At 38.0% G+C, this 72,089-nt stretch overlaps 3 protein-coding genes across 3 annotated transcripts; all 3 read right to left on the bottom strand.

Annotated features, from left to right (window-relative positions):
• Positions 1 to 20,697: 20,697 nt before the first annotated feature.
• LOC133882088 (uncharacterized) lies at positions 20,698 to 23,318 on the bottom strand. Its single transcript, XM_062321191.1, has 3 exons — positions 22,984 to 23,318; positions 21,525 to 22,626; positions 20,698 to 21,276 (listed from the first exon to the last, which is right to left on the bottom strand). The coding sequence occupies exons 1-3, from the start codon at positions 23,316 to 23,318 to the stop codon at positions 20,698 to 20,700; spliced, it is 2,016 nt and encodes a 671-aa protein (XP_062177175.1).
• An 11,169-nt stretch (positions 23,319 to 34,487) lies between these two features.
• Positions 34,488 to 35,277, bottom strand: LOC133882086 (uncharacterized). Its single transcript, XM_062321186.1, has 2 exons — positions 35,081 to 35,277; positions 34,488 to 35,016 (listed from the first exon to the last, which is right to left on the bottom strand). Exons 1-2 carry the CDS (start codon positions 35,275 to 35,277, stop codon positions 34,488 to 34,490), a joined length of 726 nt encoding a protein of 241 aa, XP_062177170.1.
• A 16,267-nt stretch (positions 35,278 to 51,544) lies between these two features.
• LOC133882761 (uncharacterized) lies at positions 51,545 to 54,186 on the bottom strand. Its single transcript, XM_062321976.1, has one exon. It carries the CDS (start codon positions 53,843 to 53,845, stop codon positions 51,902 to 51,904), a length of 1,944 nt encoding a protein of 647 aa, XP_062177960.1. The 5' UTR covers positions 53,846 to 54,186; the 3' UTR covers positions 51,545 to 51,901.
• Between the last annotated feature and the right edge of the window lie 17,903 nt (positions 54,187 to 72,089).

Genomic DNA, 72,089 nt, shown 5'->3' with positions numbered 1-72,089 from the left:
GCAACTATAGTTTGCTTGTTACTTCTCCAGGATATAGCCCCTCCAGCCAAGAGAAAGATATACCCTGAAATAGATTTTCTACTATCTACACATCCAGCAAAATCTGAATCTGAATACCCAACCACCTCCAAATGGTCAGTATGTCTGAATGTCAAACCGTAGTCCTTTGTTCCTTGCAAATACCGCATGACTTTCTTTGCAGCTTTCCAATGTTCTATTCCTGGGTTACTTTGATATCGACCCAACATTTCAACTGCCATCGCAATGTCAGGTCTAGTGCAAACTTGTGCATACAATAGACTGCCAATTGCAGATGCATATGGAATGTTCATCTGCTCCTGTTCCAATGCATTTCAGGGACATTGATCATTACTGAATTTGTCTCCTTTAATGATAGGTGCTACAGAAGCCGAACAGTTCTTCATTCTGAATCTTTCCAAAACTTTTTCAATATAGGTCTTTTGAGACAGTTTTAATATTTTCTGTTTTCTGTCTCTGTGAATCTCTATGCCAATGACATAAGAGGCTTCACCCAAATCCTTCATTTCAAAATTTTGAGAAAGAAATTGTTTGGTTTCATGCAGCAAACCTAAATCATTACTTGCAAGTAAAATATCATCTACATATAGGACTAAAAATATGACTTTACTCCCACTGACCTTAAGGTATATACATTGATCAGCAAAGTTCTCAATAAAACCAAATGAGGTAATAACTTTGTGAAATTTAATATACCATTGACGGGAGGCTTGTTTTAGTCCATAAATAGATTTATTTAGTTTGCAAGCTTTGTGAGTGTTATTATCAAAACCTTCAGGTTGTTTCATGTAAACCTCTTCTTCAAGATCCCCATTCAAAAAAGCTGTTTTCACATCCATTTGATGTAGCTCTAGATCAAAATGAGCTACTAATGCCATGATTACCCTAAATGAATCCTTCTTGGATACTGGAGAGAAGGTTTCATGATAATCAATACCTTCCTTTTGTGTGAAACCATTGGCCACAAGTCTAGCTTTATATCGTTCAACATTACCAGAAGCATCCCTTTTGGTTTTGTAAACCCATTTGCAGCCTATGGCTACAGCTTTCTCTGGTAAGTCAACAAGATCCCAGACTTGATTTTTAGCCATGGATTCCATTTCTTCCTTCATGGCATTTAACCATAATGTGGAGTGTTCCCCACTCATGGCTTGTGAAAATGAATTTGGATCATCCTTAGGCCCAACATCGAAATCGGACTCTTGGAGGTATACAATATAATCACTAGAGATTGCTGGTCTAATTATTCTAGAAGATCTTCTTAATCCTACTTCCTCCTCATGTTGAGGGGTTTGAGTAGGTTCAATATGAACTTGTTTCTCATGAGTTGACTGTTCTGAAATTGATTGTGGTTCAAGGCAATCTGTTTGGATTTCCTTAAACATAATCAAACGTCCTTTAGATAAAGGAGCATCAGTCAACTCTTGTGCTTCCTCTAATTCAATCCTTTGAGGATAAGCACTCCCACTATGTTCAAGATCTTCTAAGAATTTTGCATTCATAGACTCAACAATTCTAGTATTATTATAAGGACAATAGAACCTAAATCCTTTGGAGTTGACTGCATAGCCGATAAAATGACCGCTGGTTGTCCTTGGGTCTAACTTCTTTATATTTGGATTATAAATCCTCACTTCAGCAGGACAACCCCATATGTGTAAGTGATTTAAACTTGGTTTCCATCCATTCCATAATTCAAAAGGTGTCTTAGGGACAGCCTTGGATGGTACACGGTTTAATACATACACAGCAGTTTTTAAGGTTTCACTCCATAGAAATAAAGGTAACTCAGAATTACTGAGCATGCTCCTTACCATGTCCATAAGTGTGCGATTTCTTCTTTCTGCAACACCATTTTGTTGTGGTGTGCCAGGCATTGTGCATTGAGCAAAAATGCCTTCTTCTTCAAGAAATTGCGCAAATGGACCTATCATTTGTCCCTTTTCTGTGTACCTTCCATAGTACTCTCCGCCTCTATCAGATCTCACGATCTTGATTTTCTTGTCCTTTTGTTTCTCTACTTCTACCTTATAGGTCTTGAAAGCATTGAGTGCTTCAGCCTTATCATTTAGAAAGTAGAGATACATGTACCGTGTATGGTCATCAATAAAAGATATAAAATATCTTTGACCATTTAGGCAGGGAGTAGGAAAAGGTCCACAGATATCTGTATGTATGATTTCAAGAATCTCAGAACTCCTTCTGGCACCTTTAGTGGTCTTGTTGGTTTGCTTTCCCTTTATGCAATTCACACAAGTACCAAAATCAGTAAAATCAAGAGTTTTTAAGACTCCATCATTTACTAATCTTTTGATTCTCTCTATGGAGATATGTCCCAATCTCCTGTGCCATAACAAAGCGGAGTTTTCATTCACAAGGCTCCTCTTTATGCCAACACTAGAATGCAATGATAAATGATTGTTTTCAAAGTCGGGATCTAGATCAATTTTGAATAAACCATCAATTTTGGTTCCACCACCAATAAAATTTTCACCTTTAAAAATACTAAAGGTAGAGTTTATAAACCAAAAACTAAAACCAATAACATCCAGTTTAGAAACCGAAATTAAGTTTCTAGAGAAACATGGAATAAAAAAATACATTTTCCAAATCTAAAATATAACCAGTTTTCAAAATTAATCTAAATGTCCCGACCGCTTCCACATGAGAAAACAACTTATTTCTGGAATAGACCCGTTGCTCATTGCTTGCCGGTTTTCTTGTGTTGAGAAAACCCTGCATTGTATTAACAATATGGATTGTAGAACCAGAATCAATCCACCATGTATTACAAGGAGCCTCAACAAAAAAAGATTCATGACATACTAGAGATATGATATTACCTTTCTTTTCAAGCCATCTTTTGTACTTTTGGCAATCCTTCTTCATATGCCCCCCTTTCTTGCAGAAGAAACAAGTATCCTTATTGTCATTTTTCTTGATTGACAACTTGTTATCTTTCTTGAGATGCGGGGCACTTTTGCCTCTTTTACTCTTTCCCTTATCATGAGTAGCCACAAAGTGAACACTCTGTGGTTTCTCCTGCTTTAGCCTTTCCTCCTCCTGAACACACATAGTCAGAAGTTCATTTACTGATCATTTATCCTTATGTGTGTTATAGGATATCTTAAAAGGAGAGTACTCAGTCGGGAGTGAGTTCAAGATGAAATGAACTAAGAAGGAATCAGAAATATCAATCTCTAGGGACTTCAGTTGAGCTGCCATGTCCCTCATTTCCATAATGTGCTCTCGCACACTTCTGAATCTGTCAAAGGTTTTGCTTGAGAGTTTCTTCATTAGGGTGCTTGATAATGCCTTATCGGAACTTACAAATTGTTCCTCAACAGCCCGCATGAACTCTGTTGCCTTTTTGCATTCAGGGATAGAACCCCTAATGCCCTTAGTTACGTGAGACTTCATAAACATGAGACTTAGGCGATTAGATCGCTCCCACCTCTCATGCTTCGTAACTTCTAATGGCATACTAGTATCCGTGAGGGCAGGTGGTTCGTTCTCACGGAGCGCCAAATCAAGTTCTAAGCACCCCAAATAGAAAAGTAAATTTTCTTTTCACTCAGAAAAATTGTTCCCATTAAGCATTAGAACAGTACTTTCTAGAATAGCAGTAGTAGAAATAGCTGCAATAATCAAGGAAAAAATTTTAATGCTATGAAACTTTATTTTAAATTAACCAATGCTAATTTAATAGTAAATAGTAAATTTCAACCTGCCTGTGGGCAAAGGTTGCTTCACGCATGAAATTTACCCTTTATTAATAAGACTAATAAATTTAAGGGTTAAATATATTTTAACCCCCCAAACTACCACCATTTCTCCGGATGGCTTCCTAAACTACCAATGCTTAGATTATGACCCCCCAAACTACCACTTTCTGATTTTTTGGCCCCCATCCGTCTATTTATGCCGTCAATTCTAACAGAAATTGGCCAAAAACCCAAAAATACCCCTCCCTTAACAGTGGAAATTTCAAAGTGTATGAGGGGTATTTTCGGATTTCTGTTTATAATTGACGGCATAAATGAACGGATGGGGCCAAAAAATCAGAAAGTGATAGTTTGGGGGCCAGAATCTAAGCATTGGTAGTTTGGGGGGCCATCCGGAGAAAGGGTAGTAGTTTGGGGGGCTAAAATATATTTATCCCTAAATTTAAATATTAATAAATAAAATTCTCCGTACTTGTGGGCCTAAGAGAAATTTTATTTTTAACATTAAATTTATTATCTTATTCTAATTAAGTCATAAAAATAAAAACTTCCCTGTGAGGATTAGCAATTAAATTTATGAGTTAATTACATAATCGATGTTAATTTTTCTATATGAAGTTCATGTGTATAACCTTGATGTAATTATTATTCTAAAATTGGGATGCTGTGGCTCTCCCAAAAATATTATAATAATTACTAGTTCATTAACATCTATTAACTGTATAGATGTTCACAAAAGTCCTAAAAATATAACAAACCAATACCTAAATGGGGTAAACAGTAATTTTCCAAGGTGCAACCAGATGAGTTCCCAGGAAAGTGAGGGGGGTCACAACGGACACACTTAAATCCCAAGACTTTTCTTAGCCAGAACTTTTCTAGACATTACATTCTCGGATATTACTGTAAACACGCCAGCATGTATGGTATTGTTAATTATTCTTAGGTCTAGGCATCAAACAAATTATATTCCTAAGTTCAAGTATTAAAGAAACAATAATTTTAATATTGAACATATAAACATAACAAAATAAATTTATGACATGATAGCATAATAAATATCATGGCCTAATGGTTTAGTAAGTGGCCTTAGGCCCTTTACACTTGGAAACCCAAGTTCTAAACCCCACAATAACCCAATTTTTATTTTTATTTTTTTATTTTTTATTTTTTTAATTCTTGATGGGCTACTATAAATGGTTTGGGCTTTTAGGGCTGGGTCAGATAACCTCATCGGGCTGACCCATTCGGGTCGGCCCACTTTATAACCCAAAAACTGCATGGGTTTTAAACCCTACCCAAATACCTACATGTTAGTGTAGCAAGTTTCTTAATAAAAATATTCATATCTATGCTTTCATGCTTTACAGTGTTCATGTTTTACGATGTGCAATTATTAAGAGATTTTCACACATATGTAAAATTCCCAAAACAATATGTGAAATTATCAATAAACAGATACACAGAAATTTGCACAATTCAACTAATAAAGAATTACCAAAACTAAAAGCTGAACAAATTGGCATAGAGGCTGGCTCTGATACCACATGTAAGCATAATATATAAATAAAATGCTATAAAATAATAAGCAGCGGAATTATAAATACCTCCAGCCATATTTTGTTCAAGCTTGATGAAGAACGAAGAACGAAGAACGAAGAAGTTTTCTACAACACCAAAATCTGTAAAAATAAAATTCAGAGAGTTCTTCTGGCCTATGCCTATGAGTGTGCCAATAGATGGATACACAGGGCTCTATATATAGGTAGGCTAGGGACCCTCATCATCAATAGATAGCTGATTATTCTCCTCCCATCAAGGAGAATAAATCAAAAAATTTAATATAAAAAACCGTTTTAAACCGTTACGATTTCATATAACTTAATGTGGAATAAATCATATTCAATCCTTATATTAAATAATTACTGTTATGATAATTATTTAAATTCCAACCGTTACAATAAATTAAATAATTACCGTTATGATAATTATTTAAATTCCAACTGTTACAATGAATTAAATGTGTCTAAGGGACACATATGTAATTTCTTACAGTGATCTGGGGCTGTCTCATGTGCAACTTGAGGGGGATGCGTTGAATGTGGTGGACGCACTGAAGAAGGAAGGGCCATGTTGGAGTCCCTTCGGCCATTTGTTTGTAGATGCACGTACATGCCTTGCCCAAATGTTTTCTTATTCAGTCCATCATGTGTGTCGAGTAGCCAATTTGGTAGCCCATAGCTTAGCTAAGTTAGCTCTTTCACAACTCCTTGATGAGGTTTGGTTGGATGATTGCCTGTCTGTTATTTGGGATGTTATTCTTACTAAGCAAATTTTTACTAATTAATCAATGAAGTTAGATTTTCTATCAAAAAAAAAAAAAAGGAATAATCATTCCATTCCACTTTATTTTATTTTTGGGAATAACTATTCATTTTTCTAATGGAATACCCATTCCGCAAACCAAATGAAGCCTAAGGCTTAGCAATAATATAATTAAGTTTTTTTTTATAATAATAAATTTGGCTTAGGTTGCCCAAAAAAAAAAAAAAAATCTTTTGTAGATTTTTTAATGGTCCATATTTAATTTCAAATTTTTCATGAGAGAGAGAGAGAGAGAGATGAACTAAATTTTGATCGTTGAAAAAACTATTGGAGATTTCTTGTAATTTTTTTTTTATGGGATCTAAATCAAATCCAAAAATAAACCTTTTAATGCCTCAATTATGGTAAAGAGCCTAATTATGGTAAATAATAATTACAAAGAATTGAATTTCAAGATATTAATAAGACTTTAGAATAAAAGAAAAAATAATGAGAATTCAAATTAATGACATCCATAAAACAATAACTAAACTCGTAATAAAGGTGCGTTTGGGATTGTGATTTCGTAGACAAAAAGTGTGATTTAAAACCAAAGCGTAGAAAATAAACCGTTTGGGAATTGCATTTTTAAAAAATTGCGATTTAAAAACGTAGAAAACTATTTTTTTAAATCGCATGCAAGATGTGTTTTTTTGAAAACGCATAATTTTAAAAGGTAACCCGCAATTTTAAAGGCTAAACTGTGATTTTGCCAAACGCTTAACTGCGTTTTTAAAAATCATTTTTGTAAATCGCACATTTTAAAATTGTTATTTTGAAATTGCAAACTCAAACGAACCTTAAAACTTAAAACAAACATGTCGCCTATATGCAGGTCATCAAAACAATGTTTAGAATAATATAAATTTCGTTTAGCGCAAATTGAATTATATGTAGCTCCACAAAAATAAAACTAAGAGTTTATTTGGCAAAAGGCCCCCACCCCCACTTTTCCCTTAAAAAAGAAAATCAATTTGAAAGCATTCTAACTTTTTTTCACTTTTTTATATCACACCAATCAATTTTTATTATTATTTAAACAAAAATACCCACTACAAAATAATTTTTTTTTTCTTCACTTTTTCATACAAATTCTTATACTTTATATCACATCAATCACTTTCTTATTACTATTAAAAAACAGAGTTCACCTCAAAAACCTTCAGCAAACAGGAAATGTCCCACAGTATAGATGAATTCTACACGTTGTTTGGATAAAATTAAGAGCAAAATGTGAGAATAATGATTTTTAAATAAAAATAAATAAATATTAATATTAATATTATTTAAATATAAAAATAAAAATTCTACTTAAATTTATTGTCTTAGACTTTAAAATCTACCGAGATGGCCACTTGGTGGTGGTGAAAGGGGTTGGCAATTCCATTGTGACCATCCTCCATTGCAATGATCCACCTCCAAGGGTAAGAATAGGTTACGGGAAACCCCCTACGCATTGGCCCACCGCTGCAAGAATGGGGGACGGCAACAAGGAAACTTCTGCCGCCACCACCAACACCACCCCCTAGCCCAAGTTAGCCGATCCTTCTCCTGAGGAAGCAGCCCGCATTTATAGTGTTGTACCAAGCCCTTTACAAGCTTCGGATACTATGATTTGGCAGGGGACTCCGCATGGAATTTTCACTGTAAGAAGCGCTTACTACCTTGAACGAAAAAAGTGAACACAGGGTTTGGGAGTAAGCTCTACAGCCAGGACAGATGAGGTTTTTTGAAAGAACATTTGATAGTTAAAAGCACCAGCTGTGGTAAAAAAAATTGTATGGAAGGTGGGAAATGAATTGCTCCCAACAAAAAGGAATTTGTTTCAGAAGAATATTGTCCAAAACCCAGCTTATCCCATTTGTTTGCAGGATTCTGAGGATGTGTTCCATATTCTGTGGAGCTGTAACTCCTCTATGGCAGTTTGGCAAAAGTGTGGGAAGAAGATTCAGAAGCTAGCGCTAGGAGACGTGGGTGAGTAGGGACTGCTAAAGTTCTAGATGATGAAGCTTGAGGGGGAGGACCTACTTTTTGCGTTAATAGTAGCACGACTGATATGGTTAAGGCGCAATGCTATGGTGTTTAGGCGCGACTTTACTGCTCCAGACCGAATTGTTTATGAAGCCAAGGCGATGGTGCAGAAGTTCATGCAAGCCACAGAATGCATAGAAAGGGCCACTGGGTTGGTAGCTAGCTCGGTGGTCAGTTGGTGTCCTCCTCCGCAGGGCTTTTTGAAAATAAACTGGGACACGGCCTTAGATCCTGTTGTTGTGCAAATTTTAATATACTCGCAAGTGCACGAATCGTTTGCAATATAGCGCTATGCAAGTGCGAGGTTGATCCCACGAGGAATTGTGTTGTGAAAATTAATCCATATTCAAACTAATCCTATTTTAACCTAGTTCCAAATTTAGGGATTTTTAACAAAAGAAAACATAAACAAAAATAATGAAAATAAAGGGGTCTAAGGTTTTGGAATCCACACCCACCAAATCATAGCAACCTAATCTCATGCTCATCTACACCATTTGAAGTTCTCATCATACAAATCTTATGTTTGTTCTACTTTTGCTTCAAAAATTGTTTAAATCATTCAATGAATCCATTCTTCCACAAATCACAAAAGATATCTAGTTTCAACTAAATCATCAAATGTATCCATAGAATGAAACACAATGAATATCCAACATACATGAAAACCCAAGCCATCAATTTAATGAAACTATACCAAATCATCACTTGTATCCGGAAATCACAAGAGATATCAAAAAATAATCTCAAAAACCGAAATAGAACAATGAGAAATCAAGCCCATAAACTCAAATAGCATAAACAAGCATGAAACCCAGTTTCTATTCACTGGTGAGGTTTCATCCTCAACCCTAGATGAAAGTATTAGCTAGACATGAACAAAGAAAGCATAAATAAACTACAAGAATGCATTAAAAACGAATAAACTTACAAAAGATTGAAGTTCTAGGTCAAAATCGACCCAAAAACCCTAAGATACAGTGAAATCGGCTCCTAGGGCACTCCTAAGCAGCCTCCTCCCCGAACAAAAGAGAAAAGAATGGTGTTTATAGAGTTAGCTAGGGTTTCTGAAATTCTAGCTCCGCATAAATTCGATCGATCGATTTTATAATCAATCGATCGACTTCGGGCAATTTTCGATCGATCGACTTCCCAGCAATTCTAAATTTTCAGCTTTTTATGTATTTTCACTTGAAAATTACAATTTTTCTCTTAATGTCCTGCAAAAACGCAAAAACACCAAAACTAACCAAAACATCAGAAAAATAACAAAGCTAAAGGTTTAACTTATGTAAATTAAGGGGTCCAACTATACACTTTTTGGCACTCATCACCTGTGATGCAGCGAATGGGTATTGGAGTAATGATCCACGATGCAGAGGGGGAATTTTATGCGGCACAAGCTAAGGTATTCTCGTCCCTTCTCGACCCTTCCGTGGCCGAAGCATTGGGAGCGTGGCTTGCGGTGAAACTTGGCTATGATTTGTGCCTTTCTCATGTGTACCTCGAAGGCGATTCTTTGAATGTGGTGAATGCCTTGAAGAAGATTGGACCTTATTGCAGTAGATGTGGCCACTTGATTGAAGACACCCGATTATGGCTTAAGCAACTGCACCCTTTCTCTATTCACCATGTTAGACGTGATGCTAACACTGCTGCTCATAAGGTGGTCAAATTAGCTATTTCTCAGTTATTAGATGAGGTTTGGATTAAGAAGTGTCCCTCTATTTTGCGGAATGTAATTCTTGCTTAGCAAGAGATTATGATTTCATCAATGATATTACTGATTTCTCAAAAAAAAAAAAAAAAAGAAGAAGTTAGCCTATCCTTTCATTTTTTTTTTCTTCTTTTTTATTTTAAGGAAGATGTTGATATGGTAAGAATGTAAACGTGGCAAAATTTTACACGTCTGACGTCATTTTTTTATACACATGCTAGAAGTTTTGTTATTCTTTTAGACAGAAGATGAATGGAAAGTATGGTTTCGTTTGTTAATACTTTTTAGAATTTTTAAATTTTTTTTTTAATGAAAAAGAATTTTGATGATACGTAAAGGTAAAATTAGTTTTGAATATTTGTGAGTATTTGAATTGTTTGCTAATGGTTTTATTTTGAAAAGAGAAAACTATATGTTCTTATTTTAAGTAATGTTAAACATCACACCCATGTCCCCCTTATGTCCCCTCAAACTAATGCGATTTTTAAATTACCATTGTATCAAAATTTAATAGTGATTTATCACAAATTAATGCTAATTTTAAAGAGAATTGCTACATTTTCCAAAAATTCTCTCTCTAATTTGGTCCCCAAATGATGTGTCACAATCTTATGTAATTTATTAATTTGAAAAATGTGCCACCATCTCATAGAATTATGACACATCATTTAGGGAGCAAATTTGGGAGAGAAATTTTGAGAAGTGTAGCATTTTTCAATTTTAAAAGCCACATCAATTTTTGAGAATATGGATCTTACATTTAACATTACTTTTTTGTTTTGGATTGTTCATATACATCGAAAAAAAAGAGCACCAATTATTTTACTTTTGAAATTTGATAAGCTTTTTGATAAGTGGTAAAGCATATAAAACCAATAAGGTATTTAACCTTATTTTTAATTGAAGTACTTTATTTTTACCTTTTAGTCCAGTCATAAATTTTAGAAAAAATTGCATCATTTGTCCATATGGTTGGCCTAAATTACAAATCCCTCTCTATGGTATCAAAATTAATTCACAGATCCCTGTGGTTGGCCTAATTTATAAATCTTTTCCTGAAGTAAAATTTTGTTAAAAAATTTGACAGATTTTGTTAGACGCCACGCCAGCAGCAATAAGATGGCGACAAGTGTCGATCTTAATAAAAAATATATATAAATATTTAAACTTAAAAATTTATTTAAAAAATAAAATAAAATTGAAAAGAGAAAAAGGGTTGCTGCCCAACCGGGGGGTGGTGCGTGGCTACCCCCAAAACCATCTAGGGGTGGCGTGCGGCCACCCCCAACCCATAGATGGTTGGGCCAACCACAATGACCAATGTTATAATATTTCATAAATTTTATTGTAAGAATTTTTTATTTTTTATTTATTTTTTTATTTTTATTTTTTTCTATCTATGACTATGTAACCTCATAACATGTGGCTATGATTTTTCAAAACTTTATGATTTGTGATGTAAGCTTTATACTCGTGATCTTTGATCAATGAATAAATAAATTAATTAATGTTAGATCAACTAATTCTTTTTTTCTTTTCTTTTTTACCTAGGAAATAGTCCAAAAGGGCTACATGATATAATATTTTCAATACAAAATGCTTATATTTATAGAAAAATTGAGGTAGGTAAAATTAATATAAATATGGTAGCAAATCAGGTTTGAATACAATCAAATCTCATTACCTAAAAGTTAAGAGATTACAATAAAATATGATCATATATTTTAGGGAAAAGTATAATTTAGCCCCCAAAATTATCACATTTTCTCCGGATGGCCCCCCAAACTACCAAGACTTGCATTTTGGCCTCCCAAACTACCAAATTTTTTGAAAAATGCCTATTTTGATGAAATATCCCCATAATACCCCTGCCACGTGTCATTTTTAAATTAAAAAAAAAAAATTCAAACATTTCAAAAATTTCAAAAAAATTAAAAAAAATATTGCGAGCGACCGGAGGGCGTACTGCTTCTTTCTAACATCATTGTTGGGCAGATGCACGCCTGCAGCTCGACGAACTCGTCCCCGCCTTTTTCAAAATAAATAAATAAAAAAAAGAAATAAAATTTTAGTTTAGTTATTTATTTTTAATTTTTTTGAATTTTTTGAATTTTTTAATTGAAAATGACATGTGGCAGGGGTATTTTGGAAATATTTCACCAAAATTGATCTTTTTCAAAGGTTTTTGTACTTTAGGGGGCCAGAGTACAAGCCTTGGTAATTTGGGGGGGCCATCTGGAGAAAATGTGATAGTTTGAGAGGCTAAATTATATTTTTTTCCTATATTTTAACATCTCCCCTAAATTCAAGGTTAAAGCTTGTGGAATATATAGTTTGAATTTTATTTTATTTTTTATTTTTTGGAAAGGAGATAGAGGCGGCCGAAGATGGTGGCGTTAAAAAATGGTGATTGAAAATTGTTGGAGTTGGTAGCGATAGACGGGGATGACCATAGATGGTTGCTGCTGGCAGTGGTGGTCGGAGATGGTAACGACCAGAAACGGTGGCCGAAAATGGGCATTTAACAACCATATGCCGAAAATTGGATACAGTAAGCCAAAACATGGCAACTGTGGGCCAAATATGGGCCTGGGTCATCAAACAATAAGACTAAAAATGTGGTCAACTATGGGTTTTAAATGGGCCTCGATCATCAAACAATACGAATAAAGGCCAAATAATTGGGCTAACAAATGGCCAAAAGATAGGTCACATAAGCCAAATATAGGCCACTTGCCTTTGTTTTTTTTTTTTTTTTTTTCCAGGTTTTTTTTTTTTTTTTTTTTTATATAAAAAAAAAAAAAAAAAAAAAAAAAAAAAAAAATCTTTCAAAACTGCTACCCAAAAAAGGTCTCGCTCATTCAAAGAATCACACCCAATAAAAAAAATAAAGAAATATAGAACAAATACATTATGAAACGCTGACCCACTTTCCATGTGATTTGCCTAGAACTAAACAATGTTATTGTAACGCCCTGATAAATTAATTAACTTATAATTTACTCCACGGTTCGCCTCCCAATCCCATTCCACAAGAAATATGACTTAGAGATCTATACTCCTCAAAAAGAGAATACTAAGCACCGAAAACACAATATATTATTATCAACATTAATCATTACAATTAGAGCATCTAGTAAGAATTGTCAAATTAACTGGAATTATACACCATACACATCAACGATATAAAAAGATTCAAACTAAATCTTAATACACAAGCGTGCCTTAAAACTCTTAGTCTACATCATCACCGAAAAGTATTAATTTTTATGAGCGGCCTTTAAAATCATGCAATCAGTCCTTAAGCATTAACCATATCAATATCACTACGTCAAACAGTCGTATCAACCTCAAGGTCTATCTCAAATCTAACATCTAAAAGTAGTTCAACTATAAAACAAACACATGTCTTACAAAGTGAAAAATATAAAAGTGTAAGTCTACGACTAAGTGAGTAATAATAAACATAGTTTAAATGTTATCATGTAGTTAACTGATTAGATATTTAATAAAAGTTTAAAAATCACAATCAGTAGTATAAATGAAGTCTTCTATCGAATAAAATAATTTCAAGGTTGTTAGGGATAAAATTAACCCTAGAGACACGTGGACTCAGAAGCATCTCGGATCTATGTCTCGGACATTTATTTCGGCCAGCGAAGAAAAGATTGCCTAGGTATAAATAGATCTCGGAGGCAAAACGACATCTCGGTCTTAACACTCCAGGTTACGGTATATGGAACGTCCCGAGATATCCAGGTCTGAATAGGGCGAGCATATCTCGGATATTTGTGTCTCGGAGTAATAACGTCTCGATATATCCCAAGATCTCTAGGTCGGAGCGAACACGTCTCGGATATCATCGCCTCGGAGGTTAACTGAAATATGCTACAGACTTCTAAAAGGTGCCATGCGCCACGTCCGTCTTAGAGTGAGATAAAGATAGAATCCCAGAAGATCAGGGATAAACTACAGATCCATAATTTATGGGATAAAATGGTTATTGACATGGAATCAAGTTCAAAGAAGTACAAACGCGACCAACTACGGACTTCACACTCCTACTCGAATTCCCTGAAGATGTAGTTAAAGTTCAACCAGGCTAGGACTCAAACTCCTAATCCAACTAGGTGTGAAGAAGGTCCGGCCTATAAATAAAGACCGTCACACCAGGTATAAAAAAAAACCCTCGAAGCTCTTAAGATTAATATTCAGAATACTCTGCAGAAAACTTTTTAGACTGACTTAGGCATCGGAGTGGGCGTGGTCGGCACCCCCGACGAGTTGTTTGTTCCTTTTTGCAGGGTTGAGGTATTCGGTAGAAATCAACGGCGAATCTTTAGGCGACACGTCACCACACCGGAAACTGTACCAACAGTTTGGCGCCGTCTGTGGGAACGATCAGTTGTTCTTACGAAAAACAAATCCGCAATGGTGACGACGAGACGTTCCAAATCGATCGTAAACGAAGCACCGCCTACCAGCCGAGACGATGCTCGTGGAGAAGCAGAATCTGCAGATCCAGAGGCCCGGATAACCCAACTGAGTCAACAGTTGGCCCAGGCGCAGAAGAATGTAGAGGATTTGCTGGCCCAGAATGCTGTGCTCTTAGCCGCACGAACTCCGCCGCCGTTCAATCATGATGGGCGGAACGAGAATCACGATGGGCGGAACGAGAATCACGATGGGCGGAACGAGAATCACGAAGAGAGAGCCGGGCGGAACGAGAATCATGGAGAGAGAGCTGTACGGAACGAAATTCATGGAGAGCCCATCAATCCGGTCCCACCCACGGAGGCAGAAAGGAGGTTGCAGAGGATGGTCCAGGATCTGGGCGCAAAATATGACGTGCTGTCAAGGACGATTGACCAGAAGCGTGATGGGAAGGAGTCCCTTGTGGACAACCTCTTCCAGCACAAGGAGTCCATATTCACCGAAGAAGTGTCCAACTGCGACTTACCTGGAAGATTCAAGGTACCTGACATTCCTGTCTTCTCAGGCAGCGAAGATCCAGTGGAGCATTTGGACAATTTCCGGTCCCATGTCTCCCTGCACAAGACACCAGACGCTGTGGCGTGCCGAGCTTTTCCTCTCACCTTGTCAGGAAAGGCCCGAGACTGGCTCAGGAATCTCTCACCAAGGTCGATTGATTGCTTTGACACCCTTGGAAGAAAATTCCTGGCCCAGTTTGTATCCGGGAGAGCTAGAAGAAAACCCCGAGGGTACTTACTCTCTGTACAGCAGGGACCGAATGAGTCTCTAAAAGACTATCTGTGGAGGTTCAACCAGGAGAAGCTGGACACAGAGAGTGCACCAGACGACTTCATTTACGGTGCAATTTTTCAAGGCTTAAAAAAAGATGGACCTCTGATGGCAGAATTGGCGTTGAAACCGCCGAGAGATCTTCAAACCTTTATGGTGAAGATGGACAGGTACATCAACCAGGAAGAGACGCTCCGAGCCCTTCTCAGTAATTCCCAGCAACAACAACAGCCGTCCACCGAGAAGCCTAAGAAAAAGAAGAACCCTGAGCCCATACAGGATGCTGGTCCTGCAGAGTATAAGAAGGTGAAGAAAAATTTTGGAGATTATAAGTGGACACCGTTGAACACTTCCATCACCGAGGTGCTCATGGAACTCAAGAAAGATCCGAATTACCAGAGACCGAGACCCATTCAAGGAAATCCCCCTCCGCACCTGGCTCACAAGTACTGTGCCTTCCACGACTCACGCGGTCATCTGACCGAGCAGTGTGTTTCGTTGAGGCAGTTGATCGAGAAATTCATTGAGAATGGGAAGCTGGTCCGATTCCTCGTGAATGAGAGGAATCATCAGGAGCGAGATCACTATCCGAGGCATAGGAGAGAAGAAGATCGGGATAATAGAAGAAACTATCAACCGAGACAAGATGAAAGAAGAGAAAGAAGCCGAGAGCCAGCACCTCGGCCTCGGAGGGATGAAAGAAGGGAAAGAAGTAGAAGCAGGCCTCGGGGGGCACAGCAAGGCAATATCCCTATCATTCATACCATCTCGGGAGGATTCGGAGGAGGAGGTGAGTCCAACTCGGCTCGGAAAGCGTATGCCAGACAGCTCGATGATTTCGAAGTTTACTCGGTCCAGAAGCCCGCAAAGTCTCGGAAATATAACCCTCTGGTTATAGGGTTTTCTGATGATGATTATGCTGGAGTCTCGCTTCCGCACACAGACGCCCTTGTGGTCACCTTGACCATAGCAAACTATCAGACCCGGCGGATTCTCATTGACACTGGGAGCTCGGCTGATATTCTTTTTAAATCAGCTTTCGATCACATGAGTGTTCCATCAGAAAAGTTGGTTCCAGTCTCGTGCCAGCTACAGGGTTTTGCTGGAGAGAAGGTGTTGCCCCTCGGTTCTATCGATTTACCTGTGACAGCCGGGACTTATCCAAGGCAAAAAGTCATTATGGTGAAATTCCTTATAGTTGATAAGGTCTCGGCCTACAATGCAATTATAGGACGTACGGCTCTCAACGACTTCAAAGCGGTGACTTCAACACCACATCTCAGCATGAAGTTTCCAACAGAAGAATGAGTTGGAGAGGTAAAAGGAGACCAGAAGGAAGCTAGGAGATGTTACAATATGTCCTTGAAAGATACCCCGAGGCAGCACGGTCGGGGGGAGAAAACTAAGGAGGATGGAAAATAGCAATCACCGTTGGGGGAATCTGTGGAAGCCTTGGAGAAGTTCGAGATAGGCAACTCGGGAAAGAAAGTTCGAATAGGCTCACAACTCCCTCAACCCATGAAGGAAGATCTGGTGGCGTTCTTGAGGCGCAACAAAGATGTATTTGCCTGGAGCCATGAAGATATGCCGGGGATTGATCCCTCGATTATTGTCCATAAGCTGAATGTGGACCCAAATTATCGCCCTGTGAAGCAGAGAAGAAGAGCTTTTGCTGCTGAACGAAACATGGCTGTTGCTGAAGAAGTAGAGAAATTGCTGAAAGCTGGATTCATCCGAGAAGTGGATTATCCCGAGTGGCTTGCCAATGTAGTGCTGGTGAAGAAGTCTAATGGGAAGTGGAGGATGTGCGTAGATTTCACCGACCTGAATAAAGCATGTCCGAAGGATAGCTTTCCCCTGCCTCGGATTGATTTATTGGTGGATTCGACGGCCGGGCATGAGCTTTTAAGCTTCATGGATGCCTTCTCGGGGTACAATCAGATCTGCATGGAAGAAACAGACCAGGAGAAAACTGCTTTCATCACAGATCGAGGACTTTACTGCTATAAGATGATGCCCTTCGGATTGAAGAATGCTGGAGCTACATATCAACGACTGGTGAACCGGATGTTTCAAAGTCAAATTGGCCGAAACGTTGAGGCATACGTAGATGACCTGCTGGTTAAGAGTGTTCGGGCAAACAGACACATAGAAGACCTCCGAGAAACTTTTCGGACTCTAAGAAAATACAACATGAAGCTCAACCCCGTGAAGTGTGCCTTCGGAGTTTCTTCAGGCAAGTTTCTGGGGTTTATGGTGTCACAAAGAGGCATTGAAGCTAATCCAGAGAAGGTCAGAGCTGTCCTCGAGATGGAAGCCCCGAGAACGACAAAGCAACTCCAACGGCTGACAGGAAGGATTGCGGCCTTGAACCGTTTCATATCACGGTCGTCAGATAAGTGTCTTCCCTTTTTTAAAATTTTACGAAAAGCATTTATATGGTGTGAGGAGTGTGAGGAAGCTTTTCAGAAGTTGAAGGAATATCTGGCCAGCCCACCACTATTGAGCCGCCCAACCGAAGGGGAGATTCTTTATCTCTATTTGGCAGTCTCTCCCTCAGCAGTAAGCTCGACGCTGGTCCGAGAAGATTCAGGGGTTCAGAGACCGGTTTACTTTACAAGTAAAGCACTACATGGTGCGGAGGGGAGGTATCCTCGGATCGAGAAGTTGGCGTTCGCCTTGATCATTTCAGCCAGAAGATTGAGGCCATACTTTCAGGCTCACGCTATCAGAGTTTTAACCGAGTATCCGATGAAGAAGGTGTTGCAAAAACCAGACCTCTCGGGAAGATTAGTCAATTGGGCGGTGGAACTCGGACAATTTGATATCGAGTTTCATCCTCGGACGGCTATCAAAGGACAGGTTCTAGCAGATTTCTTGGCAGAATTCTGCAACATTCCTGAAGCAGAAGAACTTCCCAAGGAGTCAACCTGGGTTGTGTTCGTAGATGGCTCTTCTACACAGAGCAGAAGCGGAGTTGGGGTTCTCCTCAGGAATCCCGAAGGGCAAGAGTTCGGTTTTGCTGTGAAACTGGACTTCGTTACGACGAACAATGAGGATGACTACGAAGCGGTGATAGCAGGTTTGGCATTATCCCGAGAGATGGGGGCAACCAATGTCGAAATCCGGAGTGACTCCCAGGTGGTCGTAGGCCAAGTCCAAGGGCAATTCGAAGCACAAGAAGATAGAATGGCGAAGTATTTGGAAGAAGTACGGCGATTCCAGTCCTATTTCGAAAGATTCGTCATCACAAAAATACCTCGGGAGGAAAACGTTCGAGCCGATGAATTCTCAAAGGTCGCATCGGGAACAGAGGAAGAGATGGAAGCATCAGGGAGGCAAATTATTGTTCTGACCGAGCCTTCGATAGCCCCGAGGACCAAGGTTATGGAAGTAGACTCAGCACCGGAGGAGCCAGAGTGGGCGAAGGACATTATCCGGTTCCTTAGACAGGGGTTGTTGCCCGAAGATAAGGTTACATCTCGGAGGGTAAAGATACAAGCAGCACGGTTTTGCCTTCTCGGGGAGACACTGTACAAAAGAGGATATTTCGAACCCCTTCTCAAATGCCTTTCCAAAGCCGAGTCGAATTATGTCCTCAGGGAAATTCATGAAGGTGTGTGCGGAGACCACTCAGGAGGAAGGATGCTGGCACAAAAAACCATCCGAGCGGGTTACTATTGGCCCACAATCAAGAAAGACTCAGCTATTCTTGTCAAAACCTGCGACAAATGTCAGAGATTCGCAAGAATCATGAAAGCAAGTCCCGAGAAGTTCACCCCCCTCACTTCTCCGTGGCCATTTGCGAAATGGGGGGTGGATATAGTTGGTCCAATGCCGGTAGGAAAAGGTGGACGAAAGTTCTTGATTGTAGCTGTAGACTACTTTACTAAATGGGCGGAAGCAGAAGCGTTAGCAGCTATAACTACAGCGAATGCCATAACCTTCCTCTGGAAGTCGGTGGTGTGCCGGTTCGGGATTCCTCATGCTTTCATCACAGATAATGGGAAGCAGTTTGACTGTGAACCATTTCGGAAGTGGTGTTCGGAGCTCCATATCCGAAACCATTATGCTTCGGTACAATATCCAAAGGCGAACGGTCAGGTAGAGGCGACAAATAAGACCTTGGTAAAGATTCTGAAGAAAAAGCTTGATAAGAAGAAAGGAGCATGGGTTGAATACGTTCCAGAGGTGCTGTGGTCGTACCGAACCACCAGAAGAACTCCAACCGGTGAGACACCATTCTCACTTACATATGGAACCGAGGCGGTGATACCTGTGGAAGTAGGATCTCCAAGCTTCCGTGTGGCTCACTACAACCCAGGACTCAACGACGAAAATGTTAAGGTACACCTGGATCTCTTGCAGGAAAGAAGAGACGACGCTCATGTCACATGGGCGGCGTACCAGAACCGAACGGCTCGGTATTTTAACAAACAGGTGGTGCCTAGAAAGTTCCAGGTCGGAGATTGGGTACTCAGGAAGGTGAGCTTAATGACGAAGGATCCTATGGAAGGCAAAATGGGACCCGTATGGGAAGGTCCCTACAAGGTAATAGGATGCCATCAGAAGGGAGCTTATCGCTTGATGATAGAAACAGGGAAGATGCTTCCGAGATCATGGAATGCCGAGCACCTGAAAAAATATTTTATGTAATTTATTGTTTTCTTTTCAAGTTTTTTACAAACAATTTCATATTCAATAAAGAATGTCTACTTCCAGTATATATTGACAATGGCAGAAATCCAAGAATCAATCCGATTCACACTTAGGAAAAGTCTCTCGGTTTGTTAACACCGAGAGCAGGAAAAGTCTCTCGGTCATTCAACACCGAGAGCAGGAAAAGTCTCTCGGTTTGTTAACACCGAGAGCAGGAAAAGTCTCTCGGTTTGTTAACACCGAGAGCAGGAAAAGTCTCTCGGTCATTCAACACCGAGAGCAGGAAAAGTCTCTCGGTTTGTTAACACCGAGAGCAGGAAAAGTCTCTCGGTCATTCAACACCGAGAGCAGGAAAAGTCTCTCGGTCATTCAACACCGAGAGCAGGAAAAGTCTCTCGGTTTGTTAACACCGAGAGCAGGAAAAGTCTCTCGGTCATTCAACACCGAGAGCAGGAAAAGTCTCTCGGTCATTCAACACCGAGAGCAGGAAAAGTCTCTCGGTCATTCAACACCGAGAGCAGGAAAAGTCCTCAGAGGATACGAAAAGACTTCATAAAAGAAAAATACCTAAGTAAAAAGGCTTCTTCGAATCAGAAAAGAAAGAATTAAAAGGAAGAAATTTCATTCAAAAGATATTCTATTCGAAGTCTTGTACAGGTAAAAATGTACAGGTAAAGAAAAAAGAAGATAAAAATTCAAGACAAGGAACAGCTTCTAGCTGGCAGGATCGTCCAGAGGGTCTTCTCGGGGATCTGGCGCGTCAAGACCCCAATTCGGAACATCGGGCATGAAGTCCTTCCCGAACTCCTCCATTTCCTGGATGGCTTCTTCGGGAAAACCCACCAGCATCGGATCAACCGTTTTGGGATCAAATTTATATTGTGGATTTGTCACCAAAGTTCAAAAATTTTCGAAACCCCAATGACAACCTCGAGACCAGCTATGATCCCGGAGATGTGGTGCATAGCTCAACTGCTTCAGATAACGCTTGAGCTTTGCCCGATCTGCGTCATATCTGGTCCTGAGCCGAATCAAGAGACTCTCCGAATGATCCTGCGCCTTGACAGCTTTATCTCTCTCGGCTGCAAGTCTTTCAACTTCATCTTTAAGCTTGTCCTTTTCGGCTTCGGCATTCAAAGCATTTTTGCATGCCTCAGAGCATTCGTTCTGCACGGCCGACAAGCGAATGGACAATTGGTCTGCGCGATCCAGCTCGGAAGAAAGACTCGCAACAGAGCGAGTGTACCGATCGTTGGCCTCCAGTACTTCGTTCCTCAAACGAGCGTTAGCAGAACGCATCTCGGATATGATCGAGTCCCGGGAGGCGAGTTCCTCGTCCTTGGACTGAAGAAGAGACTTCAGCGTCGCAACTTCATTCTCTAAACCAGAGATACGGGCCTGCACTTCGGGAGAAGGAGTAGGCGGAGGCGCAGGACGATTCTCGTACTTCTGCCAGAGGGCAGTCATCTTCACTAGAAGCTGTCAAGGAAAAAGTAAGCAAAGACAGAATCAAGGTGCATGCAGAATGAAAAGACCTAGCCCCAGAAACTTACTTGATAATGAGAAATAAGAATGCCTTGAGCGATCTTCTCGGGAGAAGACGTCCCTGCATTCCCCAGATATCCCTCGGGAATTAAGTTCTTTATGGCCTCCATCGGATGACCCAGAAGACCCCTGCCCAAAACTTTGAAACCGACCGAGACCCTAGGGGAAGAGCTGGGACCCACATGAGGTTCAGCCCCTACACTTGGGGCCGCTTCAGACCCGTCAGGCCTTAATCCAGAAGGGCTGACTTCGGCACGAGTGGAAGTTTCGGGAAGCACACCTGCTTCAGGGATAACATTCTCGGAGTCGATCCGAGGCTCCTCAAGCACTTCGACACGGGGAGTTATTTCGGGTTGACCAGCATCTCGAACTTCAGAGGCAGAGCCCGGTACCTCCTGATCAACCGCTTCCTGAAAGGCGCGAGGCTCTGCGACATCTTCAGCCTCAGGTACTCCAGTAGAAGTCTCGGTTTGAACAGGCGCAGAACATTGAACTTGGGGGGTGGTATGCCCCATTTCACGATTTTCTTCAGGAAGCGTTGGTGTTTCTGGACGTTCAGAAGAAGGAGTTCGGGGAGTACCTTCTACTTCAGACTCCTCAACCAGAGCCTCAGCTCGGGGGGTGGCAACTTCCTCATCCATCTCTTCAAGAGATTCGCCACTTGAAGCGAGGGGCTCTTGGCACACTTCCTCGGCGTCCGAAGGTGTTATAACCACTTTACCCCACATCCGCTCGGCGTCCGCGAGTCTTTGAGCCATTCGGTCCTGGGCTGTGAACTTCCGCTTCCTGGCCGGATGTTTCACCCTACGCGCTACCGGGATGTCTTGGGCCTCAGGTACATTTCCTTCTCCTTCCCCAGACCTCTCAGGCTCCGCACATTGTTCACCATGGAACGAGGCCTCGGAGCTAGACTCATCCCGTAAAACAAAGGAAGGGGCAGGGCTAACCTCGGGAATGAAACCCCGAAAGCTGGCAGACCCCTCTTCAACGTTCACCCTAGGTGATGGAGCCGAAGGAGGAGTCCTCCTTGCACCCGAAGCAGCCAAAGGAATCTTCTGTTTCTTTTGTGCAGGAACATCCCCGAGAACTTCTTCAGAATTTTTAGTCGACCTCTTCTTAGTAGCAGGCCTCGGGGATGGAGGGGCGTCATTCCTCTTCTTGACAGACCCCCTCTTGGTGATTAGTTGTTTGTCTCTCGGAATGTTGTATCCGAGAAATTGCCTCAGATTCTCCTCGGTGACGAGATTATCAAAATCAACCTCTTCAAACTTTTCGGCCTTGACCCTGGCAGCGGACCACCCACTTATCTCCTTAACATCCTCCAGTTCGGATACAGTGAGAGAAGGGGGGTCGCTTCGGTCAGATCGCAGCAATTGCCAAGTCCGAGGCATCATACGGTCTTCAGGAAGAAGAGTACCTTCGGGGCATTCCCACTCCCCGGAAACTCTGAAGAATTGCATCTCCCAGAACTTGTTGTTCGTTAGCCCACTCTTGAGCTTGATGAAGACAGGCGGGTGACGAACGCAGAGTTCAATCATCCCCTCTGCAGTCTGCCTCGGCCTATAGATGTTGAAGAATTGCAGGATATTCATCTCCTTCTTCAACACAAGCCTCCACAGGATATAAGAAGCAAACAGGTACCGCCAAGCGTTGGGCATTATCTGACTGGGCGCGATCATCAGAAAAAGAACAAAGTCTCGAGCAATCTCCAGAAACGGCAATCGGAGACCAGCAAGAAACATCCTCTCGTACAGAGTAACGTCGCCACCGTCGATGACCCTGGTTCCAGGCGCTTGATAAAACAGCTTTACTGTTGGAGAAATTTCGTAGTTCGAGCGAAGGACACTCTCATGCTTCGCAAAAATAATGGAGTTGACTCTGCTCCCTAAAGGAGAAAGATCCACAGAGCCGTCGGATCTCTTTGTCCGAGCCCGAGATGTGGCAGGAGCATTTGGGACAGTTTTCTTGGGAGCCATGGAAGAAAGAAGAAGAGTGGAAACAGAAAATGCAGGGAAAAGAAAAAATTGAGGAGGAAGACGACAATGAGGATCGAGAGAAAGTAGATAAGTGATGAAGAATGAACAGTAAAATATTCTAGCTTTAAATACCTCCACCCCTACGTGTCTGGAATGCCAAAAGGCGCTGTCGATTCAAAATTTCTGAAGGTGAAAAGGCGCGCCTTCCGTACTCCAGGATTAAATGCACTGTCTCGACAATACCATTTCATGATGACAGAAAGGGCGGCGGTACAGAGCTGACGTCGTCATTGGAAAAAGAGGCGGTAAGATTTAAATATTTGAACTGTTGAAAAGACGCGCCCTTCACAGTAGCGAGTACAGAGTGGCAGACGAAGAATAATTCCCTTATTTCTCTTATCCTTGAAATCAGAGAATTAGGGGGGTAACTGTTAGGGATAAAATTAACCCTAGAGACACGTGGACTCAGAAGCATCTCAGATCTATGTCTCGGACATTTATTTCGGCCAGCGAAGAAAAGATTGCCTAGGTATAAATAGATCTCGGAGGCAAAACGACATCTCGGTCTTAACACTCCAGGTTACGGTATATGGAACGTCCCGAGATATCCAGGTCTGAATAGGGCGAGCATATCTCGGATATTTGTGTCTCGGAGTAATAACGTCTCGATATATCCCGAGATCTCTAGGTCGGAGCGAACACGTCTCGGATATCATCGCCTCGGAGGTTAACTGAAATATGCTACAGACTTCTAAAAGGTGCCATGCGCCACGTCCGTCTTAGAGTGAGATAAAGATAGAATCCCAGAAGATCAGGGATAAACTACAGATCCATAATTTATGGGATAAAATGGTTATTGACATGGAATCAAGTTCAAAGAAGTACAAACGCGACCAACTATGGACTTCACACTCCTACTCGAATTCCCTGAAGATGTAGTTAAAGTTCAACCAGGCTAGGACTCAAACTCCTAATCCAACTAGGTGTGAAGAAGGTCCGGCCTATAAATAAAGACCGTCACACCAGGTATAAAAAAAAACCCTCGAAGCTCTTAAGATTAATATTCAGAATACTCTGCAGAAAACTTTTTAGACTGACTTAGGCATCGGAGTGGGCGTGGTCGGCACCCCCGACGAGTTGTTTGTTCCTTTTTGCAGGGTTGAGGTATTCGGTAGAAATCAACGGCGAATCTTTAGGCGACACGTCACCACACCGGAAACTGTACCAACAAAGGTAATGCGTTATAGATACTGTACAAGATATATTAAGTAAACATGTCATATGTTAAACAATATGGTCTACCCAAGATATTAACTCCTTGTTGGTATGATTGCCACTGTCCCGAGCGACCTATAGTACAATATAGGTGCCCCATATATTGTCACATACCATCATATACTAGCAGCCCAATTGAGTCCGACCTCGGGTAGCCCATGCTACTAGTAAAACAGTAATGGTGACTCATCCGTACATGGTGCGATTGTCACAAAGAGGTTATTGGATCCAAAGCCAAACAATAAAAGTAATTTTCTTTGACCATAGGTTAATGTTTATAATAGTAAGCCCATAACCGTTATCCCGCACCTACTGTTGTATCATGTCAAACGATGCAATTTAATTCACAAGAATCACAACTTTTACATGCATGTGTTTACAATCTCGTTATTTTCAATATCTTGTTATCTATAAATTATTTTCCCAAAAATAGAGTTCACACTGTTTTAGAAAGTATTTCATGCGAATTGTAAATATGCACGTTTAACATATAAAATAATTATGCTATGTAGAAGTGTAAATAACAAGCATATGTGCGAGTTTTACTCACTTAAGTCGTATGGTTCCTTCATAAGTCATCTTGAGGCTCCACAACCTCAAAATCTGTGAAAAGACCTGACAATATTTTCTAACCTAGACCTAAAAAGGCCCTAAGTCCTAAACTATTCAAAATAAGCTTACTGCATGGCCAACGGACGTTTGGCCAAAAATGAGTCAAACGTTCAGATTCTGGACAAAAACTCATTCTGAACCAAAAGTTCCTTATAGACCTCATTATGAAGCGACCCAGGGTCCTTATATGATCTCTAACACAGTCCTAAACTACAATAACACTCCAATTCATAACATGGTACATCTAAAACCTAGATAGGGATTCAAAAATAAGAGTTATGCTACGAAAATGAACTAAACAGTATATAAGCAATAAAATAGGAACCTAATAACAGTAATAAAACACAAGTTAGGCTATAAAAGTTACCTCATTTAAGAACAAGGAACCAAGAGAGCTACTTCTCTATCCAAATCATTGTCTCTCTCTTACTTTAGGAATAAACTAGTTATGGATAACTTCACAAAAATGTATCGAAGTATACACGCTTTAAACGGAAGTCTACCAAACTAGCAAAGGTGTCAAACTGAGGTAGCCAAGTATCAAAACCTCTCATTTAATGGTATTCTATTAGCATTCGCTGTTAAATCCTAACGGAGCTCGACTCACGTTTTTTTTTTTAACCCTTTATACTCCTGATGCCCCTCTCTCTCTCTCTCTGCGTGCCGGCCAATCAACCACGACACGCCCTCGAGACCGTCCTTATAGTGTGCCACCATGGTCTTCTCTCTCTCGGACTCCCGAAACTTCTGGAGGTACACCTTGAGAGGTTGCATGTAGTCCTCAAAGCCTTAGGCACTTGTCACAGGCCTCGCCGGTGGCGAAGTAGATGAACTCCGACACGCACTCTTGCACGGTATCCTTGGCGTCCTTGGAGATCTTCGTTTTCACCAGCAGAGCCTTCTTCATGATCCGACTCTCGTTCGCGATTTGCAAGAACCGGTGCTCTATGAGTGGTGACATCTCATTCGTTGTCGGAATCCACCATTGAAGAACGATTTTGAGTTTTTTAATTAGCTGGAATTCGTGAAAATGCGTGGAAATTTATAGTTTTGATCCGATTGATTTTTCTCTGAAATGAAAGGCTTTTTTAGTTGGATATATTTTGTTTTTTCCAGTGTGTTTGAAAATTTTCATATATTTAAGCAATTTGAAGAAGAAACGGAGGAAGAAAAGGAAAAAGATTTTAAACAATTTAAGCAGCAAGCCGATAAAACTCCATTTAGTGTAAACCAATCCATAACATTTCCACCCAAAACCATATCAAAGAACAAATCTATGGCCTCTCACGCGTACCCTAATTGCATAAACCTAGTTATCATCAAAGTCCAAGTAATCGCATTTTTCTCAGACATTTTCTCAAACACCTTATACGCTAAATCCACATCACCACTACCCTTTACAAGAATATCAATCAATGTACACCCAACACACAAATCAGACTCAAAATATCCATTCTCTATGACAAACCCAAAAATCATCTTCCCGATCAAGATATTGTATGTATTGTCTGCATTCAAACATGCTCGAATCACAGCCACGAAGCAATATTCATTTGGGTAAAAACCATTCTCAAGCATTTCAAATTCGATTACTCGGAAGAGAAATTAGAAAACAAAGGAATAAAAACCTATGGTTTTGACTGATAAGGCTCAAAGCTTTAGATTTGGATCGAAATCTCCGGCAAGTCAGGGATTCGAAGCTGGATATTTATTTTCCATTTGACATAGAGATGGATACAACATTAAGCGTAGCAGCTAAAATAATTGCAAAACTGGATATTACCGACTAGGACGTGACTTGAAATGGTTGAAGAAATTGCTTCCTTGGTTCCTGAATGGAGGCTCAGGCCAGTAATAGAGGAAACACCATGGTTTGCTTTACAAGCTTATATCATAATTGTGTTTCCAACCATAACTGTAGTTGATTGGTCGGCAAGCAGAGAGAGAGGGGGGGACACTGAGGGGCATAACCGGTAGAGAGGTTTAAGAAAAACACGTGGGTCACACGTGAGTCGGGCTTCGTCAAGATTTAACAGCAAATCCTGACTAAATACCCTTAAATAAAAGGTTTTGATACTTGGCTACCCCAGTTTAAGACATTTGCTAGTTTGGTAGGCTTCTGTCTAAAATGCGTATACTTCGATACCATTTTGTGAAGTTATCCCAACAAATTAATGGGACAGAAATAGGGTGAAAAGGTGAGGGTTAGGGGTGTACTAGCAGTAACGGTTAGCGGTTATTGGCTAAAACTGCTAACCACAACCGCTTAAGGTGGTTATTGAATTTTAACGATTGCAACCGCAACCACCTCCGCCTAGTCATTTAGCAGTTATTATGTTTATAACCGACGGTTTGAAAACCGCTTTCTAATTTGGGCCTTGGGCCGGTTTTTGGATAGATTTTAATTTTAAAAAATAATAATAATAATAATAATTTTTGGATATTTTGGTACAAAATTAGCAGATCTAAATACAAATCCCAAACACTACGAATCCAAATAACCAAATACAATTATTAAGGGTATGCGGTTAGCAGTTATTAACCGCCTTCACCTACCCCTAAAACAACGGTGATTTATAACCGCTTTTGAAAGCAGTTATGCAATTAGCGGTTAACGATTATAAGCGGTTAGCAGTTGCGGAGTGGTTATAACCACCCGTTTGTACAGGACTAGCGAGGGTGAGACGTATATATAGGTTTAAAATTGCACAAGATAGGGCTGAGGTGTAATTTTTTAGTACTGCCAGACATCGAACGTTCAGGCAATACTATCGCATGTTCGGGTACAGGGTTACAATCACGAGAGAGAGAGAGAGAGAGAGAGAGAGAGAGAGAGAGAGAGAGAGAGAGAGAGAGAGAGAACAAATGTTGAGGTCCACAGGGCCATTTAGGATCGAACACTAGCATTAGCCGATGACTCTAATACCACGAAGGAAATCACAATGATAAAGAAAATAGCACAAATGATTTACGGGTGGTTCGATATGTACACCACTCTAAAAGATACATCTTACTTTTATCTTATAATATTTTCAATCCAAAATGCTCTTATTTATAGGATAATTGGGGTATGTGAAGATAATAATATAAGTATGGTATCAAATTAGATTTGAATTCAATCAAATATGATTACTCAAAACATAATAGATTACAATCAAATCTGATCATATATTATAGCATTGGGGTTATGTCAATGTCCACACGTGACTTTCCATAATTTTCTTATGTGTGTAAGACGAAAGGATGATCAATGTTTGGACGAAGGTTAATTAGAACGAAATCTTGCTCATCCTCATAATTATTTTTTTTTTAAAGGAAAATATTAAAAGTACGTACATTTACATACGATTAGCTTACGCGCTAATGTGATACTGCTACATCAACCTCAACAACAAAATTGTCCAGCAATTTCCATGGGGTGGCCAACCACCACATTGGAGGTAAGGGGGTGGCCAGTAACCCCTATTGAACCTTTAGGGATGGTCATAACCACCTCTAAAGACCGAGATCTGGTCTCTCCAATCTGTTAAATCTCTCTAATCTACCATGCATGGTGGTTCAGATAATGCCGACCAAGAGAATAAGATCCTTGCATCTCACAATGTATGTGATAGCACGTCATTTGAAAATTTGAAAGAGATATGTTGTTTAGCATTCCCAGGTGACATGGCATGCTATATTCACCTTTAAATCAATTTTAATTTAAAAAAAATAAAATTAAAAGGTAAATTGAGCATGCTGCATCGGCCGAGAATGCTAAGAGAATGTTGGGAGAATGCTAAAATAGCATTTCTTAATTTTTGATGACATGTCAACATATTCACCATATGAAAACATATACACCATTAGATATGTAGAATATAATCCAAATCATGAAATTGTTCATCTCAATTTCATTTAAATTGGAGAGGATCTTAATCCCCAACCAAGAGGGGATTTGTTTCAAAAAAATATTATTGACGTGATAGTAATACGTTGCATTGTCACATTAACACATTAGGGGGAGTATATAAATGCTACATAGAGGCATCATTACTCAAAAACTAATATGGAATCAAATTTACAATCACCTTGGATTATGGCTTTGTTGGTTTTTGTTTTCGTTTTTCATGACACCAACGTTAATAAATAACTGAAACTACAAAATACTCAAAACTGTTTTTACTCTTATGTTAAATCAAAACATTTTAAAAAATAAATAAATAAATAAATCCTTCAAAAGTCGACTTACCCCCTCAATCTACCACCATATTTGCAATGTATCTAAAGTATTTCAATTGATTTGATGCACCATACCATCTACTATTAAAGTTGCAATGTTACATTTTCGCCCGTAAAAAGACAAAAAGATCGCTAAAAAGAATTAGTTAGTTTTTTTTTTTTTTTCAAAAACACTCACGCACATTGGATGTGGTCACAAGATGACCCATGATGCGGTTGTGGGTTATTCTTATTGTTTATATATATATATATAGGGGAAAGTACATTTTACCCCCTGATGTATCCATCCATTGTCAATTTGACGCCCAATGTTTACTTTTTGGTAGATGACCCCCCCTGAAGTTGTATCTGTGTGCCACCGTGGACCTTCCGTCCACATGCCCATCAATTTAGACGGAAATCGTGTCACGTGCAGCGCACGGTCACGTTTAACACGGTTTACATCCCCAAATTACCCTCGACATCATCTAACCCACTCCACTTATATTGTCGACCATTATGGGGCTTATTTCTTGTCTTCTTCCACACCGAAATAGACCGTAGGAGCTGGATAAATTAGGTTTTGAAGTCTTGCTATTGTCGATAATGCAACCATCTGGACCATCGGGGACTGCTACCTCAAAGTCGGATTCCTCAACGAGTTGGGCAACATTTGCAGTGAAGCCACTCTGTTATTGCGAGCGTCCGACTTGTGTGTTAACCTCATACACTGAAAAAAATTTCGGTAGAAGGTTTCGAAAATGCGAGAATTACAAGGTATAAGTCTAAAACGCTCATTAACTGTAAATTTATATGATGGGGATGTTGCAGATTTTCATTATTTTGAAAATTAGGCTTTAGGTTGTGCCCATTGTTAAAGTGGGCAGTGTTCATGACTTTTGGATTTGGAAAATTAATTCGCATTTATGGGTTTGCTTGATTTTGGAACAATGTAAAGCAATTCTTTAATGAGTTTTTGTCTAAAGGAAACAAAAATTCAAATACGCACACAAGGTATATGATGAAATGCCTCAATCAATATGCCGAATTATGGGAGGCTTGATGGAGATTCTTGAAAAATACTGAGTTGTTAATGCACTGTTCCTCAGTGTTTTGTTAATGTAGGTATTATTTTTTGCATGAAATTGTGATCGTTAATGCATAAGAATAGAGATTATTGAAAATGTAGTTTCTTAGTAGTTGTAGTTGTTTAAAATGTAGTTTATTAAAATGGTCCTAACATTTTAAGTGCAGTTTTATTCTAATTTATAAGTACATTTGGTGTGGTGGTTTGTTTTTAGGGTTGAGGGAATGTTGTTCTTATTTTATTTACATTTTTTTTTTGTGTGGTTTTGTAGATAAATCGGGCATGTGGTTTTTGGGAATGAATTGATTCTAAAATGTGTCAATATGGAAAGAGAGTGGTAGGCCATTTGCGGGAATGGCATGTAAGTTTGATTCAAGAAGCCGACCGTTGTCGAACAATGGTTGAAATTGAAGTTGCAAAGTTGAAGGAGAAGATGGAGAGTGAAGCAGCTGAACAATGTCGTATAATGGTTGAAACTGAAGTTGCAAAGGCGGTGGCGAAGATGGAGATTGAAAATACCGCCCTTCGTAAAGAAATCGAGATTGGGCAGATCAATTATCAAACAATGAAGAATAATTATAGGACAATAATTCTATGTACATGGATATTGATCGTAACATGCCTTTTTATGACAGGATCAACTTCAAAAGGTGCGTTTGAAGTTGGACGTGGTCGTATGTTGTTACCTTAAAGACAATGGCCTTTTGTTTTGTAATGTTGACATTTTTTATGTAATGTAGGCCATGTTATGTTGTAATGTAGGCCCTTTTTTGTATGCGTATAGGGTTGATCTTTAGGACACAAGTTTGTAACCTAAACACAAAGGGATGTATGTGATTTGGTAGTTGGCTATTTTTTGTATGTGTCCTAGAATTGTTGATCTTTTGGTTATTTTCAGCTTAAAATTTTGGATAGCTTGAAGGGTAATCCAACCTAATATGAGATATGAGTTATAGTTTGGTAAATTTGCACCTAAATTCTTAATGGAAATAGATAATTACATTGCACATTTCATTGTCCAAATAACTTTGTCCAAAAAACCCTACAGTTTTTACCATGCAACTGTTACGTGCCTAATTACTCAAACACATAATAGATAGATAAGAGTAGTTCGAATTACATTGCACATTTCATTGTCCAAAAAACTCTACAGTCTTTACCATGCAACTGTTACATGCCTAATTACTCAAACACATAACAGATAGATGAGGGTAGTTCGAGGAACCCTAATACCTCGCAAATCAACTCAAGAGCTGAATATTAATAATCTTTGCTTACCTTTATTTATCAACTCAATAGGTTTATATAGAATTACAAAGAAATGCGATAGGCATAAACTACTCCCATATGGATAGAGATATATCCTATGACTATCCTATCACTAACAACTATTAATAAAGATAATACTCAACTACTTAGGGATAACACATTATCCCTTTACCCCTTACTTAAAGATAGACTCTACTAGATAAATAATAACTAAATAATAAAGATACATAATAACCAAATAACAAAGACACATGACTACTTGTGAACTCTGTTATTTTCATCCTTTATCTCATCTGGTACGTAACAACAACCTTACCTCCAAACACATAATTACATTGTCCAAAAAACCCTATAGTTTTTACCATGCAACCCTACCTCCAAACACATAATTACATTGTCCAAAAAACCCTGCAGTTTTTACCATGCAATCCTACCTCCAAACACATAATTACATTGCACATTTCATTGTTTGAAATAAAACATTACACCAAAATAAGATAAATAAATAGAGCTAATCAATGCTTTCACTCTAGCATTTTCTTCTTCATCTTTGAGTCCATGATCTGTATCCCTTTCTCAATTGAATGCATCATTCTTTTACCATTCTCTTTCTCCTTGGCAACCGTTAACGATTTCACAGCTGGGGTTGCTGGGTTTTCACCATACACTTTCCCTCCTCATCCATCTATTGTTCTTTCAATAAGGTCAATCCAAACTGGTGGTTTGGGATATATTGGAACTTTCAGTCTGCCTGACATCCTCCTGGGTGGTGGAGGTGGTCTAAGTGCAGGTACAGGAGGTTGCCTATTCCAGCTTGGTAGTGTTAATTCTGTAATATTTTCCTGCCATCGGTTTAGTGTCAGTTGGAATGATAAATACTCAAAAGACTATTACATGTGAAGTTATAAAAAAACAAAAATAAAGTAAAGTTCTTTCAGTAAATACCACATCTCTTTGCATAGATGTAGAAGGTGGTTCAGTGGGTTGCTGTGTCAATTCCATTGCATTTCCCTGCCATAGGTTTAGTGCCAGTTAGAATGTTAAATACTCAAATGTACAGCTACATGTTAATTTATAAGAACACTGAGACAAAGTAAAGTAGCAAATAAATACCACATCTCTTTGCATAGATGTAGAAGGTGGTGCAGTGGGTTGCTGTGTATTCCTACTACAACCAGGTGTTGAAACACCTGTACTTACAATTTTCCTTGCACTGTCTAATAAACACAAACAAATAGGATTAATCAATATCATGTAAGCATGCAATATATTACTCAAAAGTGTGACTGTATGCTTACTCTTTTGTTATGTGGCTGTGCACCTCCCCTTCTTATGTTCTTCGCTGGATTTGTGCCCCCCCTGATACTACTGCTGCATCCTTCACTTTGTGTCTGAACCCCACCATGATGAAGAAGAAAAAAATGCCAAAGGTAAGCAACCCAAACCATGTAAGCATCGACAACGACAGTAAAACGATTAGGTAGTAAACTCACACTAGCTGGGGGTGGAGTAGGCAACTCAACCTCTGTCGTTTGCTGCCTATAATTTGATGCCAACTGCTTCTTCCTTGGACAAGTCCTGCTATTGTGCCCCAACATTTTGCAATAACCACATGTACCCCTCAATCCAAACTTCCTCATCCTATGAAGATTCTTGGGATTTCTTGACTCATCAGGAGCTCTTGTCCTAGCCTTTCGAGGTCTGCTTGGGGTCACTCGTAATCTAGGCGGTTCCAAAACACTGTGGTGGGTTCGAATCCACTGTTCCTTACTAGGAACTGGATATATAATGGGAGCATACACCTTCTTGTAAATCTCAATGCTATAGTAGTGATCCACATAATCCTCTAGTTTGTGTCCATGGAAGGTAATTACAAAATGTGCATGAGCACATGGGATCCTAGTCATCTCCCACTTCCTGCACCCACAAGTCCTCTTCCTCAAATCTACAACATACGTTCTACGTCCCTGCTCTACTTCAAAGAGGTCATCACCAGCATAACGGGAAAGACAGTTTGTTGCCTCTTCCCCAATCGCCTCAAGCTTGTCAACAATTCTAGGACACAACTTGCCCTTCAAAGTTTTAATGCCATCTCTTTTTACTTGGTACCTTTTTTGAAGTTGCTTCCTAATCATCTCCAACATTGTCAAAATCGGCTTGTCACGAGCCTTGAGGATATATGAGTTGAAACACTTAGAGATGTTGTTGACAAGAAGGTCGCACTTTGGATAGTCACTGAACCATGATCTTGACCATCCACTGGGGTCAATCTTCTCTAGATACTCGAAGGCCACAGGATTCAACTTCTTAATCTCTTCCATGTGATGTCTGAACTCAATATCAGTGTAAGACGATGTTGCAGCCCACAATAATTCCTTCAGTGCCACCCCCTAAACCCTTTATCCCGAAAATTGGCATATAGATGCCTTACACATATTCGGTGGTCTACCGTAGGTATAACAGCATCAAAGCTTGGAATAAGATCCTACATCATTCCAATGTGAAATTATGTAAGTAATAAAATGTAAAATGAAATGTAAAATTATTTATAATTCTAAAAAAAAAAAAAAAAAAGTTATGTAAGTAATAAAGCTAACCTTCTGCCGATCAGAAATGAAAGTAGGCCTAACATGCCTCGCATGGGACCCAAGGTCTGAAACTAGGCACTCCAAGAACCAAGTCCAGCTTTCTTTTATCTCAGCTTTCACAACGGCAATTGCAATAAGTTACATGTTGTTGTTGACATCTCTGCCAACTGCAGCTAGTAGTGTTCCCTTGTATGGACCCTTCAGAAAGCACCCATCCAGGCCAATAACAGGCCTACAACCCTCCAGGAACCCTTGCTTCATGGCTGCAAGGGACATATAAAGTCTTTGGAACAAAGGTTCTGAGTTAGGGGTAGGTCTCTCAACCTTCATCATAACACAGCTGCCCTTGTTTGTTTGCCTCAAAGTTTCACAGTAATCCCACAACCTGCTGTACTGTTCACCCAGATTACCAAAAATCTGATTTCCTGCCCTTCTTCGACCCTTATACATTTGGCTCCTGGTCACTTCTATGTTCCATCTTCTCTTCACTTCATCTTGTATCACCTTAAGTGGCATGTCTGGTTGAATCTTAAACTTGTCAAACAACTTATCTGATATCCACCTAGAATTCACAATTGAGCTCTTGTATACACGATTACAAGAGTGTTTAAGTCTTAAGGACCTTACTTCAAAAGACTGCTCATCACTCATATGTCTACCATAGACTCTGTAGTCACAAGAGGGATCTCTACAAATTGCAACACATCTGGCTCTTTCATTTTTTTACAAACTGAATGTCTTTGCCTCTTTGTACATTGTACTGCTTAACAGCTTCTCTGAACAGCTGTAAACTAGAAAATTTCATCTTCAGCTTTAGGCTTGGATTGACAAGGTCCATCGCATGGAATTCCGAACCAAGATTAGATGAGATCTCACCAGAATCATTATCACTAATAAGTGGTGACAACAAGATGTCACTTCTACCCATTTCAAAATCATTGTCTACCCAGATGTAGATGGCTCACTTCTACCCTGAGATGTAGACGACCCACTCCTACCCTAAACTCCAGCACCCTCAAACCCATCCCCATCCCCATCCCCATCCTAATTCCCATTCCCATTCTCATCTCCATTCTCCCTATCACCCTCCACACACTCATAAGTTGAGGGGCCAGCCCTATTCACATCATAATTAACTTCAAAAACATCTTCATCATCGCTAATTTTATCATCCCACCATGGATCATTAAGAGCAACCCTACCTTGAACATCTTCCTCTCCATCATCTTCCCCACCTTCCCCTTCCCCATCCCCATCCCCATCATCTTGGAAAGAAATAATATACAGTTCAACAACATTGTTCTCCACATGTACCAATGACATATAATGCACATCATAATTCGAGGACACTAGATGCAAACCCACAACTAGATCTTTATTGGGGTCTCTAAAATAAACTAAGTCACCCGAATTGTACCCATATTGTTCCACAATAGACTCAAGCATAAAAAAAGTAAAACTATCCGGATCAACACTTTCAGGATGAATAACCATTTCACCCCCCGAATAGATGACTCCATATGCTCTGTCGAACCTACCCTCATAATTTATCTCAAACACCAATTTCATCCTACACATGCAAAAATATCACATTATCAATTGGACTAGGGGACCCCTAGCATACAATTTTAATTTTACATTACATTACATTTACAAGATAATTCATCCAGCGAAAAATAAGCTATGAACCTGCTGCCCTCAATATTCCCTTAGGGAATTAATATGTTATGCACCAAGAGAGAACATGGGACCACTATATTATGCAACCAACTAGAAATGGTAAAAGATTGAGGGTGCCTTAGTGTGAGGGGTTTTTATCTTCAAAGCATATACTTTGGATGCTTGGACTACATCATTGGTTAGTTTTAGAATGTTTAGAATGTTTTGAGTTATTTCTTCCTTGGTTAGTTTATGATTGGACTGACTTTAACCTACTAGAATGTTTTATAAATTATGCATCCTTTTTTTTTTTTTTTTTTGACTTGTGTGTGCTGTGATTTAATTATTTGTGAAAAGGTGAAGGACTTATTTGATAAAATTTTTATTGAAGTGGGGGAAAGTGACTGAGTTGCCTATGTATCTTCGTGCATATAGGTATGTCTGCTGTGTATATATGGCATCCTATACAAAAGTAATTCTATTCTATGGAAGGTTTGGGTAGGCTTGTATCCTTAACATGGCTGGCATCTTTAGATGGCCTTTGAATTGATTTTACTTTGACTCAAATCTATTAGAAACAACCATGTGGTTATGTACCCTAAGCATTTTTTACCACCAGCTCTTGGGATAAATTTTAAAAGAATCTAATTCTGTTTCTTCTTCCGTGGCTTTGGGTATGTTATATAATGTGGTTGAAATGTAAAATTATTTTTCTCATTCTAATGTGTTCATGATACACTTTCTGTGCTTTGGGTATTTTAAGTGTCTGCGAAGCATACATAAAGTCCATTGTATTTTCTATTTGAGCTATGTCATTAAAGCACAATTAAAATAAGCAAACAAATAAACAAACCCTCAACTGAAATCAGTGTCAACCGAAACCCCAAATTCTCCACAGTTGTAATGCTTTTATCCCAAATCCCCAACAACCCCAAAACCCTAGAAATTAGGAAACAAATCACCAATCACAATTAAAATATGCAAACAAAATAAACAAACCCTCAACTCAAATCAGTGTCAACCGAAACCCCCAAATTCCCGACAGTTGTAATGCTTTTATCCTAAATCCCCAACAACCCCAAAACCCTAGAAATTAGTAAATAAATCCCATACAACCGAAACCCCCAAAAACTCGACAGTAACTGTGCACACACCTACTATTCAAAACCCAAATACTGACAAACCCTAAACTATATAGAAAGCACAAAAAAGGAATGAAAAAGACATTCACCTACTTTTTCGGTTTGGTTGAGAGAATATCGGTGTCAAGTGGGGACCAAAATTGGGAAATCGATGTTGCCTTCTTCGTCGCCTTCTTCATTTTGAGTGCAGAGTGAAGTCAAGTGGGGAACAAAGTTTGAAAGTGAGGTTTTGGAGGGACACAAGACATTGATATGTGGGTTAGATGATGTCGAGGATAATTTGGGAATGTAAACCATGTTAAACTTGACCGTGCACTGCACGTGACACGATTTCTGTCTAAAATGACGTGCATGTAGACGGAAGGTCCACGGTGGCACACAGATACAACTTCAGGGGGTAAAGTGTACTTTCCCCATATATATTCCCTTTTTTGGATTTTTAGAGGTATTTTTGTCTTTTGCATAATTTATAGGAGTATTTTATATTTTAGGAGATAAAAAGGGGACATTGCAACCCATTTGATAGATCGATATGGTACATTAACCAGATTAATGCTCTGTTTGTTTCGACGTAAAATGCTTCCTGTTATAAAATATTTTCAATGAAATCATTTTTCAGAAAAATGATTTTCTTGAAAATATTTTTCGGTGTTTGGCTCATATGAAAAAATACCAATGGCGTAAAACGGAATCCGGCTACGTCCGGCCACCATCGCCTAATTTTGGCAACAAGATTCAGGTCAAACTAGATGGAATTTGACCAGTACGGCAGAGCCTGCTCGGCTAGATTCCAGCAGAAATTTCGAGATTATGGCCATACTGGTCAGATTCCGGCCAGTTTGGCCGGAATCTGGTTAGTGTTGCCGGATTCCGCCAATCGGATACTAAAATTCGGAGATCTTCGGCAGTAGAGCCGGGCTACCAACAAACTTCAATGCCCGACGGTGGCGGATTCTCACAAACTTGCATGCAATAATGAAAAGTTTAAATCTAGAAAACGATTTATGCTTTGTTTGTTTCGGCGTAAAATGTTTTCGCCATTTTTCGATGTTTGGTAGTGGCGAAAATAATGGTCAACGGAAATCATTTTTAGTTTGACCGTAAAAGCCTCTTTAATTTTTGAAATTTTTTGAATTTAAACTCTTCATTCTTGCACGCACGTTTGTGGGAATCTGCTACCGCCGGGCACTAGAGTTTGTTGGTAATCCGACTCTACCGTCGAAGATCTTCGAATTTTAGTATCCGATTGCTGGAATCCGACACCGCCGTCGAAATCCGGCAATGTACTAGATTCCGGCCAAACTGGTCAGAATCTTAGCAGTATGGCCGGAATTCGACTAGTACAGCCGAATTTACGCCGTTTTGTTCGGATTCTGGCCAGATTGGTTGGAATCTAAAAATTTCTTCTAGAATCCGGAGGACCAAATTTAGGCCAAACTGGCCGGAAACTGACCAGTACGGTCGGAATCCGGTTGTACAATTTGACCAAAATCTGGAAATATCTGTCGGATTTCGACGAAACTGGCCGGATTCCAGTCGTACTGGTCAGATCTCAGACAGTTTCATCGGAATCTGGTTTGCCAAAATCCAGCGACAGTTGCAGGATTCTATTTTACACCGTTTGTAATTTTTTCATACGAGCCAAACGCCATAAAATATTTTCAGGAAACCAATTTTTTTGAAAAATGAATTTGTTGAAAATATTTTATGACGGAAAACATTTTATGTCAAAACAAACGGAGCATTAGTTTTTCAAAAAATTAAAGAGGCTTTTACGGTCAAATTGAAAATAATTTCCGTTGACTATTATTTTCGTCCTCACCAAATACCAAAAAATGTCAAAAAACATTTATTAGAACTTATTTTAAGCTGAAACAAATGGAGTATAAAACATTGAGGCAGGCATTTTACTTCTACTTTTTAGAGAGAGAGGCTCTGAGTTTTTTCTAGAGAGAGAAGTTTCAAAAAGAGATTGTTGTTTGTGGGGAGGGAGGCTTCACGCCTCCCTCCTCCGGGTTTTTTGGTTTCCAACCTAGCCCTTTTGGGCTAGTTTGGTTCTTTTGTTTCTCCATGGTCAGATTCATTGAAGTTTTTGGTCCTCCCGGCCTTGATCCGATGAAGTTTGTTTATGTTTATTTCTTTTCTTGTTTTTCTTCTGGCAGGAAGGCATCATGAGAAGTCCTCGGGGAGTCTTTTTTCGGTTGTCTCCGGCGATCTCTGGCCGTTCTTCTCTTCGTTCTTTTGCATTGTTGAAGCCAAATCTGGGATTTTCCGACGGTCCTCTCTCGACACGCGCCTCGTCGTCGTCTTTGCCGTCATTTTTCGGTCCAACTGCTACTCTCCACGGTCTCATTGGATCTCACGTTCACGGCGTGTGACCAGTACCCGTCAAGGAGTTTTGTCTCCCTGGTCGGCGCGTGAGGGTCACGCCCCATCTTCTAGGTCTTGGTGGCTGGTGTTCGGTGGTCCATGGTGGTTGTCTGTGGCGGGGAGATCTCCGAAGCCTGTGCGTGGGTGGAGAAAAACTCCTTGTTTTGGCCGAATTTATGTTGGTTTTTTCTGCCGTGTTATTTCTTCTATTCTGTTGTATTTCTTAGGCTTTTTCAAAGTTTGCTTGTGATTTTTGTAGATATTATGGGTTTGTTTTTATGGCTTGTTAGTTGGAATCAACCCTCTCTTTTTAGTAGTGGAGTGTTAATGTGAGAGAGTGGCTCAAATGTCAGTTTTTGTAATATTTGTGTAGTTGCAGACAACACCTAAGTCAGTGTATAGAATGTTTGTATTTCTACTCACTATAACAGGCCTTCGAGCTTTTACTATAATGAATACAAAGAGCTCTGTTTCCATTAAAATAAAAAATAAAACATTGAGGCAAGTGTTAGATTGAAGTATAAAAAGTATTTTTGGCTTTTTTTTTTTTTTTTAATTTTTTTTAGGGATAATTGCACCGTTGGTCCCTGTGGTATACCATAATTATTTTTCACTCCCTATGGTTTAAAAAGTTCATGGGAGGTCCTCGTGATATACAATAATTACAAATTGATCCCTGGCGTCAAATTCTGTTAAAATTTTTAACAGATTCTGTCAAATGCCACGTCAGCGCCACGTGTCGCCAATAAGATGGCGACACGTGTCTACCGTAATAAAAAAAATATAAATTTATTAAAAAATAAATATAAATACTTATTTTTTTATAAAAAAAATTCAAAAAAAAAAAAGGTTGAAGGGGTGGCCCAGCCACCCCTTTGGGGGTGGCCGCGCGCCACCCCAGGTGGCCTCTGGGGGTGGCGCCCGGCCACCCCAGGCGGCCTCTGGGGGTGGCGCACGGCCACCCCCAATGGCCGGGGGTGGCCATCGGGCCACTCCCTTTCCCCATTTTTGTTTTTTTCTTCTTTTTTTTTGTTTTTTTTTTAAAAAATAATAATAAATAAATAAATAAGTATTTTTTATTTATTTTTTAATAAATTTATATTATTTTATTAAGATTATACATGTCAGCGCCACGTGTTACCAATAAGATGACGACACGTGGCATTTGACGGAATCTGTTAAAAATTTTAACAGAATTTGACGCCAGGGATCGATTTGTAATTATTGCATATCAGAAGGACCTTCCATGAACTTTTTAAATCATAGGAAGTGAAAAATAATTATGATATATCACAGGGATCAACGGTGCAATTATCTTTTTTTTTTTTTTTAGAAAAAGTAGAGCGTTAATTTGCTCATTCTGAAGACTTTTTTGTTTTGAACACGCTCATTCTGAAGACTGACGTGTTTAGCATGTTAATAATTCTATTGCCTCGTCAGAATTGTTACCCATCAAAGACACGTGTCTTGCAGGTGGCAAGTGGACCCAAAACCTTTTGTTTTTCTTTTAGATTTTTGCTTTTTTTTAAAAAAAATATATATATATATATTATAGGAGAGAGAGTCAAAGATGGGGGAAGACTGGTCAACAGGTCAATGGACAGTCAACACAAGTGTGGGATGGGACGTAGATATCAATATGTCTTGTCCCTTCCATCCAAAAGATTTCAAGCTTCCGTGCACCAAAGTAGAGAAGATTAATCCACTTCGATTAAGTTTTCAATTTGTTTTTATTTCGAACAATTCAAAAGATGATTCGCTTAGACACAAATTATGCTATTTTGTCTTATTAAGTTGTTCTTTTTTTCTTTTTCTTTTTTTTCGTTTTTTCATACTAATTTAGGCCCATTTGTTTTCGTAAAATAATTTTGAAAAAATATATATTGTGATAACTTTACAAAAATGTATCGAATTATACGCCGTTTTGAGATAAAAATACTGAACTAATAAACGTCTCAAATTGGAGTATCATAGTTTCTAAATGCCTCATTTAAGGATACTCTGTTAGGATTTATTGTTAAATCCTAACGGAGTACCAAAAATATCCTAATTTTTTTAGAAAAAAAATGCTAGGATCTAGGTGTTAGTAAGAATTTAACGAAATTTACAAAAATATCCATGCCTGAATCTTTGAAATTTTTTATAATTTTTTTAAAAAAAAATAAACATTGGATATTTTGAGAATTTTTACAGGATTTAACAGCAAATCCTAATAGAGTACCCTTAAGTGAGACGCTTGGAAACTTAGATACCCCAGTTTGAGTCGTTTGCTAATTCAACACCCGTATCTTAAACGGCGTATAATTTGATATCATTTCGTAAAGTTATCTCTTTTATATATATATATTAAGTTAACCTGTAAATATTTTCAGTTAACAAAGAAAAATAATATTCACAAAGAATAAAAATGGTGTACTCTTTTCATCAGTGCAAACCAATTTATGAGGCTCTTCTACACCTTTGAGCAAGCAATTATGAGAAGACTCCTTACGGAGCCTACTTGTCCAAGCAAGTAGGCCCCACAATGGCAATTTCTCAATTGCCTGCTTACACATAAACAGTTACGCTAGATCTCAATCTTACTCCTAAAAGCATTCTATTCTAATATACTCTATTTCTTCGTAGATCATCTTCATTGTCTCACTTTCTTTCTTGTAACTCCGCATATCAGGAGGCGGAACTAGCATTTTAAGTTTGGGAAATAAAAAAAATAAATAAAAGAAGGTGTGTGTATGTGTATGAGGGAGAAGGGGAAGGAGGTATAAACCTGCCAACAGGGGATGCACATAATGATAATGATAAAATTAATTATCAAAATTAACAGAATTATCAAACTGTAATTTATTTCAAAACGAAATACTTACAGAATTAACAGGGGATAATACAAGCAAGGAGATCCGAGGATCACAATAAGATAACAAGAGAGCAGGAGATAGCAGATTTCGAAAATAAAATTTTCCAGTCTAAAAGCTTCTGCCTTACCTTGAAGGCTTTGGTCCTTTATATAGACCAATTACAAGGGTAAAATAGTGAAAACAGGACTGTAGAACAACATGCGACGGCACTGTAGCAGTTAGTAAAGATGTTGGGAAAAGTGGCGGATCAGCAGCAGGTGTAATCAAAAGTCCGCAAAAAACAAACAAACTTTCGGTGGAGCTCTGGGTGGAGCCAATAATGCTGTCTGATGTCTTCAAAAGTCCACAAAAGACAAATAACTTTAAGTGATGCTCATGGAGGAGCTGATAATGCTGTCTGATGTGTGAAAATAATAGTAAACCTGTGAGGGTCAATAGTCAAGATCTGGAATATCCTCAATACCTAGGATAGCATCCAGCGCATCTTGAGTGGTGAATGGGTCATGCCCGAACAGGTGGCGGTTTACTCCGCCACAAGCCAGTAGTATCCAGAGAGAGCTCAGAAGAATTATCTTCTTTTAGAAGGGCCTTTTTTCTTCTTCTTTTCTTTTGTCGAAGAAGATGAGGCAACAGATTTATTATCAGAAGGTAACTTTTATATATATATATATATTTTGGTGGCCCCGGTGCCCCGGGGGGGGGGGGGGGGGGGGGTGGGGTGGGGTGGGTTAAAAAATAAATTTTAAATAGATTATAGGATTTTTTTTTATTTTTATTTTTATTTTATTTTTTATTTTTTTAAAAAAAAGAAGTTGGGAAAAACAATGTGGCTTTGGGGGGCGCCTTCCATTATATGAAAATATAACAAATATTTAGTAATTATTTATATGAGCCAAATACCGAAAAATATTTTTTGAACAATTTTCAGAGTTACAAAAATACAATGAAAAATAGCCATTTTTTTTTTTTTTCAAGAAGTGTATATAGTGACATAAAATATTTTAAGTCGAAACAAACCGTGACCAAGTGAAAATATAAGGTTGAGTTTATGGAACGTGTAATTTAATGGACATTTTTTCTTTCTTTCTTTATTTTTTTTTAAAAATATATTGGGTCAAAGAAAATTGACACGTTTTTATAAAGCATGCGATTCTCACATACACTCCTTAAAATGTACATTTGAGAGTCGCATGCTTTGTTGATCCACTTAATAGTCTCTTTGGAAGCCCTATCCGCCTCTTCGGAGGCCTTATCTCAGTTCATCTACTCCATAGGCTCCCCCGCCACTACAAATGGCTTGGCTATCTTCTTCCTCCATTGTGTCTTTAGCCAGATTTGTCAAGGATCTTGGGTCAAAATTTTTGAAGCTAGATCTACTTTCTTCTGCCAAATATAGCCACTACCATGCCCTCTGTCGTATTCCGCCTACACCGACACCTACTTTGTCTCCAACAAACTCCCACACATCGGAGTGTGGCTTTCATGCGTCAGCGAGTGGATCTCACTCTCCGAGGCGTGGTGGCAACGTTCCTTCTCCTAACTTCCTCCCCCGCTATTGTTGTCAATTGGTCCTGGTATCCCTCTTTCTTCGAGCCACAGATGTAGGTGTTGGGTCTTCACGTGCTTGTGCCTGGCTTTCACGCGTCAAGACCCTTCAACCCCCTCCGCTCTAGCAGTTGTCGATGTTCTGTTTTGTATTTTTATTTACTGGTTCTAATTTGCTTTGGGCAAGCTTCGTTTTGTCCTTTATTAGTGTCTTTTTTACCGTGGTGATTTATCTTTGGGTGTACCATTACAACTGTTTTTTTGTTGGACTACAGATCAGGTTATTGGATCTTTCAAGGTTTGTAATTCTTCTCATGCCTCTCAGTTGCACCATTCATGGTGCATCTTGCCAAATCGCTTTAATTGGCGACTACCTTTTTTGATTTTCGTGCTACAAAAGTATAGGGACACGTTATTTATTTGATGTATTTTTTTATTTTTATTTTTTTGTTTATGGATACTAATGAAGTTAATTCGATGTTCTTTATTGGATTGCCCATTCTATGTTTTTTTTTTTTATTTACTTTATTATTATGTAATTTCTTTCTTGATGTACTTATATATATAAGGGAAATGCTTGTCAATTAATATTTCTATTATTTATCTTAAAAATCCTGACAATTGTTTTGAAGTTCGTAAAATTCACTGCAAGTCAATACACGGAAAAGGTAGTCAAAGCATCTCTTTCTGAGACTTAGTGGGCACGACTGTACGACCAGATGACCAAAAGGGCTACACACTATTCAGCAGCCCTTTTGCTTTTTGTTGAATGCATGTAAAATTACTTGCTATTGAATTAAACAAATTGGATTTGTTTGGTAATTCTTTTTTTTAAAAAAATGGTAATAAAAGTTGATTATATAATATAAAAGGATGAAAAGAGTTTTCAATTCTTTTTTGGAGAAAAATTTTTTAAAAAAGTTATTTGGTAAAGTGGAAAAAAAAAAGGGTTCATCTTGACTATATTAACCTTAATAATATTGTATTGTCACGAGGCCTATTTATGATTTTTATAGTGTAGTAGAGGCTGTCATAGAGTATAAGGTACTGTACAAAAATAAACAAGACCAAGAAATTAATTATACATTACAAACAAGAAAATACAATTTGGAGGATTTTACCACGTAGAAAATACACACCTTTTCCACATTTTATTCTACGTGACGTCATTTTTTTTTATGAACCAATTTTTAGTGACATAGATTTAAAATGAAAAAAAAAAGAATGTCAGCAGTAGAGTATTAAAAAAAATCTGAACAAAATTATTGCTATTTGGGGCTAAGTAATGAGCCGACCTAGTGGTTAAAACAGTGATTTCGATTTCGATTTCCATATATTGTAATTAGTGTAGATTTGAACAACTAGTAAAAGACACTTGAACGGTTTAAACTCGTTTTTTTACCAGTAAATTCATCATTTTAGTAGAATTGCTCATAATGCGGCGTATAGCTTAGCTAGTACTACCGTTAAACATATTATAGATCAAGTTTGGATGGAACAAATTTTTGAATTTATATGTGAAATTATTTTGTTAAATGAATCTGCTCTATTTTCATTATTGAGTAATAAAGTGATATATCATTATTAAAAAAAAAAAAATGAGCCGACCTAGTTGTTGTTTATGAACGTAAACAATCTTGTTAAACCACATTAAATTCTTAATTGGTTTATCTTTTTCTTTTGTTGATTTTTTTTTATATATATATATTTTAAAATTTTGTGCATGTGTCCGGTAAATTCTAACATAGATGGTCAAGGCGAGTAATTCTAGACATCATACTTATGTCACTCTTATATTCCTTTAAAATTGATACGACTTTTAAAATCATCATTTAATCAAAATTCAATAATGATTTATTATAAATCAAATAACGATTTTAAAAGCCATATCATTTTTAGAGGAACGTGAATATAACGTCTAGAATTACTAGGTCAAGGCAAGTGATGTTCCTAAACAAAACTGATAGACCGCCTAATTCCCCCTAAAAGAGAGATGCAAATTAAAGCAATGAGGTTAAAGTTGGAGAAAAATAGGTCATATAATAATAGATGGAATTAAGGAAGGTTTGCACTAGCTAAAATTGTTGAGTATTGAACGTGCTAAGAGAGATGCGAATTCGACCGCTCACGTCCTAGTTTGAAAGGGAATTTTTGTGACATAAATAAAGTTTAGGTCGAAAAAATTTTAAGTTGTAGTTATGGTAAGGAGGGAGAAATTGCCCCTGTTGGTTGATTTTTATCAATAAAAAATTTGTTTAAAAAAAAAAAAAAAAAATTCCTCCTAGAAGAGAGAGGGAAAACAGAGAGTAGTAGCAGTAGTTGAAGCTGCTACAACTCATGATGTGAAGACAATTTTTTCATGGTATGTAGTAATGAATGAGACCACCTGCCAAATACCCTCATGGGAAACTGAAACAGATGTCCAAGAAGCCACTGACAACCTAATTAAAATAATTTGCCATTTCGTAAAAGAAACAGAAAACACTGGTGCTGTAAAGTGTAAACAACACCCTTCTTTAAGACATCCTTGGAACTTGAAAGAAACTACCTACCACTTTTTTTTTTTTTTTTTAATCTTTGGAGGGAATAAATGGTCCTGTTACTAGGATACCTACTTTTACCCTCCCTTTTCATAATCACCAGAGCATCTCTAATGAGTTCCTTACAGAGATGGTCACTTTTACTGGTCACTTTTATTGTTCATTTTTCAAGAGTACCACTAATTAAACTTTTTAAATATTTTTCTACTTAATTTTTTTTTTATTGATTTGTTATATTTAAGTTGGTGAGAAATGAGGGAGAGATGGGAGAGAGAGGGGAGAAAATGAATATCAAATGTGTGAAAATGAGATAGAGAGGTAGATTGTTTCTCCAAATGTATATATAGTACAAATCTGACAAGAATTATAATAGATAATGGGTAGAGAGCTTGATAAATGAAGGTTTTTATTAATTTTAGCCAAAATTTAGCTAAATATTACTTTTAGAAAGCTTACTCAGAGTGCTCTTTGAGAGGATAGGTGAAAGGAGCTCCCCTATCAAAGTAAGGGAGGATAATTATCTCTATTTCATTTGAAATGGAGAGGATCTGTTTTGCAAAGTATAGAACTCACCCATGGAGTACTATGCGTAGGTTGGAATTTCCTTCTTTGGGTAAGGGAGTCATTTTCTTAATTTTCTTGTTATTATTCTTGTTCTTTTTTTTTTTTGACAGAGAATAATAAAGGATCCAAATCCGAAAATAAATACATTAAACTCTTTTTTCTTTTTTCTTTTTTTTTTTAAAAAAATTTGGTAAAGAAAATAATCAAATAACTATGATGTTGTAAATCTAAGGCATTGTTTGTTTCGGTGTAAAATGTTTTCTGAAAAATATTTTTTTTTTCAGTTTGACCACTTATTTTTTTTTTAAACTGTAAACCATTTTTTGAGTTTGGGTTTCTCCTTTTTAAATTTTCAGAGTTTGCTAGACCGCTGTTGGAGTTCGTTGGACCTTTGTTAGAGGTTGCCAAAAGTCGTCAGCCGTGTTTAGCTGTCTCTCATTTCACAAATGAGCCAAACATCGAAAAATAATTTCAATTAAAAAATGATTTCGCTAAAAATAAAAAATTATTTTATGTCGAAATAAATGGAATATAAGTGTTGATGAGGCTATTGTATGAATTTTCAGCCTCAAGAAAGAAACAAATGAATATCCACTACAAAAAGGAGCCCTATCTGAATACTAAAATTTAGCCGGCCCATTAAGGCACGACACTCTCTCTCTCTTGGGGTCTGAAGGGCCTGCATTTAGAGGGCTTTTGGTCCCTTCACAATCGTACACATTCCACGATGGACAGAACCCAAAACCAAAGGCCCTTCAAGTAAGCATAGGCCCAATCATATTTCTTGGGCCAGGTACGAAGGTCCACACATTTAGCTTCTATGCTTGCAACATGGGCCCAAGGCCTAGATCCCTAGTTAAGGCCCATTCAGAATTTCAACCTACCTAAAGATTCCCTCCGTGTGGTAACTGGTAAGTCAATGGCAACAGTACGCTGAGTGTGGCCTCCAATAGGCCCATGTGCTCGAATAGGTCTCTATTCTCTAATTAATTGCTTGGGCAGGCGGGCCTATCAAGAGTCTCTCACAATTGCAGTTGGGCGTTATGTAATTGGGATAGAAGATTGTAACCGACCCAATCCACCGTTTCAAGGGCAAAAATATGTATTTTAGATATTTTCCCCCCTAGTTAAAGGCTCCTTATTTATTTATTAAATTTATCATTTTAAAAATTTGCTACATGTTATTTGTTTCATATTGGGTTTATTACACTTCCTCCCTTTAAACTACTATCACATTTGCACTTACGCTCCCAATATGTGACGGAATGTATCACATTTGACTCTTTGAGTGGTACGGTGGTACTGCATGACCACCCCTTTGTTGCGTTGCAGAGGGGATGGCCGATCGGCCACCCTCTGTTGTGGATGCAAGCCACCCTCTTTTGTCCTGTGCAGCAGGTGACCGAGCGGCCACTCCATGTTGTGAATGCCTAGTCAAAATGGTGCGTTTTATATACGAGCCGGCATTTTTGTAGACCACTACCTTTTAAAATGGGAATATTTTGAGGAACTAACATCATATTAAATAAAACTAATATGCTGAGAAGTTTGGTCTTTTGACGTAATCAAAATGGGGGGATTTTTTTTGAAAAAGTTAATTGTCATGTGTCGCATTTTTCATCCATATTTTATGAGCTATGATAGGAAGGGACACTCATCCGTCCCCTGTCCTACTTTTAATAATATAATAATATATTATATTACTTTTTCATTTATTTTCTTTGATTTTATCACTTTTTGCTTATATAATATATTATTATATTATTAAAAGTAGGACAGGGGACGGATGAGTGTCCCCTGCCTACCATTTCCCATTGTGTAATGTTCAAACGGGAAGAAAGCATAGGCATATGAGGAGCACAAAAGTAAGATTATGGCATGCAACCATTTGTGTATTTAAGCCATCTTCGTTCCTCATACAACAAAATTAGATGTTCAAGTGGTTCAGAGTATTATATTTAACTTCTTCCATTTGGGTGGCTAGATCGACTCCAGCTCTTTGCATTAGCAATATTCGAAACAGTCATTGAGATGGATCTTTGTGCATGAAGACTATATAAATCTTGTCTAGTTCGAACGAGTTTGTCTTACTGTCCGATCCGTTTGGTTTTAAAAGGTGCCATTTGAAAAAATAACGATTTCAAAACATAGTTAATGAAAGTGAGAGAGTGAGATTTTTGAAAAATCGTGGTTTGATTTAAAATCGTTGCATGCCGTCTCAAAACATGATGTTTTTTCATGTTTTCAAACTACCTTTTTTTCAAATGAACTATCAGTTATTGTTAACCAACCTCCCAATTAACTCACAATTGTTCACGTCGATCTGCAGCAACTCTATCTCCTATATCTGCACAACAATATTGATACTAGTGTTTGTCTCCATGACAAACTCTATCAGATATATATAGATAGCATTTGTTATATAGTTTGAATTGTATATTCACTCTCAAACGGGACACACTTTGTTTAAAAGTACGCGTTTGGCCTGCGAAATCAGACGCACTCTTAGTTGATCTGCATTAGATGTTTCAAAAAATTTCTCCTTATGCTTAAAACTAGAGGGTAAAAGCTGATTAAGCATGGAATAACTTTTCCTGTACTTTCTTTTTACGCTTAAAATCAGCACGTTTGCAATGCAAATTGAATAGCAAATACGTCATTATGAGCTAACAAAGGCATCATTAGAATGAGTCTCAATCAATTTTTTTCTTTCCTTATCCAAAAAAAAGGGTCTAGATCTTTGTGTTATCTCAATTATATGGCAAGTTGTACCTACCAGTAGCCAAGGAATGTATACTTGCATCGAAAAGACTGGAGAGGAGCCAATCAAACAAGAAAAATCCCGTGTCCATTTGCTCACCAAATCAAGGTTAAACCAATTTCAAAAGGTAAAGCACAGTTGAGCTCGGACTTGACATGACTCATGAGTCATGACTGTATTGACTTTATCTACATTACAGAATTTAGAAATATAATGAAATTATTGCGGGTGTACGTGCCACTTTCACACAAAGAGAAGACTGGATTAGGACTGCATACCAACAGGCAAAAAGCTCGAACCATCCACATCCAAACCATGACTGGTCCATACTTTTTGCAATCTGTAGCAGTAGTACTCCTCCCTTTCTTCATGCCCATATGGCTGTTCGTGAGCCATCGCCTTTTTGTCTTGTGGGCTAATGTTGAAAACAGTACTTGATTCTTTGGGTCAAGACCAATTAGATGGGCATGAATTAACTCACTCAACGGAGGTCAATTCAAGCACAAGAACAAGCACACTTCTGATATGAGGGGACGTAAATTAAATAGTCGGATGGCCAATATCAGTTACCTTGAATAATGTTTTCTATTACAATTTCTTACATACTCATTTCACTGTTCAGTGATAAGTGTATCACATTTTACTGCTCCGTCAATTTGTAAACGTGATAAGTGTCGCACAAACTATCACGTAACAAATCTCTATTAGATTGCCACGTTAATTTGTAAGGAATTCGTAGTAAGAGTTGTAGAACGTCTTGCAGAACTCTACTCTAGGTGATATTCACTACCTTTTTTCACATATATATGCTTTGTCCAGCAATGCTTTCCGCCCCGAATACATTGAAAGTTAAAAAAACCCTATTTGCTTCCCTTTTCATACATAATCTGGATTAGTATGGTAAGTAGAAATGTAAGAGGTAATTGTGAACGCGCGTGGCATTCGAAGCAACCTGCAATTTGAAATGTTAGGTGAGCATTGAGCTTTATGTCATTAGATGTTAGATTGTGGTAAGCTTTATTATCAATGCAGCAAAGTTTTGCACGCAGCAAGAGAATTGGCAAGTGTAAGCTGTTGCACTGGCTGGTATGGGGCTGACTTCATTGAAAATAAATGAGCCAAATTTGAACAAATTATTTAGCTCTTTGATAAACTTGAGCTCGGTTCGTATTTGAATAAAATTAAATAAACAGAACTTGAACATTCAATACTTCAGTAGATTACAGCCCTAATTAAATTTATCAATGGAGCAAAGTTCTGCAGCAAGAGAATTGGCAAGTGTAAGCTGTTGTGCTTGCCGATGTGGGCTGACTTCATTCAAAATAAATGAGCCAAACTTTAACAAATTATCTAATTTGGTGATAAGTTCGAGTTTGGCTCGTGTTCGAATAAAATTAAATGAACAAAGCTTGAACATTCAATACTTGGATCGGTTACGGCCCTAAATTTATCAATGCTGCAAAGTTCTGCAGCAAGAGAATTGGCAAGCGCGCCAAAGCTGTTGCGCTGGTGGGCTAACTACATTGAAAATAATGGTAGCAGGCCAGCAATGTTGTAGGGGCGGTACAATGAGGGTTTGAGTGACAATGGCTGCATGCAGTTGTGATGGTCGTGGTTGTACATGCATAGCATAGGGATTGTAGTCAATAATCCATTGATCTTTACGTCAAAATTGATGCAGAGTTCATTTGAGAGATGGGCATGATTAAGGAAAAGATTTGAAAGTTATTGGTAATTGTAGATTAAAGTCAATGCCATATAAATAAAACAGTCTCAACTCTCAACTGCTGTGGTTTAGCTTCAAGCCCTCGCACAACAGATTCAAAAACATCCAATGCCGGCAAATTGAACGTGAAAATAAGACTAAAATAAAATTGAAAGCACTCACAGGGATGACCATTGACGCAATAATATGGAGAATGGAAGAAAAACAAGAGAAGGAAGAATGTACTACAAATGACAGGGGAAACTCATCTAAACAAGTAATTGCCACAACAGTGATGATCGCAGCAATTCTAATTTATATACATCTAATTATGAGAAAGACCGAAACAAAACAAAAACCTTCTTTCGAATTTGTTCTTGGCAACATTGTACGTACGATGTTATGATTGAACTAATGAAATCCTCTTGAACCTCTGGACTGATAGAGTTCCAACCTACTTTTGGCTTCCGGTAGTAGTGATTCAATAGAAGGTTCATCAACCAGATGCGACTGCTTTGACGACCACTCAAGAACAATAAGCACCTCTTCTTGAGCAAGTGTCTCACTGTCAGGAACATGTAAAGCAATGTAACATAGAAGAATCAATGAAGGAAGTTGGACCATTTGTTCACCAAAGTAAACCAATTGAATTAAGTGCTTAGCTCCCCCTGCGTCTATGATGGCTTTGCAGTGATAATCATGGAGAAAATTGTCACTGCAAGCAAACTTGTTAAGTGCAATGGCAGCCTCCATAGAAACCTCAGCTTCCCTTTCGTCAAGCAGCCTCACGAGAGGCCCAATGAGTCTTGTTTCAGTTGCTCGGAAAGTCCTTGCCAAGTTTCCAACTGATTTGATGCAGGGTAGGAGGAGGTCCGAGTTAGCCTCATCTATAATTTTGAGCAACTGTTCAACTACAGCTTTGGCAGCAGGGGAAGTAGGCTTGAAAGCAGAGCGCCTCAGCTCAGAATTTTGCTCTGCCACAGTCGTGATCTCCGTCAATGCCATGGCTGAATAGTATTGAACATCATCAGCTCCTTTTTCCAACAAAACGGCAAAACACAAAAGCGCTCTTGATTCGGTGATGTTCCGACAAATAGATACATTTCCCTTTGACAGCTGCCAAAGGGCTCTTGCTGCCATTGCCTTCATCTGGGCTTTTGTAGCCGGATCTTCAAGTTCCCTCCCCTTAATGCTAGTTCCTGATAGCGAAACGTTCGGCTGCTGCTGGTGATTGTGATGCTTTTTTTCATTGCTGTGAGTATGTGTTGATTGGTTTTGCGATGTCTGTGACTTGATGGCCATGGTGTTAGTAACCACATTGTGCATCTGGCTCGGAATTTGGCTGCCCGTTGGGTGAGGAATTCGAGAATTGGTTAGCTTGTCATAGTCTTCATGTTGTTCCTTTTTATCATTTGGGTTCGGATTATTACTTGCCATGACAACCGAATGAATGGACATTTGTTGTTTGCTGGGAATCGCATACTTACTATGTTCTTGAATGGTCTCAAAGGCAAGATGACTAACAAGCAGCCGAATTGCGTTGTTCTGCGCAAAATGGTCCTGGCATTTGGTGTGATTCCCGGCTAGTTCCGAGATTGCCCATGCCACCACAGCCTGAACCTTCATGTGCCCTTCTTTGAGGATTTTCGCAAACACAGAGCAGACACCAGCATTCACAATGTGTTCGACGCTTTCCGGGTCACGGCCGAGTAAGCCAATGGCTCTGGCAGCATTCTCCTGACCTTCCATGCGTCCTTCTTTAGCCAATTTCAGAAGGCCTATAAGCCCACCTTCCTCAATAATAAGCTTACCATATCGATCGTTATCCCGAGCCAATGAAACCAAAGAGGCGGCTGCGTCGGAGCGCTCCTCTAACGATTTGCCATTGTGTAGAATCGCAATTTGTTCCCATATGAGGCATAGAATTGGCTCGTTGGCTGCTATTGGAGGAAGACCCAGATACCCATCGTCACGATCATCTGCGGAGGCGGAGACTCGGAGCAGCCACGATACGTCGCCGATTGAATTCTCTAGCTGCATGGACGTTTTCCTAAACGCTGCGGCGGGGATTATGGTGAAGACCCGCTTCATGATGCCATTGGCGCGGCACTTGATTACGAGCGCAAGGGATTTGTCGAGGACCTGTTCTGTGTCGTCAATTATGCGACGGGTTGGACGCTCATAGAGGTCGTTGCTGGCTCGCGCCGCCTGGCGTAACAGGCCTGCCAGCTTCTCTGTCTTGGCCTTGAGCTCTAAGCAATCTTGTTTGAAAGAGTGCGCCTCGTCAGCAACCTTCGCCACCTGGTCTGCCAATTGTATTGGCCTTGCCAGGATCTCCTTCACGATGTCCGCCATGGCCTAAGCGGACCCAACACCGAAACTCCTTAAAAACTGATCAACCACCGTATCCCCTGAAAAAAAAAAAAAAAATTACATGCACCAAGGATGCAAATTTGAAAGAGACTGAAAAAGAGAGAGTTGGGTTTGTTATAAACGGTGAATTCACATTCACGTGGGGGTGTGGTGGCCGGGGCTAGTGATAGTGACGATTCGCGGTGGTGGCGCCGCCGGTGTTTAGAGGAGGAGATTTTGATGATGGTCAAACGGGTTTTTCTCCCAATTTTTTAAGCAAAAAGAGAAAAACCCACCATTCTTCTTTCTGTTATATGTAGGTGGCGAATTGGTTGGTCTAAAATTCAAAAGAAAATTCTAGGACTGCAATTTGCAAAGCGCCTTCAATACGCCATTAGCTTAAATCTTATGGTGCTTGAAATCTGAGGCTAAAAGGTGATCGATGCTTAAGTTCCGGAGTGGGAAAAAATTGCATGTATTTCAAGGTGATTCTACGCGCATGAGAGGAACGTGGGATTTAATGGCGGGGCGTTGCATGATGATTGATGACGTGCTTACGTTCTCTGTTCTTTTGCATGACAATTTGTCAACCCAGCACGGTCTAAATAGTACACAATGAGTTTTTAATTTTATTTTTATTTTTTATTTTTTTAATTTTAATTTTTAAAAATTTAATCCTTTGAGTTTATGAGTATTTAATTAAACAAAAATCATGAAAAATATTTTATTTTATTACATTTAACCGTGTTCATGATATCACGTTATTTGACAACATATATATTTACGTACAACATTAACGTGGCAATATATACATTATCAAATTTTTTAAATCTATTTTGAACATAAGATGACTCTTTTTCAAAGTGATGGAACTATATGGGGCCGAGGGTTTATGGCTCTGTTTTCGAGTAATTCTAAACGTTATACTCACGTCCCTTTAATAATGATGTGTGACTTTTAATATCATTATTGAACTTGTTACGGATCATTATTAAATTTTGATAAAATTATGATTTTAAAAACTACATCATTATTAGCGGGATCCAAGAAGGTTTTGAATATGAGGTCTAAATTACTCATATATAGTTAAAACAATTTTTTTTTTTAAACAAATAGCATGTGCTATTATATATTATTGAAGAAAGCCCCAGGGAAAGGATAAAAACAAGAGGTTCAAGACCCCCTACACCCTAAGCCAGATAAATTTGACTTGAATAGCAACCTAAACAATACATAATTATTACAGGGACAACAATGAGCCACTCTTTACATTTAAGCGGATCCGGCTTAGGTGCTGTAGTTTAAAACTACAGCATCGTGCCGTAAAAATATGAGTGGCTAAGATTTAATCAAGGTTTTTTTTAAACCAAACGTCATTTTTTACAAGTTAAGAGTTAAGTTGTGTGAACTGTGAAGCAAACGTTTGCTTAATGTTTCTTTTCTAGATTAAAAAGAAAAAAGAATGCAAAGCATAAAAAGTTAAAAACTTTTGTTTCTCTCTATTTCCTTTCAATTCTCATATACCAAATAGAAAGAAAGAGGACTCTTGTTTCATTACTTTGAACCCGGAAAACAAAAAGACAACCCACTCACTTAATTAAGCTTAAACCTTCCATCAAGCTTTTCATTTATCCAAACCAAAACAACATAAAAATGTAAGACTCAAAATTGAGTGTTTCTTTGTCTTAATTACTTTCACTTTCCTCCATTTTCCTGGCAACCAAACAAAGAACTGCACCAAAAAAATAAAACCGAACACTCAAAGCAAGAGACCAACCAAGTAATTCGCACTACTTGTGGAAACCATCTTTGAGGACTCATCCTCTGAGTTCACTTCTTTCTTCTTCTTCCCATCACCGCCACTCTACTCTGTCACTGTCGATTCCTCGGCCGACCCATCACGATTGGTGGAACCCTCGCCGACCCTGCCTAGGTTTGGACCCAAGCTACCCATCTACAGCCCCAGCCCCGCGTTACCCAGCTCTGCACTGAATGGCCAAATCTCCACCAAGTTGTACGCGGATGGGTTGGCCGCTGAAAACGAAGACTCGTTGATTAGTGGCGGATCCATTGTCTCAGACCCAAACTCATCCAACATGGCTTGACCCGAGTCAGAATTTGAGTCTGAATTGAGGTTTTCTCTGTGCGTGTGTGTGAGGTAACGGAAGCAGGGCCAGGGGTGTGATCTTTTTGTTCGGAGGGGAGTGTTGCGCAATGCGCCCACTGTGCTTTATAGCTTGTGAGAGAGTGAGAGCTGAAGAGAGACTTAGACTATAGCCATGGTGTTTTCTTTTAGAGTGATTATTTTGGGTGTCAAGAAAATCGTGTTGATTGACCGATACTTGGAATGCTTTTGAGCCTTTTTCCCAACAACCTCGTTTTTTTTCCCCAGACTGCTTCAACGACGTAAAAAAGAAACGTTAAGCAAATGTTTTTCAATGCTTTAGATTAAATCTCAGCCACTCATATTTTTACAATACGGTGCTGTAGTTTTAAACAGCACCTAAACCGGATCCCATTTAAGCACAATCAACAAATAAAATATGGCAGATCTAGCACTTAAGCCAACAAATAGTTCAGTAACATTTAAGCATCATAGAGGCAAACTGTGAAAAGAAAAGAGAAATAACATAAAACATCTTAAACATAAGCCAAATCTGGGATCGGCGTCAGGTGGCGCCGTCGCCAAGTAGTACACGTGCCGCCACCGGAGTCCTCATATACAGTAGAAATTCGCCGGAAGACCTTGGATCCACCAAAAAACCCCCAACCGCGCCCTGGAAGACAAGCTGTGACTCACACGCGTCGGTCTAAGGAGTGACCTTCTTGGCTCATGTAGGCCACGTGCCGAGCATGAAGAACCGGTACGGCCATGGCTGGAGGCTGCTGAATTGGAAGAAGCCGGCGACCACCGTGGAGAGGCGCGTGTCTTGAAAAAACCAGTCGAAGTAAGCAGATTTGACTCCAAAGAAAGAAACCCAAACAAAGAAAAACCAACTTGTCAGAAACTCCCCCGGAAAACACACCAGAAAGTTGCTCCCCAACCTAAATCTCATGAAGTCTTTGCTGGGGAACATCAACCACTACCGAATCTAACATGGAGGAACAAAAACTCCACTAGCACTAACCAGGAAGGAGCAAAAAACCTCCCCACCCTAGAAGGACGAGGGGGAAAACACCACCGAGGGAGGGAGGCGTCCCCCACCCCCATTGAAAACCCAGCAAAGTTGCTTTTGCTCTCTAGGTTAAAACAAATTTCTTAAAATATATGTATATTGAATTTCTTAGTTTAATCTCTATTATATATATAGTTTAATCTTCGTTATTATAACCCATCACGATAAAAAAGTTTGATTCCATCCCATTTAACTTAAAATGAGGATAATCTTATTCTCAAAAGGGTAAGTCTTTTATGCATGGGGACAAAGTTCCAAGGACTACAAATAATAAAGCTATATAATGTGGGGTATTTCATGATTATTTATAAATAATTAATGCCGTATGCTTTCTTAAATTCTTTCAAGCAATCAATTGATTTTAACTTTTTACTCTATCTTTTTACCTTTTTATTTTTCTTTTCAAATATTCAATCAATAACAGTGGAGAAAAATCAAACACGAAATGAAAGAGGAAAAAAAAAAACGAGGAGCTTTCACTTTAAGCATCTACTTGGATATTATGCATCCGACGAAGGGTGACCGACATGCACGCGCAGAAAATTATCATCTATTTTTTGACTGTTACGTCCGGGAAAATGACAATTCATAGCCAAATTATCTGCACAAACTCCAAAGTAGTTATGTATATATCTTTGTGGGTTTATAAAGCAGTTGAGCTCACCGCCTTCTCAAAAATGGCAACGAGGATATATATATATAAAACGAGTTCTGCAGTCTGCACCAAGGACCACAAATGTAGCTAGCTAGCATTACAATTTTATTTTTATTTGATTTTTTTTTAATGAAATGGCGTTAAAGTTTTGGAAAACAAAAAAAAATACAAAATTAATTAGCCTGTTTGGTTTGAATTTTATATTATATATAGATTCTTGTGGTGTGGTGCGGGGACTTCAGATTAGAGCTGATATTGCAGAGTGTCTTCAAATGAGTGAGGATCTTGATCTGCCTGTTAGATATCTTGGGGTGCTGGTGGTTAGTATTCAATCTTATTGGACCAGTGTTTTCATTTTATAAAATTATTCTGGAGCAGAAATTTAATAGATTTCTGTGGAAGGGGGGGTGGATGTGATGGTCCTGCTAAGGCTAAGGTTTCATGGAATTCTGTTTGTATGCCTAAGGATGAGGGTGGTTTGGGGCTGAGAAGAATGGATTGATGATTGGAATGGGCCAGGGTTGCTGTCTTGAAGTTTGTTTGGTTGTTTTTTTTTCCCAAGGCTAGGTCTTTTTTGTGGGTTGCTTGGGTTAGGTTAGGTCTAATTTGGTGAAGGGAAAGTGCTTTTGGAGACTTAATTAAGGCTCTCCAAAGTTGCTCTCGGTGCTGGCGGAAGATTTTGAAGAGTAGGGATGTGTTACGTGCCTAAGGAATTATATTTAGGAATTTGGATTCTTGCTCATAAATCAAGAATTCCTAATTTAAGGGAATTATATATATCTCATTATGATAGTAGGGTATTCGAGGTACCCTATGCCTTTTAATGTTAGGATTATTCCAAAAATCCTAAAAAACTGCAAAGCTAATACAAGAGTTGAATATAATTTTTCTTCTTGATATTATTTCATTCTTTAATACCCTATTTATAGGGTTACAAAGCTGAAAATACGAAAATGATAAATAAATAAATATTACATAAATATTACTAAACTTAATGGGATAATTAATTCCCTTATTTCCTTCCTAATATAAAACCTAACATAATGGGATATAATTTCCTTAAATTAGGGTTTTTTGCTTTATGAGCAAGAATTCAAATCCCTAAATATAATTTCCTAGGTACGTAATAGGATGTTGCCAAACATGCAACTTATTCATTTTAAAGTGGGGGATGGACGGATAAATTTACTGTTTTTCTTTGGTTGGATTGGTGGCATTCGGGAAGAATTTTGGTGGATAAGTTTGGTTTGGTGTGGCTTTACTATTCCTAAACAAGCTTTTATTCTTTGGCTTGTCTTTCAGAATAATGTCGATCGAGCAATTAAAAGTGTGAATTAATCGTCAATGTTTATTTGTAAGACACTGCGGGGCGTCCGGACGGAAGGTTCTAAAAACAAAAAAAACCCAGAAAATTTAAAAAGTGATTTACGAAATTTAAAATTAGAAATAATTTTTCTAAACTAAAGAAATATTTTTTGGTCAAATTGAAAATATTTTTGGTTTAACTATTATTTTTCGGTTGCATAAAACACCAAAAAATACGAAAAAAAAATTTCAAAAAATATTTTACACCGAAACAAACGGAGCCCAGATGTTAGCTAGAAATCATAAACTGGGATTTTTTTTTTAAAAATATCATGGACGAGTCTTATAAAATCATAGCAAAACATATTATTTTATTTGTATAATGACACGTTTGTTTTACGTTAAATCTCACTAGAATAATGAGTGGCCAAGTGTACGTACTTATAGAAAAGCTGGATTAGACGTGAGATATGTAGCAACAATATTGTCGCAATAAACAATATGAGCCGTAGAGAAAAAGACACCAAATTAAATTCCTTGAATAAAGTTTGAAGCCAAATCATATAAGCAATAGCATTAATTAACAACAATCTTATACTCAACTTATGTTTGTAGTGGAACGGGACACTGTTGGTCGGTGTTTCTGAGAGCTTTGTTTTGCAGAGGCTGATCGCCCCCGGCCATCTGATCAATACACGAAATTTGGTATCATCAACCATAAAATTTCTTGTCCGAATGGAAACCTGTGATCTAAAATCTAAATATTGTGATGGGAACTTGTCTTTTTTTTATCTTTTCTTCCGTATTTTATTGGTAGTTTGTCGTTTTTAAGGGTAATTTAACATAACCGAAGCTTCGTTTCACAAGGAAAAAAAAAAAAATGCATGTCACTGTCCCTTAATGTGCAAATGGTCAAATCCAATTAATTGATGAAGTCATTGAATGGAATATTAAATAAAGCAAAAAAGAAACGGACTACAAAATGTTATTGAGCTCACTCAAGCATATTAATTTTTTTTTTTTTTTAAAAAAAAAAAATACACATATCCTCCTCAAACTACTACTCAATTGTCAATGTCCCTATTCAAAATACCAAAACATGTCAATGTCCTCTTAAGACCAATGAAAAGACAAAAATAATCCTAATTTTTTTTTTCCAATAAGACAAAAATGTCTTTATAAATTCGAAAAAAATAAAAATAAAAAATAAAAACTAAAGACTAAAGAAATAATTTTTTTTAAAAAAAAATAAAAATAAAATTAAAAAAATTAAAGAAAAAAAGATTTTTTTTTTCTTTCAAAAAAAAGAAAGAAAAATAAAATAAAAAAACAAAAAAAATAACTTAACTAAAAAAAAGAGAAAACCCCGTTTTTATTTTTATTTTTTTAAAAAAACCCGTTTTTATTTTTTGTTTTTTTGCATAACTTTTTGTGTTATTTTAGATTTTTTTAATTATTTTTTTAGTGTTTTTTTTTAAATTGTTTTTTAATAATTTTATGAAGGGTATTTTTATCATTAAGAGGAGTATTGATAATGATATGGTAGTTTGAAGGAGTTATATGTACTTTTTAAAAAAAATATTTTTTCAATATCGGACACAATAATCATAAGTGTTAATTAACAAGTAATTAAAACAACAAATATACAGAAGAATCTTCAACCTGGAAAAAGAGAGAGAAAACAGCGTAAAAAAGAAAATTAAGAAATGTCTGTTTTGCCTCTATTTCTTTGGTAAAAGATACGACACAATTCTAACTAAAAAGACTCGGCGGCTAAATCTGCACCTTCACTATATATATATATATATATATATATTTTTACAGCAAATCTACTGCAGTAATTAACTACAACTACAACATTAAAACCAGATCTTTAAATTAGTACCGGCGGCGGCGGCGGCGGCGGCGGGGGTGGATCTTGCACAGAAGTCACGGGTAACTAACTAATCAACACCAGCAGAAAACAAGATGAAAGATGTGATGAATAGTAATGATTGAAGATGGGAATAATTTGGAATTTTGTAGTCATCTACTTTTAGGCTTTGTTTGCACCCTCCACACAGGAGCCAATGGAAAGTGCTGTGAAGATTCCATGTCGATCATGAGGGACGGACCATTCATCCATTCCTCCCCCACCCACTGCTTTGTCCAATCGGCCGGTACGTTCCCTCAAAAATCAAATCATCCCATTTTTTCACTACTAGATCCCACTTTTCATTATCGTCCAATTTTTGCTTTAGAGGGTGTAGAGGGTCTTACAGCCTCTATATACCCACCTATTTTGGCTGTTTATTTATAATTAGGATCTCTCTTCTCTGAATTCCCTTCTCTTGAGCATATAGTTTTTACGTACACCCATCCTTTTTATCAGAATATTCAAATTATTAGCAATTCAGACATAAATGCGTACACAAATCTAAACAATATTCCTTAGAGTGTGGCATCCATGCATCCACAGCCTTTAGCTATCATGAAAATTCCTGCTAGCTACAATCTATATTGGAAAAGCAATACTAACTGATCTATATATCCTTGTAAATTGTAACGTCTTACTCAAGTTTTTGACCCCGCAAGCTACCTGACTCTTCTACTGAATCTCATCCGTTAAATGTTTTTTGTTAAACCGACAAAAAATGGGTCACATGCATGCATGCCATGGTTCTGACATAGGAAACATCTCTATGCAATCTGCATATTGCATGTGCATGTCTCAACTTGGACCATTAGAAAAATGTTCAAATTACAAAAAGTGTAATATAAGTACACAATTTCAAGACACATTGAAATGAGACCTACACATGTGGGTTCTCCAAATACACCTTGAAATTGTGCACATATAATACACTTATAGTACATGTATCATTGTCCCGACCATTATTGACATGCATGGATACGACATTGGTCGTTCTTTACAAATTACAACAGCTAGCCTGTTATTCTTAATTAAATACGTACTTGTACGATATTACAGTGGTTTTGTCTAGCTGTACATATCAATATCATCTGTTTGTAATCATATGATGTTTGAAATTTCTGTATGATCGATCGATGCAGGATTAACCTCACACGTGATTCCTCAGAGTTAGCTATATAACAAAATTCAACTACTTTTTACGTGCAAAATTAAATTTGACATTTTTCACTGGACGGGTTTCAAACTTTCTAAGTACATAAGAGTTTTCCCTGGCCCTACATTAATCGAATTCATTTTATATATATTAATTTTTATTTATCAAAATATTGATTAAATGATTAAATTTACTTCTTCCTATCAGCTTAAGCTTTTAGAATAAGTGGTGATTTAATATGATATCAAAGCAAAGGTCTTGAGTTCAAACATTGATTCCGTCATTTATCTTCATTTTAATTAAATATTTCACGTATTAAGTCTTACCTATGAAAATGTAGTTTGAGCCTACATGTGAATGGGAGTGTCAAAGTATTGATTAAGTAATTAAATTTACATATTCCTTAAGCTTTTAAGATAAATAATAGTTTAACACTATTGGTTTAGATATTATTTTTTATAAGAGAAAATGAGAAATATATTTATTTTACTATAAATTCCTTACAAAATGTAGACTATCATATCAATTTGTAAATAAATTATAGTAAAAGCAACTACTAGTGATGGTGGTTCAGTGCCTTAATTTTTTTTTTTTCCAAATAAGTAGTTGGGTACGTATTAAAGCGAGAGTTCAATTAGAAAAAAAAAAAAAAGAAAGAAGAAAAGGCCAGTGTTTTGACTCCCGATATGAGAATCTTCAATCTTATTAGTATTAGATACATTGGGTCTCATTGATGTCTTCATGGAGCTAGGTCAGACTATGACTTAGTCGGACTTGAAGAACCGCATAGGGTTTCTACCGTTTAGGCCCTTCCTGTGCGACTTTCACATGTGCTACTATGGTTACTCCCAGCTATAATAGTTATAGTTGGCCTATCTCGCATGCTTTTTTAAAAATAAAAAGAAAAAAAAAATTGTAGTAAAAGCAATGGTCCGGCCGGGTGTACGTAGTTCAAGCAAGCTCGTGGCCCAGATCGAATTCCAGAATAAACAGCGAGCTGTATAAGGCCCGCTAGCCCTGGGCGGGTTCAAAAGGCTGTTTATATATCGTGCCCAGTCTACCAAACCTGTCCCCAAATCGCACCTTCAAATGCAAGTCAGGCTCAAACCAAAGCTGGGACAAGTCCAATCTGCTGTTTCCAGATTCCAACTCTTGTTGTTTCTCCTCCTTTTTTCCTTGAAAATTCTGCTCAAACAAAATCTCATTAACGCGTGCAATTTTACACAATTAACGAAAAGGTCAAATGTTTAAAGTGGAAGCACAAAGAAGTTTCTTTTCCTCATCATCTACTTCAAAGTTTTGTCTATGTGGCATGTGATCTTCTTTGGTTTTACAGGAATAAGAGCTATCATGAAGATAATACACAAGATGCTTTGGCCATCTCCAAGACAATTAACAAAGTTTTGAACATTATAATGCCTGGAAATTGAAAGTCTCCCCTTCTGTGGAGCAATGGACTCCTGGCTCCTCCACTTTGGTTCAAGATCAATTTTGATACAGTTACAAGGAACAATTTTTCAGTTCAAGCAGCTGTTTGTCGAGATAGCAATGGCAATGGCAATTTTATAAAGATGATTTTCCAAATAAGTGACCCTTGTTCTTCTGCCTTTGGAAAAGTCTTAGCTGCTCAATTAGCTACATCTTTAGCAGTTTTATTTCATCTTAAAAGTTCTATTCTTAAAGGAGACCTACTCCCTTATTGTTATTATGGCTCTACAGAATCTTCTTATTATTCAAGACTCCAAGAATTTTCTCTCCAATATATGGTATTATTGATTCTATCCCAACATCTTCCTCTTGAAAAGTTAGGAAAATCAACAAAAGTTTTACACTTTTGTGCCCACAATGTGGCACAATGGACCGCAGCTAGATCTCACTCTAGTACGTTGTATTCCCATATATATATATATATATATATATCCCCCTCCTCCTCCCTCTATTCTATTTGTTAGTGAGAAAGATCTTCCCCCCCTTTTTGTAATTTTTATTTTGGATGACTTTCCCATCTATCTATCTCCCTCCCTCTACTCTCAGTTTGTTCTTTGCTTTATACGTACCGATTAAAAAAAAAAAATGAAGATGTAACAAACATTCAAAAACATTAACAAGAACTTAATTAATAATCCTTTCTATGTACTTTCATTATCTCTTCACTTTAAGACATGATATTAACATCAATCGATGCTTGGGTATTCTAATGTTTTATAAAATGACACTATGTTTCATTCATTGAGTGAAAAATAATATATTTGGTAAGATTATTAAAAATTTGTTTTCGCTTTTTAGAGGTTGAAAATCATTTTCAACTATTAATTATCCAAACGGATTTTTTAGATGTAGCCTCACTATTCACTATTAACACAATATTTTTATTTATTTATTTTTATAACAATTCATAGAAACTCTTTTAAAAAGACAACACTTTTCACAAAAACATTCTCAAAAAACAAAACTTTTACACAGTCATTTTTTTAGGTGTGGGTGTTACTTGTTACATATAAAAAAATATAAAAGTAAAATAAAAAATAGCTGCTAGCATGGTAAACGTCTGCTTAGTGATGACGACGAGTAATGATAGACAAGGAACCTTTAGCCGTCCCTTGTCCATCACTTTCCACAACGAAAGTGTATTCTTTAATTTTTTTTTTAATAAAATATATTTTTCTTGTGAAAAGTGATGGACAGAAGACGGCTAAAGGTCTTCTGTTTATTATTTCTCGATGGCGACAGTCATCATAGAGGCCGCCGATCATTTTGACGTCACCTTAAAAATATATATAACACTTACAAAAAGTTCACCAAGCAAATTTAATTTAGCAGGCCGTATAAAAATCATTTTTCCCCATAAAATAATTATCGATTTCAAAGTTTCCAAAATCGATTTTAAAACCCAAAACCAAATACACTTTTTGAAAGTTTTTTAGAAGACGCATTTCATTTGAAAACCCGTTCCCCAACGGCTACCCAAACGGCTTCGGAGCTAAATTCAAATTCTTTAACTTCAAAAGTTCCCCATCCCCCTTTCTCTCTTCAAAAAAGAAAAAGAAAATTCCCCATCCGCCCCCTCTCTCTCTCTCTCTCTCTCTCTCTCTCTCTCCAATGGCGACCTCCAACACCTTCTCAGCACGCCCTCCAAGACCCTCTCCGACACGTCCCGCAAACATCCCAACCCTTTCTCATCCGACTCCTCGGCTCGCTCCTCTCGGTTCGAGGCCTACAACCGTCTCCAGGTGACGGCGTGGCCTTCGGGGAGAAGCTGACGATCCCGAAAATCGTGGCCCTGGGTGGCCAATCCGACGGCAAGAACTCTCTCCTCGAAGCCATCCTTGGGTTCCGCTTCAACGTCCGCGAGGTCGAGATGGGCAGCCGCCGTCCCCTCATTCTCCAGATGGTCTACGACCCCTCCGCCCTCGAACCCCTCTGCCGCTTCCAGGTTTTCTTTTCTCTGTGCCCTTCTTTCAAATGGATTGCTTGAGATTTTGGGAAAGATGGAAAGATAATGGAAATTGGATTTACGTATGCGGTTCATGTTGAAACAATTGGCTTCTAGTTTCCAGCAAGTGAAATGAAATGAAATGAAATGTCGACTCTGGAGGCCGAATGATTGTGTTAGTTTTAATTGAATACAGATTAGTGTTTTAGTGAGTTTCACATAATCGACTATCTAAACGCTACTAATGGTATCGTTTTTTGTCACCCCCATTTTTTATATACAAAACTGGGATTAACGTTTTAGGCTACCTTTTGAAAATGTCGGATTCACAGATGTATAGTGTGTATTCAGTGCTTTATATTACACTTCTATTCCTTGTTTGGTTGCCAAGAAACAGGAGGAAGTTTTGAATTACAAAGTTGTAAAAATGAAATTACTTAATATTTTCAATTATTAACGGTGATTGATGAAAACAACCAATATTCTTTGTAGAAACTGGGTGGATCAAGTTCAGTCCTTTATTTGTTTCTTGGGAGTCAAACAGCAAGTAGCGTGGGAATGAACATATTAGGGTTTGGATATTGAGAACCGTAAAACTTGTGGGTTCTCTGTTTTCTGGGCATAAACAGACTTTATATTGGTCATATGGTAATGAATACATACATATGTAATCTTCTTGACCTGGTGGTTATTTTGCCGTGTTACTTGTGTTTTGCTTCTCCAAATGCTTCGATGTTTTGTTTACAAAAAGTACTGAGAAGTTTAGCATTGAAACAAGAAGAGGATTCTGAAGAATATGGAAGTCCTGTTGTTTTGGCTTCTGCAATTTCAGATATCATAAAGTCCAGAACTAAGGCACTTTTGATGAAGACTAAAACCGCAGTTTCTTCTAAGCCAATCATAACGCGAGCTGAATATGCATTGTCCTAATCTCACCATTGTAGATACACCAGGCTTCGTTCTTAAGGTGACACTCTTCTACATGGGTAAATAGATGTTTGAAATTATTATCTTCTTACATGGATTTTTGATTCTGAACTTTCATCAGCAGGCAAAGAAAGGAGAACCAGAAAATACCCCTGAATAAATTCTCATGATGGTGTAGTCAATTGGCTAGCCCTCCCCATCGCATTCTGTTGTCCCTTCAACAGTGTAGTTTGGAGTGGTGCTCCTCACTGCTGTTAGATTCCATTCGCAAACATTCAGACAGACGGTAGTCGTTGTCTCCAAATTCGATTGTTGTCTCAAGGTATGAACTTATGATTTTTGTTGAGTTGATCCCTGGTAATAAAATTTAAGCAAACTAGAAAAGAGAGAAATGAACATTTCTTAGAACATTCTTCTCTAGAACACCCCCCCCCCCCCCCCCCCCTCCCAATGGTTTTTCATGACTTTTCCTTCTCTTCTCCCTCTTGTTGCCATGTGCCAAATTTTCTTCTTCTTTGTCTCTTCCCTGGGGTTGGCGTGCTTGTTTTAATTGGTGTTGTTTGTTGACAATGGCTTATGTGAGTTGGTTTTATGTTGAGGCTAAAGCTTTCGAGCTTCGGTGGTTGAAGGGGGTCTGTTTTTCGGTTGGTTGAGAGAGACTAGGGCTTTCCCGTATTGTGTTGTTGGGTAAAATGAGTACTGTCCAATGTGAGACTAAATACTCACATATTTATACTTTGATAGTTAATGGGACTGGAAATTACTGACCAATTTTCACGACCGAGAGACATATTATTCGTTTGTTCTTTCTTGAAGGAATGGAAATTATGCTTCTACTGTAATTAATTTTTTTTCATTTCCTATTAGAAAGTGTTTATTGTTATGTGACAACAATGGTATCTCTATCTGTTACACACATATAGGCAGAAACACATATTCTTAAGGATGTTGATGCAAGTTGTCGATGAATTACACAACTATCACATGGGATTCAAACTGAGTAGATATGTACACTACAATTGTTTTTGTTAAATCTAAGGTATTATAATATTAGAATTGATATTTAGGCAGTCCACTATTAAGGTAAAATTCATCTTTGATCTTTTTACCCCTGTTGCATCTTTTATGTTTAATATATGCAATTAAATTAAATTTATGTTCAACAAGACAATCCGTATGAAATTAATCTCAACTATTGTGATTAAATTGATTTGCAATCAAACTTTGTTTACGTAAATTGTATAACTCTGTATGAAGCAGGAACGTGTTTCTCAATGAACAACAAGCCAAAACATATTATTCTCATATGGGTGTGGATAGTAGTAATTACACATGTAATAACACTTACAGAGCTTGCCTTTTTTTCCTGGGCAAAAAAAATAATATTCAAAGCTTCCATCAGAAGGGATCCTATAGAAGCTAGAAAGACTGGTGGGGTTCCAATTTAGAATTTCTTATTTTTATTTCTTCTATTTAATTTGTCTTTGTTTCTTAGCATAAAAGGTTTGTTATGCACTCATTTGGGCTATCGCTGTAGGATGAGGCACACTAGTTTAAATATATGGGAAGGCTATGTGGATTGGAGCAGGCCAACCTAAAGATTTTTTTAATTTTTTTTAAATGAATAAGGGAAAATTGCACCGTTGGTCCCTGTGGTATGTCATAATTATTTTTCACTCCTTATGGTTTAAAAAGTTCATGAGAGATCCCTGTGGTATGCAATAATTACAAATCGATCATTGGCGTCAAATTCTGTTAAAATTTTTAACAGATTTCGTCAAATGCCACATCAGCGCCACGTGTCGTCATCTTATTGGTGACACGTGGCGCTGACATGTCCAATCTTAATAAAATAAATAAATAAAAATACTTATTTTTTTAAAAAAATTAAAATTCAAAAAAAAAAAAAACAAACAAAAATGGTAAAGGGGGTGGCGCCACCCCCAGAGGCCGCATGGGGTGGCGCGCGGCCACCGGGGGTGGCCCGAATGGCCTGGGGGTGGCCGCGCGCCACCCCCGGCGGCCTCTGGGGGTGGCCAGGCCACCCCCTTTCCCATTTTTGTTTTGTTTTGTTTTTCTTTTTTTGAATTTTAATTTTTTTTAAAAAATAAGTATTTTTATTTATTTTTTAATAAATTTTTATTTATTTATTAAGATGGCGACACGTGTCGCTGACGTGTATTCCGTCAAAATTGTGGACGGAAAATCTACCCAGAGAATAAAACGTAATTATTGCATACCACGGGTATCTCTCATGAACTTTTTAAACCATAGGGAGTGAAAAATAATTATGGTATACCACAGGGACTAACGGTGCAATTTTCCCAATGAATAATATGCAAATCATGTCTTCTTTTGAGATTTGTTGTAAGTTATCAAATGCGTTAGTCTTGGTCATATATTTGAATTTACTTTACCTAATGCTTACATACCTTAACGGATATCCTAATTCGTCATGCTTACTTTCTTTTCTTAATCATTTGCTTTGGTTCTGTTTGAATTTTTATCTATTAGTTGGTTACTTAGAAAAGAAGAAAATTTGAGAACTTCTATCAAGTTGCAAGAGGATCTTAAGTTAGTTACCCTATGATATTTGGCAAACTTCTAAATTTGCAAATCAAAACGATAGTTTAGTATGATATATTACAAACATTTAATTATGATATAAAAGACTCCTTAAATTAAATTATAATGAAAAAGCCCACGTATAACGTGGGTTATAGGCTAGTATAAAATATACTATGTATCATTTTAATACATCTAACATCAGATAGGGAACTGTAAATGTGTAATTTGGTATAGCATTTACAAGGATAACCTAAATGGATCCATTGACTTCAAGTGGTACAAATTTTTACAAATTGATAGTTTTCATGATAGAAGAAAAAAAAGCCTTGCTTAATAAGGATTTAAGATTAACATCTACAAAGATGTATACTGAAATTTGCTATAATAAAACAAATACCTTAGATGACCTCTTTTTTCCCATCTCTCTTGTGAATTCAAAGTTTTCTTTCTAGGTTTAAAAAGTGTCTCTTGCCTTTCTTGGACCTCAGTCCTGAGACATATTATTAAGGTCTTGATGAATTATCTGTTTAGCCTATGAAATATTCATGGGTAGAAGCATGGCATCCTCATGAAGTATGTTCATAATTTTCATATGGAAGCAGCTTGTTTCTAGCTACAAGTCTTTGCAGCTGTAAAAGATGTTTAAGCTGAGAGGTTATTACAACTCCCAACCTATTTAGTAGTTAAACTACTTGAGAAGTTGGCTCGAACATACCAGATTCACTATTAGATATAAGTAATCTAGCATATTATTAGAATGTATACATACTGTAAAACATTTATAATTTATCAAACATCTGTGTAATTATTGTTAGATGGTTGTTTGACATCTTGTGTCTATTAGCGTAGGGTGTTCTATTTAGTTTTGAATCTTAGCTTTCCCCCTTCCTACCTTATATTATATAGGGAAACAGTTTATGAAGCAAGAGTGTTATTTATGCATTCACATGGATTGTCTAGTGTGACCAATTTTATGGTTAGGTTTGTCGACAATTCAAAGGTTTGGGCAAATTGTCCTTATTCGAAAAAATGTTCTCTTATCTTGTCCAAGACTGTAAAGTTAGAAGTTGATTTAGCTTCTGGGAATATTGAAGTAATTGACCTTTATCAAGTAGCTCGAGGCAAGTGCATTGTAGATTAGGATGTCCTGGATGTTATGCAGAAGCATGCTGTGGTTATGCACCCTCTCCCCATGCTTGACAAGGTAAGCATGTGATGTTTTGAGCGACTCTGGCACTTTCTTTATGGTTTGTGAAAGAATCATCTATGTTTTTATCTCACTTTCTCATCTTACAAAAATCTATTTCAGAGCCTTGAATTTTGTTTTTTGTTAATCACGCTTCAAGTTTGGCTTCTTAGGAAATTCAGTTGTATCTTCCGAATAGGAATTGTTTGAATCTGCATCTGAAATTGATATTTATTTGTTGTTGGATGTTTTCTTTGTCAACCACTAATATTTATAGCATTTGACTGTCATATTCCTCACGCAAAACCAGCTGCCACAGCTGCATGATTACTGATTACAAGGCCAGGCTCAGCAAAAGTTTCAGTCAATAAATTTCTGGCAAGCTAGTCTTTTTCTCCTAGTAGTTACTTTTGTGAAAAACTTATATGTCACACACACACACAAAAGCTTGTTTCTTGCATATTTATCATTGTTGTCTGTGTTATACAGTCTTATAAGAAAAATTGTCCATTTGTATGAAAGAGAGTAGGGAAAGGGGGAACTCTCACCCTCAACTGCCACCCATTGAGTGGGTGTTGATGCGTTTGTCATGAATGACAAATGGGAGGTGATTCCTTAGAGTATCTTTATTGTGGTTTAACGAATTTTTGCTCGATCTCTCTTGTAGGATTCCGAAACCGCCGGCCGCTCGGCGTGACAACTGCAAAAACTAACAACGGCTAACCAACTACAACGTTTAATTGATTATCAATACAACCAACAACAAAGTTGGATTGATCCTCAACACTACCAACAATCAAAACCGAAAATGGTCGAGCAACAACAACGATCGATTGATGATTAATACAACCAACAATGCTCAACCACAACCACCAACGAATGACAAAAAACAACATTAGATTGATCATCAATATAATCAACAACGCTTAACCACAACTAACAACCAACAACAACGTTGGATTGATGATCGGTATAACTAACGACCGAAAACCAACAACAGACAACCAGCAACAACTGTTGATTGATGATCGATACAACCAACAACGTTCAACCACAACTAACAACAGACAACAAACAAGAACGTTGAATTGATCCTCAACACTACCAACAATTCAAACCAAAAACAGTCAAGCAACAACAACAATTGACGGATGATCAATACTACCAACAATGCTCAACCACAACCACCAACGAACGACAAAAAACAACATTTGATTGATCATCAAAACAACCAACAATGCTCAACGAACGACTATGGCATGTTCTTTATGGTTTGTCAAAGAATCATCTATTTTTTATCTCACTTTCTCATATTACAAAAATCTGTTTTAGAGCGTTGATTTTTTTTTTTTGTTAATCTCGCTTCAAGTTTGGTTCTTAGGAAATTCTGTTGTATCTTCCAAATAGGAACTATTTGAATCTGCATCTTAAATTGATATTTATTTGTTGCTGGATGTTTTCTTTGCCAACCACTAATATGCATAGCATTTGACTGTCATATTCCTTATGCAAAACCAGCTGCCAAAGCTGCATGATTACAAGGCCAGGCTCAGCAAAAGTTTCAGTCAATAACTTTCCAGCATGCTACTCTTTTTCTCCTAGTAGTTACTTTTGTGAAAAACTTATCTATCACACACACACACACACACAAGCTTGTTTCTCGCATGTTTATCATTGTTGTACGTGTTATAAAGTCTGATAATAAAAATTGTCCATTTGTATGAAAGAGAGTAGAGGAAAGGAGAGGCTAAGGGGGAACTCTCACCATCAACTGCCACCCATTGAGTGGGTGTTGATGCGTTTGTCATGAATGACAAAAGGGAGGTGATTCCTTAGAGTATCTTTATTGTGGTTTAACGAATTTTTGCTCGGTCTCTCTTGTACGATTTCGAGACCGCCAGCCACCCAGCGTGACAACTGCAAAAACTA

This window comes from Alnus glutinosa, chromosome 11, assembly GCF_958979055.1.
Source record: "Alnus glutinosa chromosome 11, dhAlnGlut1.1, whole genome shotgun sequence".
Lineage (NCBI taxonomy): Eukaryota > Viridiplantae > Streptophyta > Magnoliopsida > Fagales > Betulaceae > Alnus > Alnus glutinosa.
This window is presented reverse-complemented; position numbering and strand designations above follow the sequence as displayed.

Excerpts from the sequence above, each read along its gene's own strand:
- LOC133882088 (XM_062321191.1), bottom strand. The coding sequence starts at position 23,318 with ATGGCTCCCAAGAAAACTGTCCCAAATGCTCCTGCCACATCTCGGGCT. Across the intron at positions 22,627-22,983 it reads ATAATGCCCAACGCTTGGCG|GGTCAAGGCCGAAAAGTTTG; the intron begins GTACCTGTTTGC and ends GTCCGCTGCCAG. Across the intron at positions 21,277-21,524 it reads GTGTAGGGGCTGAACCTCAT|CTTCTAGTGAAGATGACTGC; the intron begins GTGGGTCCCAGC and ends TTTCCTTGACAG.
- LOC133882086 (XM_062321186.1), bottom strand. The coding sequence starts at position 35,277 with ATGGGTAGAAGTGACATCTTGTTGTCACCACTTATTAGTGATAATGAT. Across the intron at positions 35,017-35,080 it reads CAAAGAGGCAAAGACATTCA|AGTCTATGGTAGACATATGA; the intron begins GTTTGTAAAAAA and ends TTGTGACTACAG.
- LOC133882761 (XM_062321976.1), bottom strand. The coding sequence starts at position 53,845 with ATGGCGGACATCGTGAAGGAGATCCTGGCAAGGCCAATACAATTGGCA.